This window comes from Entelurus aequoreus, linkage group LG01 (genome assembly GCF_033978785.1).
Source record: "Entelurus aequoreus isolate RoL-2023_Sb linkage group LG01, RoL_Eaeq_v1.1, whole genome shotgun sequence".
NCBI lineage: Eukaryota > Metazoa > Chordata > Actinopteri > Syngnathiformes > Syngnathidae > Entelurus > Entelurus aequoreus.
Window position 1 is genome coordinate 1,732,411 of NC_084731.1, and position 72,089 is coordinate 1,804,499.

The 72,089-nt window shown below is 39.3% G+C and overlaps 2 protein-coding genes and 1 long non-coding RNA gene across 4 annotated transcripts; 2 read left to right on the forward strand and 1 right to left on the reverse strand.

The window, feature by feature from the left end:
* Positions 1-29,567: 29,567 nt before the first annotated feature.
* Positions 29,568-37,720, forward strand: LOC133646715 (cytochrome b-245 heavy chain). Its single transcript, XM_062042416.1, has 13 exons — positions 29,568-30,028; positions 30,266-30,358; positions 33,658-33,768; positions 33,833-33,917; positions 33,991-34,139; positions 34,200-34,381; positions 34,464-34,596; positions 34,668-34,760; positions 34,836-35,089; positions 35,438-35,600; positions 35,844-35,990; positions 36,058-36,182; positions 36,267-37,720. The coding sequence occupies exons 1-13, from the start codon at positions 29,984-29,986 to the stop codon at positions 36,382-36,384; spliced, it is 1,698 nt and encodes a 565-aa protein (XP_061898400.1). The 5' UTR covers positions 29,568-29,983; the 3' UTR covers positions 36,385-37,720.
* Positions 37,721-38,213: 493 nt separating this feature from the next.
* LOC133646793 (dynein light chain Tctex-type 3-like) lies at positions 38,214-56,920 on the reverse strand. Of its 2 annotated transcripts, none has more exons than XM_062042578.1 (6): positions 56,779-56,920; positions 49,938-49,999; positions 47,017-47,058; positions 44,536-44,659; positions 38,599-38,676; positions 38,214-38,529 (listed from the first exon to the last, which is right to left on the reverse strand). In XM_062042578.1, the coding sequence occupies exons 2-6, from the start codon at positions 49,956-49,958 to the stop codon at positions 38,456-38,458; spliced, it is 339 nt and encodes a 112-aa protein (XP_061898562.1). In that variant the 5' UTR covers positions 49,959-49,999; positions 56,779-56,920; the 3' UTR covers positions 38,214-38,455. The 2 variants fall into 2 exon arrangements, with proteins under 2 accessions (XP_061898562.1, XP_061898554.1); XM_062042570.1 differs by lacking the exon at positions 56,779-56,920 and adding an exon at positions 50,203-50,276.
* A 7,771-nt stretch (positions 56,921-64,691) lies between these two features.
* On the forward strand, positions 64,692-65,287 carry LOC133646802 (uncharacterized). Its single transcript, XR_009825346.1, has 4 exons — positions 64,692-64,754; positions 64,823-64,855; positions 64,953-65,053; positions 65,261-65,287. It is a non-coding gene; the product is annotated as an uncharacterized LOC133646802 (long non-coding RNA).
* The last annotated feature ends 6,802 nt before the right edge of the window (positions 65,288-72,089 follow it).

Consider the following 72,089-nt stretch of genomic DNA (forward strand, 5'->3'; position numbering starts at 1 on the left):
AAGAGGATGCAGGATAAAGTGACAGAAATTGACATTTTTGCATTGTATTATACATCAGGAAGTGTTGTGTAAGACAGTGTTAAAAATAAAACCATCAAAAGAAATCTGCTTTTGCATAAAGTTAAGTTAGGTTAAATGAAATTATTATTATTATTATTATTATTATTATTATTTATCTTACGGTATATCAAAAATAATTTGAGCAAAATTTAATTGAAATACTGTCGGTGTGGCCCTCCAGCAGTGCTCGGGTTGCTCATGCGGCCCCCGGTAAAAATTAATTGCCCACCCCTGATATAGAGGGAAGTATGCATACGTGTTTCACCTTGTTATTAATTTACAGTTACTGCAAAGCTTTGCAGCCCATAAAATGCACCAATGGGGGTCAAAGTATTACCATCTAAGCGTTTTATTGTGCATTACCATTATCTAAGAAAGGTTCAGTGTACCACTTCTCTGCTAAGAAGAGGAGAGACGGAAGCAAATGCACACCCGATGGTTTGTTGGCATAATCAGCCGAGCAAACAACTCAACCTGCTGCACTCCCCACTGCAGCTTTTGGTGATGGCGACCGCTCGTGGCGTTGCTCGTGTCCAACTCATGTAACGCTTGGAAGTACCATGGAAAATAGAGAGATCCAGGAGGGGGGAAAAAATAACCCGGGCGAACTTAGACAGGAAGTTGTGAACAACAAACATCATTGGCTGAAGCACCAGCAAAGATTGTTGTGGTCACTGATGAGGACAACAAGTGACAGCACAAATGGGAAAGCCTTCCATACGCGCTATAATCTATAGCAGGGGTCACCAACGCGGTGCCCGCGGGCACCAGGTAGCCCGTAAGGACCAGATGAGTAGCCCGCTGGCCTGTTCTAAAAATAGCTCAAATAGCAGCACTTACCAGTGAGCTGCCTCTATTTTTTAAATTGTATTTATTGACTAGCAAGCTGGTCTCGCTTTGCCCGACATTTTTAATTCTAAGAGAGACAAAACTCAAATAGAATTTGAAAATCCAAGAAAATATTTTAAAGACTTGGTCTTCACTTGTTTAAATAAATTCATAAATTTTTTTACTTTGCTTCTTATAACTTTCAGAAAGACAATTTTAGAGAAAAAACACAACCTTAAAAATTATTTTAAGATTTTTAAACACATATACCTTTTTACCTTTTAAATTCCTTCCTCTTCTTTCCTGACAATTTAAATCAATGTTCAAGTAATTTTTTTTTTTTATTATTGTAAAGAATAATAAATACATTTTAATTTAATTCTTCATTTTAGCTTCTGTTTTTTCGACAAAGAATATTTGTGAAATATTTCTTCAAACTTATTATGATTAAAATTCAAAAAAATTATTCCGGAAAATCTAGAAAATCTGTAGAATCAAATTTAAATCTTATTTCAAAGTCTTTTGAATTTCTTTGAAAAATTTTGTTCTGGAAAATCTAGCAGAAATAATAATTTGTCTTTGTTAGAAATATAGCTTGGTCCAATTTGTTATATATTCTAACAAAGTGCAGATTGGATGTTAACCTATTTAAAACATGTCATCAAAATTCTAAAATTAATCTTAATCAGGAAAAATTACTAATGATGTTCCATAAATTATTTTTTTTATTTTTAAAAAAAGATTCGAATTAGTTGTTTTTTCTCTTCTTTTTTTCGGTTGAATTTGGAATTTTAAAGAGTCGAAATTGAAGATAAACTATGTTTCAAAATTTAATTGTCATTTTTTTCATGTTTTCTCCTCTTTTAAACCGTTCAATTAAGTGTAAATATCGTTAATTATTAATAATAACATAGAGTTAAAGGTAAATTGAGCAAATTGGCTATTTCTGGCCATTTATTTAAGTGTGTATCAAACTGGTAGCCCTTCGCATTAATCACTACCCAAGAAGTAGCTCTTGCTTTCGAAAAGTTTGGTGACCCCTGCTCTATAGCAATTACATTTATTAAAAGTTCTTGAGTGTCGTGTGCAGACAATACATCTCTGGGGCAACCAACCTGAGGCTCAGTAAGTCACATGATTTTTAAAGCAAAGCACATGTCAAGCATGTAGTGTGTGGTCGAGACTATATTGAGTTATACTTGTGCCTCCAGCAGGAATTACACTCATAGGAGGGATCTTCCTGTGAAGGAGCTTCATAACATCTGGATCGCCTCAAAAATGATTATTTTTGTATAAGAATACTAAATCACATTGCATTTCTCTGATGTTCACACACTGCAAAAAGTCAGTGTTCAAAAACAAGAAAAAAAATAAATACAAAAATGAGGGGTATTTTATTTGAACTAAGCAAAATGATCTGCCAATAGAACAAGAACATTTGGCTGGTCAAGACTTTCCAAAACAAGTCAAATTAAAGCTGCAAGCAGCGTTGGTCGGGTCCGCATTTTGGCAGGTGCTAGTCCTAGGTGTCCCAATACTTTTGTCCAGTGGTAGTCCTGAGTGAGACCTACATAGAGGTTTTTGTTTCGTGTCTCTACGATATTGGTACTGGGAGTTAGAGGAAGTTGTGTCTGAGTTCACATTGTCATTATAGGGTATTGTGTGTAGAATTTTGAGGACAAAAAAGGAGTAATTGCATTTTCGTTGTCATTTTTGGCACCGGAGCAACTTTAGTGCTGCGGGTCTTTGAAGGCTCGTAAAATCAAAACGGTAGCACTAATCACAACTCTTTCTTCAACTTTTAATCAGAAGGGTTCAATCTCTCTCCTGTAGCAGTTTGAAGCCGAAACGACAAACGCGCTCAGAGGAGATAACGTTTGATGTTTGGTGACCGGTTGTAACAAAAATTTTGTTTTGAAGGAGGAATAGCAAACTTCCTGTTGATATTTGCTGAAGGACGTCAATCTATGAAATGTAGGTCTAGGCAAGACCTACGTAGAGGTATTTATTTCATGTCTCTAAGACAACAAGCAGTTTTGTCTGAGTTTTCCTCTGAGGAGCAGTTTTTTCTCAGTTTTTTTCAAAAATTATGTAGAGCACAATTTTGAGTTTTGGGGTTCGTTTTTTTTTTTTAGATGGCAATTTCCAACAGTCCCGATGTGTGTGAGAATTTTGGTGAGTTTTGAAGTATTTTAAGGGGGTCAAATTAGAGGTCAAACACGTAAAAAGCGGTGTTTTTAGTAAATTTTTGTCTAAAATGGGTAATTGCCAACTTCCTGTTGGTTTTTGCCCGAGGATGTGAAATTATGAGTTGTAGGTCTAAAGCAGACCTACATACAGGTTTTTGTTTCATGTCTCTGCGACCTTCCTAGTGGGAGTTACAGGCAGTTTGTTTTTATTTTTTCCTAGGGGGCGCTAGAGCGCAATTTTGATTTTTGGGGTTTGGGTGTTTTATTTTATTGAAATTTTCGCAGGTCCTGATGTGTGTGTCAAATTTGGTGAGTTTTGGAGCATGTTTAGTGGGTCGAATTAGCGTTTTTTGCAGGTCCTGATGTGTGTGTCAAATTTGGTGAGTTTTGGAGCATGTTAAGTGGGTCAAATTAGCGGTTTTTTGTGGCGGCGGAAGAATAAAGAATAATAATAAAACCTTACAATAACAATAGGTTCCTTTGTAACCTGTACAAAGGACTCCCTCAGGGAGTCCTTTGTACAGGTTACAGGGCGGACCCTAATTAGCTAACTTCATCGAACCCAAAAATAGCTTAAAATAAGTATATTCTCACTAATAACAAGTGCACTTTTCTTGGTAGAGAAAAAATTAGACCTTTTTGCTCAATATGTTGAAAAATATTCTTAAATGAAGTAAATGCTAGTGCCATTATCTTGACATAATGATATGCGCTCGGCATTACATTTCTTGAAACCAGCAAACTTATACTAAAAACTAATTTATTGTTCTTAATGGAAAGGCAACAAGGCAAGCGCTTGTTACTCTCGGGGTCTCCTAGCCGCTCAGGCTAATCATATCGTCTAAAAATGCATTTTTCCATGGATAACATGACATCATCACGCCAAGTGCGTGCTCTTTCAGTCAATTAGTGCACATATATACAGCCCGGCCCCCCGGACAAAAAATTTTTAATTGTAATTTTGAGGAATTTATCTGAATGTGCATGAACTATTTCTGTTCAAAATTGTTTGAAATGTTAATTGTTTAAATATTAACTGTCAGTTTACTGTACTGTGCCAACTGTACTACTATATGAGTACGTGTTTTCTATTGTTTCATTGGAAATAAAACAGCAAAGTCCATTTGGCTGTCATCTGTTTTAATTATGAGACACAATTCTGTCAAAGTCATGATTTTTTTTTTCATGCTTGAAATAAGAAATGATGACTTTAAAAAAGTAGTTTTATACTTGGGACTAGGGATGTCCGATAATGGCTTTTTTGCCGATATCCGATATTCCGATATTGTCCAACTCTTTAATTACCGATACCGATATCAACCGATACATGCAGTGGTGGAATTAACACATTATTATGCCTAATTTGGACAACCAGGTATGGTGAAGATAAGGTACTTTTTAAAAAATAATAATAAAATAAGATAACTAAATTAAAAATATTTTCTTGAATAACATAGAAAGTAAAACAATATAAAAACAGTTACATAGAAACTAGTAATGAATGAAAATGAGTAAAATGAAGTGTTAAAGGTTAGTATTATTAGTGGAGCAGCAGCACGCACAATCATGTGTGCTTACGGACTGTATCCCTTGCAGACTGTATTGATATATATCAAGGGTCACCAACGCGGTGCCCGCGGGCACCAGGTAGCCCGTAAGGACCAGATGAGTAGCCCGCTGGCCTGTTCTAAAAATAGCTCAAATAGCAGCACTTACCAGTGAGCTGCCTCTATTTTTTAAATTGTATTTATTTACTAGCAAGCTGGTCTCGCTTTGCCCGACATTTTTAATTCTAAGAGAGACAAAACTCAAATAGAATTTGATTATCCAAGAAAATATTTGAAAGACTTGGTCTTCACTAACTGACAAAGAAACAGATAACAGATTTGGTGTCCAGTTCAAAGTGTGACATGATTTATTTAAAAATTTGAGAGTTGACTTTTGTATTTTACATGAGTTATTATTTGTACAAACATGTTGCAAAGTAATTCATGATTTGTTCAAAAATGTTAGTGGCTAGCTAGTTAAAATGGGATATTGTGATTTCACAAGACTGTCTTAGAAGTCATCATTTGAAAATGTTCCATTTGAAAAATGTGCACTTAGAGAAAATATTTAAAAAAGCGTTGCATATTGATATGTATCTGTTTCTATTAGGGATGTCCGATCGGCCGATAAATGCGTTAAAATGTAATATCGGAAATTATGGGTATCGGTTTTTTATTATCTGTATCGTTTTTTGTTTGTTTTGTTTTTAAAATGTTATTAAATCAACATAAAAAACACAAGATACACTTACAATTAGTGCACCAACCCAAAAAACCTCCCTCCCCCCATTTCTTTCTGTTATCAATATTCTGGTTCCTACATTATATATCAATATATATCAATACAGTCTGCAAGGGATACAGTCCGTAAGCACACATGATTGTGCGTGCTGCTGCTCCACTAATAGTACTAACCTTTAACACTTCATTTTACTCATTTTCATTCATTACTAGTTTCTATGTAACTGTTTTTATATTGTTTTACTTTCGTTTTTATTCAAGAAAATGTTTTTAATTTAGTTATCTTATTTTTTTTATTTATTTTTTTAAAGTACCTTATCTTCACCATACATGGTTGTCCAAATTAGGCATAATAATGTGTTAATTCCACGACTGCATATATCGGTTGATATCGGTATCGGTTGATATCGGTATCGGTAATTAAAGAGTTGGACAATATCGGAATATCGGATATCGGCAAAAAGCCATTATCGGACATCCCTAGTTTCTATATATATTTATTGTGAGAAATCATTAAGATGATCAGGGTTTCCACAAAGATAAATATAATTAATTATTAATAATAACATAGAGTTAAAGGTAAATTGAGCAATTTGGCTATTTCTGGCAATTTATTTAAGTGTGTATCAAACTGGTAGCCCTTCGCATTAATCACTACCCAAGAAGTAGCTCTTGCTTTCAAAAAGGTTGGTGACCCCTGATATATATTGATATATAATGTAGGAACCAGAATATTGATAACAGAAAGAAATGGGGGAGGGAGGTTTTTTGGGTTGGTGCACTAATTGTAAGTGTATCTTGTGTTTTTTATGTTGATTTAATTTAAAAAAAAAAAAAAAAAAAAAAAAAAAAAACCATACAGATAATAAAAAAACCGATACCGATAATTTCTGATATGACATTTTAACGCATTTATCGGCATCCCTACTTGTGAGTGTTGATGACACAGCTTTGCAACAGTTGATATTCTAGTTTCAAGCATGTTTTACTTAATATAGGTCAGGGGTCACCAACCTTTTCGAAAGCAAGAGTTACTTCTTGGGTAGTGATTAATGCGAAGGGCTACCAGTTTGATACACACTTAAATAAATTGCCAGAAATAGCCAATTTGCTCAATTTACCTTTAACTCTATGTTATTATTAATAATTAATGATATTTACACTTAATTGAACGGTTTAAAAGAGGAGAAAACACGAAAAAAATTACAATTACATTTTGAAACATAGCTTATCTTCAATTTCGACTCTTTAAAATTCAAAATTCAACCGAAAAAAAGAAGAGAAAAACAAGCTAATTCGAATCTTTTTGAAAAAATTAAAAAAATAATTTATGGAACATCATTAGTAATTTTTCCTGATTAAGATTAATTTTAGAATTTTGATGACATGTTTTAAATAGATTAAAATCCAACCTGCACTTTGTTAGAATATATAACAAATTGGACCAAGCTATATTTCTAACAAAGACAAATTATTATTTCTTCTAGATTTTCCAGAACAAAATTTTTCAAAGAAATTCAAAAGACTTTGAAATAAGATTTAAATTTGATTCTACAGATTTTCTAGATTTGCCGGAATAATTTTTTTGAATTTTAATCATAATAAGTTTGAAGAAATATTTCACAAATATTCTTTGTCGAAAAAACAGAAGCTAAAATGAAGAATTAAATTAAAATGTATTTATTATTCTTTACAATAAAAAAAAAAAAAGTACTTGAACATTGATTTAAATTGTCAGGAAAGAAGAGGAAGGAATTTAAAAGGTAAAAAGGTATATGTGTTTAAAAATCCTACAATCATTTTTAAGGTTGTATTTTTTCTCTAAAATTGTCTTTCTGAAAGTTATAAGAAGCAAAGTAAAAAAATAAATGAATTTATTTAAACAAGTGAAGACCAAGTCTTTAAAATATTTTCTTGGATTTTCAAATTTTATTTGAGTTTTGTCTCTCTTAGAATTAAAACTGTCGGGCAAAGCGAGACCAGCTTGCTAGTAAATAAATACAATGTAAAAAATAGAGGCAGCTCACTGGTAAGTGCTGCTATTTGAGCTATTTTTAGAACAGGCCAGCGGGCTACTCATCTGGTCCTTACGGGCTACCTGGTGCCCACGGGCACCGCGTTGGTGACCCCTGATATAGCTCATCAAATCTCAGCAACAAGCTGTAATATCTTACTGAGATCATTTAGGAGCAAAACACTTAAAACAAGTAAAACACTCTAACATCAAATCTGCTTAGTGAGAAGAATGATCTTATCAGACAGAAACTAAGCAAATATCACCCTTATTTGAGGTATTTCATCTTACTCAGATTTCCGTTTTTGCAGTGCTACGAAACTTGTGTTTTTCTTGGTACTGCCTCCTCACAAGACCTCCCATGGACGGCATCCTGATCCGTAAAACCACACCACTTGTATAACACAACAAAGACTCATCTTTGTGACTTCCTGCCTGGGAAACACATTGATTGAGTGGACACGCTGAAATGACAATAGATCTTCTGTCTTGAATAAGCAGCTCTTAAAAGCCAACTACCACTTGAAATGCTTCTCTACAGAGTTGAGTCTCATTCTAGAACACTGTTCTTTTTTTAGAACGGACATGTCACTGCGATTGGCGTAGAAAAGCTTTACATACACACTAAAAAAATGTTGGGTTGAAAAAATGACCCAATTTTAACCCAAGTGCTGGTTCAGAAAAGGACAACCCCCTGATTTGAGTTATTTTAACTCAACATTTTGGGTAAATTTTTTCGACCCAACTTTTGCGTTGAATTATTTAACCAAAATGGTGAGTTAAGATAATTGAATGTTGGGTTATTCCCAAACCAAACTATTGGGTTAAATCATACCCAGAAGTTGAGTTATGCTAACTCAAAGTTGGTTGATGCACAACCCAACTAATGGGTTGAATTGATTTAACACAAAAGCCGAGTTATGCTCACTACAATGTTGGGTTATTCCAAACCCAACTATTGGGTTGCGCAATTTAGCGCTCCTTGACCCGATAGTTGGTTAGAAATGATACATTTTACTGCTGGTTTGTTCTACTCCTTCCCAACTACTGATCAAAACTATTTTTATTCCATTAAAATATACTCAAAAGCAAGATACGAGTACATTTTTTTTTACAAGAATTGCCGTGTATGCTCATAGTTGTCACGGCGGGGTCGCGTTTTACCGCGTGGATGGTTCTCCCAGGATGCAGACAGGACTCCGGAGGCAAGGTGCAGGTAAGGAAATTAATTATTGTCCATAATTCATGCGGGATACAAACAAAAGTGCACCAGCGTGCCGATAGCACGGGAAGCTGACGGAATAGCGAAATATACACACACACATATATATATATATATATATATATATATATATATATATATATATATATATATATATATATATATATATATATATATATATATATATTCCTCGCACACTAATTGACTAAAAGAGCGTGCACTTGCTGCGATTTGAGTGCGATGATGCGACATTTTTAGACAATATGATTTGCCTGAGCGGCTAGGAGACACCGAGAGTAACAAGCGGTAAAAAATGGATTAGAAAGGACAGATTTTAAAAAAATAATAATTCAAAAATAAAATACTTTTTTTTTTTACTTGGTACTTCCCGCGGGCCGGATTTTGGACGGCGGTGGGCTGCAGTTTGGGGACTGTTGGAAGCATATCCATATTTAAGTGTTACTTCTTTCTAAAAACTCCTATAGTCATATTTACATCAGCTAATGTCTCGTGTGGTACAAAGTGCTTGGATTCGAGTGTCCTTGGTTAGAGTCAGAGCGCTGTCTTTGTTGAGACTGCCATTACATTCCTAAGATAAGGAGCACAGCTAGACTGGGGAAACAGCAGGTGGGGGGGACAGGAGAAGGAGGAAGTAGACAGGAGTTCCGGGGTTTTAGTAGACCGATCTGGACCGGGCTAGGGAACGCTTGGGTGCTGGGTTGGTCTCAGGTTTGTCCTCTAAGCTTTGAGAATAAACTACAAAATACCAACTATTGCCTGGAGATTGAATATAAAGATCAGCTTATTGCCATAAAAATAATCTGGGAGAGACTAGCAATTTGAATTCCCCATTGGAGGAATGCTGGTCGACGCAACAGGACCTCTGCGTTCACTCATGTGATTAATCACAAAAACAATATTGCATTGATCCTACACACTTACATTCATTATGCAATGTTGTTTGGGACCGTACACGCTCTTTAACCTTTCCCGCTATGCAGTCAGTGACCAGGTCAATGCATACTCAACATGAGCGAGGGTTCACACATTTCATATAAATAAATACAGCCTGAACCAACTTTAGATAGAAATGTTAACAAGTTTTGTGCAAATAAATGACAAGAAGCTGGATGACATTCTGACAATAAAGTTGCATTCATGTACAAATATTAGGGTCTTTTCTTCAGCAAATTATAAGTATGCAAGGAAGTAGTCACCTGTGATTAGTCATGACTAGGGATGTCCGATAATGGCTTTTTGCCAATATCCGATATTCCGATATTGTCCAACTCTTTAATTACCGATACCGATATCAACCGATACCGATACTGATATATACAGTTGTGGAATTAACACATTATTATGCCTAATTTGGACAACCAGGTATGGTGAAGATAAGGTCCTTTTTTTTTTTTAAATTAATAAAATAAAATAAGATAAATAAATTAAAAACATTTTCTTGAATAAAAAAGAAAGTAAAACAATATAAAATCAGTTACATAGAAACTAGTAATTAATGAAAATTAGTAAAAAATTAACTGTTAAAGGTTAGTACTATTAGTGGAGCAGCAGCACGCACAATCATGTGTGCTTACGGACTGTATCCCTTGCAGACTGTATTGATATATATTGATATATAATGTAGGAAGCAGAATATTAATAACCGAAGGAAACAACCCTTTTGTGTGAATGAGTGTAAATGGGGGAGGGAGGATTTTTGGCTTGGTGCACTAATTGTAAGTGTATCTTGTGTTTTTTATGTTGATTTAATAAAAATAAAAATTTAAAAAAATTTAAAAAAAACGATACCGATAATAAAAAAAACGATACCGATAATTTCCGATATTACATTTTAAAGCATTTATCGGCCGATAATATCGGCCGGCCGATATTATCGGACATCTCTAGTCATGACTAATCCAAATGACAAATATCATTAATCTGATTTTTTTTAAAATCATTTAACAGCCTTACAAAGTCATAGAAATCCAACATAAGTGTTCTTTAGCAGCAGCTCTAATAGTGACTCAAGTTGAAGACCCCTGCACTGGATTATTACTTTAGTATTATTATAATTATATTATTATTATTATTTTTGAAAACAACACTTTTGAGTTTGTGACTCATCAGGCAAAACTCACGGATAACACCTTTAATACAATTCTCAATAGAAGATTTGTTCTTTAAAATACCAGCTGCAAAAAGTTCCAAAACGATTTTAAATGAGGATATTTGTGGAATAAAAGCGCCATTTGAGGAATTGGGCGAAATGAAGCTGCAGCCAATAAAGTGCACTCACCTTGCAGGGGAAGAATAAAGTGCACTCACCTTAAATGAGTATAAAGCTCCTGTGAAAGGATTGCAGTCTACTTATGCACATGTGTTATGTGAGCAAGTTGTAATGTTGTACATTTAAATAAAACACTCCACAGTGGACTCTTTTAAGTCTTGTCTTAAAGGCCTACTGAAAGCCACTACTAGCGACCACGCAGTCTGATAGTTTATATATCAATGATGAAATCTTAACATTGCAACACATGCCAATACGGCCGGGTTAACTTATAAAGTGACATTTAAAACTTCCCGGGAAATATCCGGCTGAAACGTCGCGGTATGATGACGTATGTGCGTGACGAAGTCCGAGTAACGGAAGTTATGGTACCCCGTAGAATCCTATACAAAAAGCTCTGTTTTCATTTCATAATTCCACAGTATTCTGGACATCTTTTGCAATTTGTTTAATGAACAATGAAGGCTGCAAAGAAGACAGTTGTAGGTGGGATCGGTGTATTAGCAGCGGACTACAGCAACACAACCAGGAGGACTTTGTTGGAGCGCTAGCCGCGCTAGCCGCCGACCTCACCTTGACTTCCTACGTCTCTGGGCCGCCAAACGCATCGGGTGAAGTCCTTCGTCCTTCTGTCGATCGCTGGAACGCAGGTGAGCACGGGTGTTGATGAGCAGATGAGGGCTGGCTGGCGTAGGTGGAGAGCTAATGTTTTTAGCATAGCTCTGTGAGGTCCCGTTGCTAAGTTGCTAAGTTAGCTTCAATGGCGTCGTTAGCACAGCATTGTTAACCTTCGCCAGCCTGGAAAGCATTAACCGTGTATTTACATGTCCACGGTTTAATAGTATTGTTGATTTTCTATCTATACTTCCAGTCAGGGGTTTATTTTTTTGTTTCTATATGCAGTTAAAGCACGATGCTATCACGTTAGCTCGTAGCCAAAGCATTTCGCCGATGTATTGTCGTGGAGATAAAAGGCACTGAATGTCCATTTCGCATTCCCGACTCTCATTTTCAAGAGGATATAGTATCCCAGGTGGTTTAAAATACAAATCCGTGATCTACAATAGAAAAAGGAGAGTGTGGAATCCAATGAACCAGCTTGTACCTAAGTTACGGTCAGAGCGGAAAAAGATACGTCCTGCACTGCCTCTCTAGTCCTTCACTGTAACGTTCCTCATCCACGAATCTTTCATCCTGGCTCAAATTAATGGGGTAATCGTCACTTTCTCGGTCCGAATCTCTCTCGCTCCATTGTAAACAACGGGGAATTGTGAGGAATACTAGCTCCTGTGACGTCACGCTACTTCCGCTACAGGCAAGGCTTTTTTTTTTATTAGCGAGCAAAAGTTGCGAACTTTATCGTCGATTTTCTCTACTAAATCCTTTCAGCAAAAATATGGCAATATCATGAAATGATCAAGTATGACACATAGAATGGATCTGCTATTCCCGTTTAAATTAAAACAATCATTTCCGTAGGCCTTTAAAACCCACTTTTATTCTCCGGCAGAGTTGTGTGCTCCTCTGTGTTTTTACATTTTCATTCCTATTTATTGTTTTAATTGGTTTTCCCTGTTAAAATAGTTTTCAATCATGTGTATTTTTATATTAGTTGTATATTTATTTTGTTTTTGTTTTCATTCAGTTATTGGTGGGCCTAAGGATAATATTTGAGTATTGTTTTTAATATTGCTGTGCAGCACTTTGTTGTTGTTTAAATGTGCTATACAAATAATAATTGGATAAATGTGATGTTTTATGTGTTGTTTACTGTTTTGAATGTAGCCTCGCTGCTGCCCTCTTGGCCGGAAAAGAGATCTTTGATCTCAATGGGATTTTACCTGGTTAAATAAAGGCTACAAAAATTATAATAATAATAAAAAATAAAAAATAAAAATGAAAATTGCAGTAGAAGAATACAGTGCACTCAGCTTGCAGTAAAGTGCACTCACCTTGCAGGAGAAGAATAAAGTGCACTCACCTTGCAGGAGAGGAATAAAGTGCACTCACCTTGCAGGAGAAGAATAAAGTGCACTCACCTTGCAGGAGAAGAATAAAGTGCACTCACCTTGCAGGAGAAGAATAAAGTGCACTCACCTTGCAGGGTAAGAATCTCTCTCCAGGTGAAAGTTGTCCGTCCTGTTGATGCTGCTCGTGCTCGGCCAACTCCCGCGGAAAGCTGCAAGCTGCCGATGAGCGACTCCTTGTGGGCGTGGCCACACCGCCTTAATGCCACCACGTGATCCAGCAGCAGCTGACGGTGACGCAACACCTCCACCTGACCTGCGCAGCCCAAAGTGCGCCCAGCTCGGCTGTAACTCGTCAAATGTTTCCGTGAGACACCAAAGTGCTGCTAACACGAAGCTAAGATGTTTATTTGGCTTCAACATGTTTCAAACCCAAAACCACCAATGAACAAAACACAAGATTGTATTAAATCATTTGATATTTTTCTTACTGCTGTTATTATTTTTCTAAAGCAAATTAATCTCACTTTTTGATGGTGATTAATTGTGATTACTGTCACTTCCGGACTATAGAGCTCACCTAAATATAAGTACTCATTGAAATATGAAATATTTACACAGTGTTGGTGGATTTTTGTTTATCGGGCTGTGTATTGTGCATTTTGTCATACTTGCCAACCTTGAGACCTCCAATATCGGGAGGCGGGGGAGCGGGGGGGGGGGGGGGGGGCGCGGCGGGGGCGTGATTGGGGCGTGGCCAATGGCGTGGTTAAGAGGAGAGTATATTTATATTCCGTCAGTCTACCCCAGGGCAGCTGTGGCTACGAAAGTAGCTTACCACCACCAGGTGTGAATGAATGATGGGTTTTTAACATGTAAAGCGACTTTGGGTACTTAGAAAAGCGCTATATAAATCCCAGGTATTATTATTATTATTTACAGCTAGAATTCACCAAATCAAGTATTTCACACATATATATATATAATATATATACATATATATACATATACATATATATATATATATATATATATATATATATATATATATATATATATATATATATATATATATATATATATATATGTATAGATATATATATATATATATATGTATGAAATACTTGACTTTCAGTTAATTCTAGCTATATATATATTTAATTTTTTATTTTATTATACATATAAATAAAAGACATACTTGAATTTCAGTATTCTGCAGGCTATCCAGTAGATGGCGGTATTGTCCTGTTTAAGAGTGTCACAACATTGCTGTTTATGGCAGACGAACTGCTTTACGGTAGACTAAACGTGACGTGTGTTGTTGTGTGTTGTTACCGCGCTGGGAGGACGTTAATGAAACTGCCTAACAATAAACCCACGTAAGAAACCAAGAACTCTCTCTCCTTGTTGTGCACTCTACTCTCTAAAAGCCGTAGATGTTATGGCGTCATTGGGCAGGCGAGCTGCTGGGAAAGCGGACGTGAGAACAGGCTGTCCCCACTCAGGTCCGCATTGAGCTGGAGGGGGCGTGGCCTCCAGCTCCGGCTGAATACCGGGAGTTTGTCGGGAGAAGGGAAGTTGTCGGGAGAGGCGCTGAATACCGGGATTCTCCCGCTAAAAACGGGAGGGTTGGCAAGTATGATTTTGTTGTATCTTCCCCGCGATGATGGTGAGTGCATAACGCTCTAATGGCCTCATTTACTAAAGGTTTGGCTGTTCTAAAACACGTGCAAGCTTGATAGCACGTGCAAAGCAAACTAAGCAAAGTGGATTGCTTCTGTTCAGTGAGCAGAATGTCGAGGAGCTTTGCTGACGCTGTTGTAGGGTTCTACCGATAACAATATTTCAGTACCGGTACCACAACCAAAATGTACTTCTATACTTTGATACTTTTTTAAATAAAGGGGACCACAAAAAATGGCATTGTTGGCTTTATTTGAACAAAAAATCTTAGTGTACATGAAACATATGTTTATTATTGTAATTTAGTCCTTAAATAAAATAGTCAACATACTAGACAATTTGTCTTTTAGTAGTAAGTAAACAAACAAAGACTCCTAATTAGTCTGCTGACGTATGCAGTAACATATTGTGTCATTTATACACCTATTATTTTGTACACATTATGAAGGACAAACTGTAGAAAATGGATTATTAATCCCCTTGTTCATTTACTGTTAATATCTGCTTATTTTCTGTTTGAACATGTTCTATCTACACTTCTGTTCAAATGTAATAATCACTTATTCTTCTCTTCTTTGATGCTTGACATTAGTTTTGGATGATACCACACATTTAGGTATGGATCTGATACCAAGTAGTTACAGCAGGGGTCACCAACGCGGTGCCCGCGGGCACCAGGTAGCCCGTAAGGACCAGATGAGTAGCCCGCTGGCCTGTTCTAAAAATAGCTCAAATAGCAGCACTTACCAGTGAGCTGCCTCTATTTTTTAAATTTTATTTATTTACTAGCAAGCTGGTCTCGCTTTGCCCGACATTTTTAATTCTAAGAGAGACAAAACTCAAATAGAATTTGAAAATCCAAGAAAATATTTTAAAGACTTGGTCTTCAATTGTTTAAATAAATTCATAAATTTTTTTACTTTGCTTCTTATAACTTTCAGAAAGACAATTTTAGAGAAAAAATACAACCTTAAAAATGATTTTAGGATTTTTAAACACATATACCTTTTTACCTTTTAAATTCCTTCCTCTCCTTTCCTGACAATTTAAATCAATGTTCAAGTATTTTTTTATTTTTTTTTAATCGTAAAGAATAATAAATACATTTTAATTTAATTCTTCATTTTAGCTTCTATTTTTTCGACGAAGAATATTTGTGAAATATTTCTTAAAACTTATTATGATTAAAATTCAAAAAAAATATTCTGTCAAATCTAGAAAATCTGTGGAATCAAATTTAAATCTTATTTCAAAGTCTTTTGAATTTCTTTTAAAATGTTTGTTCTGTAAAATCTAGAAGAAATAATGATTTGTCTTTGTTAGAAATATGGCTTGGTCCAATTTGTTATATATTCTAACAAAGTGCAGATTGGATTTTAACCTATTTAAAACATGTCATCAAAATTCAAAAATTAATCTTAATCAGGAAAAATTACTAATGATGTTCCATAAATTATTTTTTTAATTTTTTCAAAAAGATTCGAATTAGCTAGTTTTTCTCTTCTTTTTTTCGGTTGAATTTTTAATTTTAAAGAGTCGAAATTGAAGATAAACTATGTTTCAAAATGTAATTGTCATTTTTTTCGTGTTTTCTCCTCTTTTAAACCGTTCAATTAAGTGTAAATATCATTAATTATTAATAATAACATAGAGTTAAAGGTAAATTGAGCAAATTGGCTATTTCTGGCAATTTATTTAAGTGTGTATCAAACTGGTAGCCCTTCGCATTAATCACTACCCAAGAAGTAGCTCTTGCTTTCAAAAAGGTTGCTGACCCCTGAGTTACAGGATCATACATTGGTCGTAATTTAATTTCTCATGTGTAGAAGGTTTATGAATATAATATGAATTTTAAAAAAAATAATTTTGTCACGATAAAATATAAAATATACTATAATCATCATTTTTGTGTTTAAGAAACTTCTCAATGACTTTTAACTCCAGACTTCTTCTCTTTGTTTGAGATTCTCATTACTGCCACAAGTGGTGGAAACGTGTACTGCAAGTGAGTACCACTAAGGCCCATATGGACCACGGCCAATTAACGCACGGGCTAAATTGGGTTGAACCCCAAATTTAGCACTACATGTAGTAAATGAAGTTTGATTGTTACTCTCAGACAAAAAAATAACACGACCACAAATAAAAAAAAGACATCACCGAGTCAGCAATGTCAATACAAAGCAAATGAAATGGCGTAATGCACAATCTCTACTTACAAATGTGTTTGTGATGAAGTTTACACGCTGGGATTGCTTCGATGTGTCCGTGGCTCCAAAGGTCTGCCAGGAAACAATCACCCTTGGGTACAACATTCATACTTTGTTGTCCAGTCGTCAGTAAAAGTCAGATTTTTGCAATTTATTTGGATTTTTTTTTTATGGTTGAATGAGTAATCTTCTTCTACTCACCTCACTGATGCTTCACTGGGACACATTTGCCTCGCTGTTGCCCCCTGTGAGGTAGTGGGAGTACTGCACACATGAGCCACCCTAGTTTAGACTCTCACTATTATGTTAGATCCACTATGGACTGGACTCTCACACTATTATGTTAGATCCACTATGGACTGGACTCTCACTATTATGTTAGATCCACTATGGACTGGACTCTCACACTATTATGTTAGATCCACTATGGACTGGACTCTCACTATTATGTTAGATCCACTATGGACTGGACTCTCACACTATTATGTTAGATCCACTATGGACTGGACTTCCACACTATTATGTTAGATCCACTATGGACTGGACTCTCACACTATTATGTTAGATCCACTATGGACTGGACTCTCACTATTATGTTAGATCCACTATGGACTGGACTCTCACACTATTATGTTAGAGCCACTATGGACTGGACTCTCACACTATTATGTTAGATCCACTATGGACTGGACTCTCACACTATTATGTTAGATCCACTATGGACTGGACTCTCACACTATTATGTTAGATCCACTATGGACTGGACTCTCACACTATTATGTTAGATCCACTATGGACTGGACTCTCACACTATTATGTTAGATCCAGTATGGACTGGACTCTCACTATTATGTTAGATCCACTATGGACTGGACTCTCACACTATTATGTTAGAGCCACTATGGACTGGACTCTCACACTATTATGTTAGATCCACTATGGACTGGACTCTCACACTATTATGTTAGAGCCACTATGGACTGGACTCTCACACTATTATGTTAGATCCACTATGAACTGGACTCTCACAATATTATTTTAGATCCACTATGGACTGGACTCTCACAATATTATGTTAGATCCACTATGGACTGGACTCTCACAATATTATGTTAGATCCACTATGGACTGGACTCTCTCACTATTATGTTAGATCCACTATGGACTGGACTCTCACACTATTATGTTAGATCCACTATGGACTGGACTCTCATTATTATGTTAGATCCACTATGGACTGGACTCTCACTATTATGTTAGAGCCACTATGGACTGGACTCTCACACTATTATGTTAGATCCACTATGGACTGGACTCTCACTATTATGTTAGATCCACTGTGGACTGGACTCTCACTATTATGTTAGATCCACTATGGACTGGACTCTCACAATATTATGTTAGATCCACTATGGACTGGACTCTCACTATTATGTTAGAGCCACTATGGACTGGACTCTCACAATATTATGTTAGATCCACTATGGACTGGACTCTCACACTATTATGTTAGATCCACTATGGACTGGACTCTCACTATTATGTTAGAGCCACTATGGACTGGACTCTCAGAATCAGAATCAGAATCAGAATCAGAATCAGAATCAGAATCGTTTTATTGCCATTGTTTGAGAACGGGTTCACAAACTAGGAATTTTTCTTGGTGCAAACGTGCGACATAAAACACATAGAACACATATTTGGTATACAAAGAGCTGTGACTGAGCTATCAGATCTTGTTATAGACTTAGAAGGGATTCAAGGAGCTGCTGTTAGGAGTTCTTGTTCATTTGCCTGATGGTCGAGGGGAAAAAACTGTTCAGGTGGCGCGAGGTGTGGGTCTGGATGGAGTGTAGTCTCCTGCCTGAGGGGAGAGGGGAGAATAGTGTGTGTCCAGGGTGAGAAGAGTCAGCTGTGATCCCACCCACACGCCTCCTGGTCCTGGAGGAGAACAAGTCCTGGAGGGATGGGAGCTTGCAGCCAATCACCTTCTCAGCAGCACGTGCCATGCGCTGCAGTCTATTCTTATCCTGGACTGTGGCGCCGGGGAACCACACTGTGATGGAGGAGGTCAGGATGGACTCTATGATGGCTGAGTAAAACTGCACCAGCATCTCGGTCGGCACACTATTATGTTAGATCCACTATGGACTGGACTCTCACACTATTATGTTAGATCCACTATGGACTGGACTCTCACACTATTATGTTAGATCCACTATGGACTGGACTCTCACACTATTATGTTAGATCCACTATGGACTGGACTCTCACACTATTATGCTAGATCCACTATGGACTGGACTCTCTCACTATTATGTTAGATCCACTATGGACTGGACTCTCACACTATTATGTTAGATCCACAATGGACTGGACTCTCACTATTATGTTAGATCCACTATGGACTGGACTCTCACTATTATGTTAGATCCACTATGGACTGGACTCTCACTATTATGTTAGATCCACTATGGACTGCACTCTCACTATTATGTTAGATCCACTATGGACTGGACTCTCACTATTATGTTAGATCCACTATGGACTGGACTCTCACTATTATGTTAGATCCACTATGGACTGCACTCTCACTATTATGTTAGATCCACTATGGAGTGGACTCTCACTATTATGTTAGATCCACTATGGACTGGACTCTCACACTATTATGTTAGATCCACTATGGACTGGACTCTCACACTATTATGTTAGATCCACTATGGACTGGACTCTCACACTATTATGTTAGATCCACTATGGACTGGACTCTCACACTATTATGTTAGATCCACTATGGACTGGACTCTCACACTATTATGTTAGATCCACTATGGACTGGACTCTCACACTATTATGTTAGATCTACTATGGACTGGACTCCCACTATTATGTTAGATCCACTATGGACTGGACTCTCACACTATTATGTTAGATCTACTATGGACTGGACTCCCACTATTATGTTAGATCCACTATGGACTGGACTCTCACACTATTATGTTAGATCCACTATGGACTGGACTCTCACACTATTATGTTAGATCCACTATGGACTGGACTCTCACACTATTATGTTAGATCCACTATGGACTGGACTCTCACACTATTATGTTAGATCCACTATGGACTGGACTCTCACACTATTATGTTAGATCCACTATGGACTGGACTCTCACACTATTATGTTAGATCCACTATGGACTGGACTCTCACACTATTATGTTAGATCCACTATGGACTGGACTCTCACACTATTATGTTAGATCCACTATGGACTGGACTCTCACACTATTATGTTAGATCCACTATGGACTGGACTCTCACACTATTATGTTAGATCCACTATGGACTGGACTCTCACACTATTATGTTAGATCCACTATGGACTGGACTCTCACACTATTATGTTAGATCCACTATGGACTGGACTCTCTCACTATTATGTTAGATCCACTATGGACTGGACTCTCACACTATTATGTTAGATCCACTATGGACTGGACTCTCTCACTATTATGTTAGATCCACTATGGACTGGACTCTCACACTATTATGTTAGCTCCACTATGGCGAGGGCAGATTGCAACGTTTGATGTTTGCGTCCCTCACAGCTCTGCTTCCTGTAAGGATTGTGTCATCTCTCTCTCGCCTGCCTGGTTCTTTCCTACGTTCCGAGCTCAACGCCAACCCACATCGCTGGTGTGAGAGACAAGCGCCTTGACGGCCAAAGCTAAAATGTCAGGAAATCTCCCTGTGCGCCAGCATAATTCTGGAAGTTGACCGTTACACTCGCACAAGGAGATGTGTTCATGAACCAACGTCGTCTTCGGCACTGGCGGCCTAACACTGAGTTCCCTGGTTAAGAAACTGTTAGAATAATTATGTATAAATTATCACACAACTCTTATGCTTAAGGGCCGTTACTATAGTTAATAACAATCCAAAGATTGCGAGTCGTCTCGTATCAGTGTTTGTGTCCAGACCCGGCCTGCTGACTGCCAAGGCCGAACATCGAGTACCGTGACGCAGACAAAGCAGAGACAGGGCGATATCACGAGTGTCAGCACATTTGCATTTCTGAATAATCATATATTGTGTCTAACTGGGGCTGCTGAAATGACCCCCCCTTCCTTCAGAAGCAGCCTCAGTGATGTAACCAGGGACCTCCCAAATAAATAGAGGAGCATGTGGGCTGTACCTTAGAGCGTAGTTTGGATCTGTAACTAACATAGTAGATCTAACATTATAGTGAGAATCCAGTCCATAGTGGATCTAACATAATAGTGAGAGAGTCCAGTCCATAGTGGATCTAACATAATAGTGAGAGAGTCCAGTCCATAGTGGATCTAACATAATAGTGTGAGAGTCCAGTCCATAGTGGATCTAACATAATAGTGTGAGAGTCCAGTCCATAGTGGATCTAACATAATAGTGAGAGTCCAGTCCATAGTGGATCTAACATAATAGTGTGAGAGTCCAGTCCATAGTGGATCTAACATAATAGTGAGAGAGTCCAGTCCATAGTGGATCTAACATAATAGTGAGAGAGTCCAGTCCATAGTGGATCTAACATAATAGTGTGAGAGTCCAGTCCATAGTGGATCTAACATAATAGTGTGAGAGTCCAGTCCATAGTGGATCTAACATAATAGTGAGAGTCCAGTCCATAGTGGATCTAACATAATAGTGAGAGTCCAGTCCATAGTGGATCTAACATAATAGTGTGAGAGTCCAGTCCATAGTGGATCTGTAACTGAGCTAAATGTAACTCTGTCTCTGCATAATTCCTTGCTTCTTGTCTGTTTAATGGATGTCGTCAGTGTTTGAACCTGACAAAACCCCGGTCTAGTCCATATGCTCATAGGTTTTTATTATTGAGATCCAAAAAATGTCTGGTTGTTTCATGTATTTTAATTATTCCAGTACAGAAACAAATGAGGATATGGCATTCTAGCCAATGGTAAATGGGTTATACTTGTATAGCTTTTCTACCTTCAAGGTACTCAAAGCGCTTTGACACTATTTCCACATTCACCCATTCACACACACACATTCACACACTGATGGCGGGAGCTGCCATGCAAGGCGCTAACCACCACCCATCAGGAGCAAGGGTGAAGTGTCTTGCTCAAGGACACAACGGACGTGACGAGGTTGGTAGAAGGTGGGGATTGAACCAGGAACCCTCAGGTTGCTGACACGGCCACTCTCCCAACTGCGCCACGCCGTCCCCAACTAACAACAAACATTGTGTTATATTTAGGACGATGGTTAAAAGTCCAATTCCCAATTTGTTCGAAACCAAAAGGTTCAAGCGTTCAAAGCAATGTGCCAATTAATTGGAAGGATGTCAACTTGTATGGTGGAGAGTGTTTTTCTTCAGCTGGGACTAATTGATTGATTGTTTAAATCATCAGAGGACATAATTGAACAGTCTAATTAATTAAAAATATTGTAATGAACAGTCTTATCAGATGGACTAAACGCTTCTGTCATTGTCTGCTGCAGCTTGTTTGGCTTGGGATTAACGCCTTCCTCTTCGTCCACTTCTACATGGCTGTTCTTGTCCACAAGTGGTTCTACACACGGGTTCTGCTCGGGGTGAGTGCCAAGCTCCGTCAATCAACATTTTACTTCACTTAAAGGCCTACTGAAAGCCACTACTAGCGACCACGCAGTCTGATAGTTTATATATCAATGATGAAATCTTAACATTGCAACACATGCCAATACGGCCGGGTTAACTTATAAAGTGACATTTTAAAATTCCCGCCACACTTCCGGTTGAAAAACTCCTTTGGATATGATTTATGCGCGTGACGTCACAAAAGCAACGGAAGTGGTTGGACTCCATCGGACCCGATAGAAAAGCCTCTTGTTTTCTTCGACAAAATTCCACAGTATTCTGGACATCTGTGTTGGTGAATCTTTTGCAATTTGTTTAATGAACAATGGAGACTGCAAAGAAGAACGTTGTAGGTGGGATGGATCGGTGTCTTAGCGGCTAAGTACAATACTGTAATATCTGTGATATTTGCATTAGTGTACTGTGTCTTTAAGGGTTTGGGGAACGCGCATGCGCGAGTGAGTTGGCGGAGAACTTGAGTGTGTGTGATCGTGACTTTTGGCTAACAGCAGCTCGTGTATGTGTGTGCGTTACTTTTTGAACTACAACCAGTTACCGCTTGTTAATAAAGCGATTGAGCAATTTGTTTAATGGACAATGGAGACTGCAAATAAGAAAGTTGGAGCCGGTGGAGCGGCGGACTACAGCAACACCAACACCAGGAGGTTGTGTTGTGTTTTGAGCAGGATAGCAGACGCACTACGGTGAGTACAGCTTTGGCTTCCAAACATTTGATCGATTGCCCGTACGTGCGTGTCGATATGTGCATGTGACGTACGTAACTTTGGGGAAATATATGTTTCTTGCCGACTCTGATGGCGGCCGGGGTGTCGTCAAAAGCGTACAACGCCCGCCGCCGCATCTAAGTTAGCTACGCAGCTAGGTTAGCTTCTGTTTTTTAGCTTCGCCAAGCGGAATATTATTAATCGTGTATTTACATGTTCATGGTTTAATAGTATTATTGATCTTCTGTCTATCTATCCAGTCAGGTTTTTTTTTAATTTAGTTTCTATCTGCATTTGAGACTGGCGCTATCGCGTTAGCTACGCAGCTAGGTTAGCTTCTGTTTTTTTAGCTTCGCCAAGCGGAATATTATTAATCGTGTATTTACATGTTCATGGTTTAATAGTATTATTGGTCTTCTGTCTATCCATACAGTCAGGTTTTTTTTTAATTTAGTTTCTATCTGCATTTGAGACTGCTGCTATCAAGTTGGCTACGTAGCTAGGTTAGCTTCTATTTTTTTAGCTTCGCAAAGCTGAATTATTAATCGTGTATTTACATGTTCAGTCACTGTGAATGTCCATTTCGCGTTCTCGACTCATTTTCAAGAGGATATAGTATCTAAAATGGTTTAAAATACAAATCCGTGATCTGCAATAGAAAAAGGAGAGTGTGGAATCCAATGAGCCAGCTTGTACCTAAGTTACGGTCAGAGCGAAAAAAGATACGTCCATCACTGCCTCTCAAGTCCTTCACTGTAACGTTCCTCATCCACGAATCTTTCATCCTCGCTCAAATTAATGGGGTAATCGTCACTTTCTCGGTCCGAATCTCTCTCGCTCCATTGTAAACAACGGGGAATTGTGAGGAATACTAGCTCCTGTGACATCACGCTACTTCCGCTACAGGCAAGGCTTTTTTTTATCAGCGAGCAAAAGTTGCGAACTTTATCGTCGATTTTCTCTACTAAATCCTTTCAGCAAAAATATGGCAATATCGCGAAATGATCAAGTATGACACATAGAATGGATCTGCTATTCCCGTTTAAATTAAAAAAATTCATTTCAGTAGGCCTTTAAGTCAGTTGAGTTGAGCCTCCACTACATTGCAGTACATACTAGCACTTAGGGCTGGGTGATATATGGAATATACTGGATGTATCGCCGGTTTGTCTCTGTGTGATATAGAAAATGACTATATGGTGATATTGGAGTATACGTTCTCACACAGTTGCTTTTAGCTGCGGGCATTACACTACAGGCTTTTCTCTCTCTTTCTTGTCTCTCCTTCTCACAGAGACATAAAACAAGCGCACTGTTAGAATATTTGTTTGTACGTTATAACAAAAAACTTTGTGTTACAACGCTCCCAACAGGTATAAAAGAAAGGGCATCTCTATCCTCCTTCAAAACCGCTATAAAAGTTCACCTCCAGGCAGCTACAACCCTAAACTAACACCCTCCCCGGATTGCTAATAATCAAATGTAAACAATCAAATGCAGATTCTTTTTCTTATGCCTTCTGATCTCTCTCTCTCTCTCTCTCTCTCTCTCTATGTCCACTACTTGATGTCCATATCCCCCACCCCCCCACCCCACCCCCCCTCCACACTCCTGATTGTAAATAATGTAAATAATTCAATGTGATTATCTTGTGTGATGACTGTATTATGATGATAGTATATATGATAGTATATATCTGTATCATGAATCAATTTAAGTGGACCCCGACTTAAACAAGTTGAAAAACTTATTCGGGTGTTACCATTTAGTGGTCAATTGTACGGAATATGTACTTCACTGTGCAACCTACTAATAAAAGTCTCAATCAATCAATCAATCAAAAACATCGAGTTCTGTCAGGTGAGAAGACAAAAGCTGTCTTTGAAACCTACCAAGAAGAAGGCTCGTAAAACTCCACTGTGTAAGGGGGAGAGCCCCATGAAGGGTTTTCTGTTTTCTCTCATGTATGGTAATCAACTGAAGGATGTTGTTCTGGCCCAAGGACTTCAGAGCGGAGAGATGACAGGATCTGCCCAATTTCCAGATGACCTCTTTTTGAAGTATTTTACGATCTCTTTTTGAACTATTTTACGAACTCTTTTTGAACTAACCTTTCCTGTGAATTGTTTATGACCTTTTCTGTTAACTTTTTGCCGCCTTTGTCCTTTGGAAACAAAGGTGGCCATGTGGTCGGAGAGGGTCCAAAATAAAAGAAGGAGGCATGCAATCTTTTGGCAGAGCGTGCTTAAATAATGTACAAGAGTACAGTGTGTCTAGGCGTGTCTCCTCAATTGAGTCCAAATTGAATTATGTCTCTGTTTAATTCTTTGCCTCTTGTCTTGTTTAATAGATGTCATCAGTGTTTGAACCTGACAGTACTCTTTTAATTGGTGCAAATGGTGTATTATCTTGGAGCCGAGTAGGATGTCGTGCAAAACAGTATTTTTGTCTGGGGACTTTCTAAAAACAATAGTTAGTAGATTACCCTGTTCATCTTTAAACATTGCAGTGTTTAAAAAGTTGAACTTTTTTTTGGCTTCATTCCAATGGAAGCTTTATATTTGGATAAACCAGTTGCAAATGTATAAAATTCTTGTAATTCTGTCTCTGAAACGTACCACAACAAACATACAATATCAATAAACTGTGCTAATCAAATTATGTATTAAAAAAAACTTACAATAACCAATAGTTTGGACATACCTTCTCCTCATTCAATCTTTATTTTCATGACTATTTACATTGTAGATTGTCACATCAAAACTATGAATGAACACACGTGGAGTTATGTACTTAACAAAAAAAAGGTGTGTGGAGCGCAGTGTGTAAGGACCGGCCTCGAGGTCAGCGGCAGGTGAGTAGATTGCCCAGCTGGGGCTTCTTATCTAATCACCTGTCGCCCTTATTAGCAGCAGCCGGAACGAGACACGTTGTTGGCGTTGGAGCCAGAGAGAGACACACGCCCAGAGACAAATAGATATTGCTGCAAAGCAAGCCACCCCGGGTGTTTATGCAAAATAAAGACTTGATTCAAACTGTCTACCGGGCTTCCGAAGACCTGTCGGCCAGGAGAACCCACCACCTCACAAGGTGAAATAACTGAAAACATGTTTTGTATTCAAGTTTCTTCAAAATAGCCACCCTTTGCTCTGATTACTGCTTTGCACACTCTTGGCATTCTCTCCATGAGCTTCAAGAGGTAGTCACCTGAAATGGTTTTCACTTTACAGGTGTGCTTGAAGCTCATCTAGAGAATGCCAAGAGTGTGCAAAGCAGTAATCAGAGCAAAGGATGGCTACTTGGAAGAAACTAGAATATAAAATGTGTTTTTAGTTATTTCACCTTTTTTGACAATCTACAATGTAAATAGTCATGAAAATAAAGAAACACATTGAATGAGGAGAAGGTGTGTCCAAACTTTTGGCCTGTTCTGTATATATGTACTGTACTATATATATGTACTATATATACTGTATATATGTACTGTATGTATGAGGGACTATGGTTAGTTCCCATGGCACAACTTGTTATCTGTGTGAACACTTTTCCTTCAAATAAAAACTACTGTTGAAAGTAAATTCTGTGAGTGAATGACAAAGTCAGTTGGTGGTAAGTCAGTAGATATGTTCTATGCTTGTTCTACTCATACTAAGTTACTTTCTTTACCTATGCTTTCAACGTGTTTTATCACAGAGAGGACATTAGTAATATCCTGAACGCAAGCTGCTTTCAATTTGTATTCAAAAACTACTAAAATAGTGGCTAAAACTGAAACTAATTATTACAGTCAAATGTATAAAATGGCAAGAACAAAGAACTGGCGGCTAATCAGCGGCTATCAGTGTTGTAATGTCAGTTTTACAAGTCAGTCAGTGCTGTAATGTCAGTTTTACAAGTCAGTCAGGGTGTTTGCTGATGCAGTAATGAAGATAGTCCATGTCAGAGCACACATGTGTGGTGCATGCTGGGATGCAGGGAATAAAAGCTGGGACATGGTCCCGTGCATATAAACATGTGGGAGGGTGGAAAGTCATTCCTTGGGGCTCACAGCTACAAGCTTGTGAGTAAATCAGACATACTAAGCGCAAAACACAACAAGCATTAATGGAGTTGTGGAATGGTTAGCAGTGATGTCACGGTCACTGTGCAACAGTTTAAACCAGCATGTTTCCCAAGGTCACACCCTGGCATCGCACTGCGCCCAAAAACAAGCTGCGTGTGGAAACCCTTTGAACACCCCAGACTTACGGCATTTCTATTTAGGAAATGACTACAACGCAGACAAGTGCACTACGCATAATAAACGCATTATTAATATTGCTACAACGGATAATTTCAACAAAAACTCGTCAAAACAGCCCAATACCTATAATATGGGATTTTTAAACATAAGATCATTGTCTCCCAAGGCGTTATTAGTTAACGAGGTCATTAGAGACAACAATCTTAACGTCATTGGTCGTAGCGAAACCTGGCTCAAACCAGACGATTTTTTTGCGCTAAATGAGGCATCTCCTCCTAACTATACAAATGCACATATTGCCTGTCCCCTTAAAAGGGGTGGGGGGCGGGTCGCACTAATATACAATGAAAACTTTAACCTTACCCGTAACCTAAATAATAAATATAAATCGTTTGAGGTGCTTACTAAGAGGTCTGTCACACCGCTGCCTCTCCACCTGGCTGTTATCTACCGCCCCCCAGGGCCCTATTCGGACTTTATCAGTGAATTCTCAGAGTTCGTTGCTGATCTAGTGACGTACGCCGACAATATAATCATAATGTGGGACTTTAATATCCATATGAATACCACGTCGGACCCTCAGTGCGTGGCGCTCCAGACTATAATTGATAGCTGTGGTCTTACACAAATAATAAATGAACCCACGCATCGAAACGGTAATAGGATAGATCTAGTGCTTGTCAGGGGTGTCACCACCTCCAAAGTTATGATACTCCCGTATACTAAAGTAATGTCCGATCATTACCTTATAAAATTCAAAGTTCTGACTCATTGTCAACAAGCTAATAATAATATTAAAACTGCTATAGCAGCCGCAACATTAATGCTGCTACAACAATGACTCTTGCTGGCCTACTCCCTTCGGTAATGGCACCATTCCCAAATTATGTTGGCTCTATAGATAACCCCACTAACAAGTTTGATGATGCCCTGCGCGAAACCATTGATAGTGTAGCACCGCTAAAGCTAAAAAGGGCCCCTAAAAGACGCACCCCATGGTTTACAGAATTAAATCAAATCAAATCAATTTTATTTATAAAGCACATTTAAAATTTACCACAGGGGTAGCCAAAGTGCTGTACAATGGGCAGGACAGAAGAAACTAGAGCTCATAAATGATCATGTAGAAAGCTGAAAAGCAGTTAAACTGATTGATGACTTTATGGACTGCACAGTCTTGCTATGGACTGTAGTGTTCAGTACTTGCTTCTAATAACCTCAATACAGGGTCATTGTGCTAGAGGGCGCCATGACACCACTATTGTTTTGTGTAGTATGTGCATGGTGAGGCTATGTCTGGATTCAAGTCAATTCAATGTGTCCACCTTCACCATTAGAACAAGACAAACATCAGCAGGTTGATGGTCGGAGTTGAATATTTTTTTTCCAAATATCTTCCATCCGAATGACAGTCATGCAGAAATGAAGTGAAACGCTCTCCAAGATAAGCTCCGGCAATTACATAGAAAATGAAAACATTTTGCCTGAGGTGTCCATTGACTGATAGTCAGAACTATTAAATAACAAAGAAGGATGTGACGTGCATGGAAAACTTGTAATGGTAAATGGTAAATGGGTTATACATGTATAGCGCTTTTCTACCTTCAAGGTACTCAAAGCGCTTTGACACTATTTCCACATTCACCCATTCACACACACATTCACACACTGATGGCGGGAGCTGCCATGCAAGGCCCTAACCACCACCCATCAGGAGCAAGGGTGAAGTGTCTTGCCCAAGGACACGACAGACGTGACTAGGTTGCTGGCACGGCCACTCTCCCAAATGCGCCACGCCGATACGGCAAATACTAATGATTTGTTGGATTACATTGTAGTTCAGTTGTAGCTCTGCCTGCAATGCTTGAAACAGGAACTGTGAGGCAATGCTGGGTTTAGCTTCAAGTTTAGAAATGTGCCACTTCCTCCGTAGTGTCATCATCCAGTGTCAAGTTCCTTCTCAACGGTCATCTGAAAGGTGTTGCTTGTGGACACTCGCTTGCTTTGCTCGTCAGTCGCGATCTGTGTGGTTGTCAGTCACGATCTGTGTGGTTGTCAGTCACGATCTGTTTGGTCGTCAGCCGTGATCTGTGTGGTTGTCAGTCGCGATCTGTGTGTGGTTCAGTCGCGATCTGTGTGGTTGTCAGTCGCGATCTGTGTGTGGTTCAGTCGCGATCTGTGTGGTTCAGTCGCGATCTGTGTGTGGTTCAGTCGCGATCTGTGTGGTTGTCAGTCGCGATCTGTGTGTGGTTCAGTCGTGATCTGTGTGGTTCAGTCGCGATCTGTGTGTGATTCAGTCGTGATCTGTGTGGTTGTCAGTCGCGATCTGTGTGTGGTTCAGTCGTGATCTGTGTGGTTGTCAGACACGATCTGTGTGGTTGACAAAGTCCATAATGTCAACATTTATCAACTGTACATAAATGTCAGTGTGGACAATAACATGGAGATGCTTCATCTGCTAGCAGTGGCTTTCCATGAAGAAATACCCGCGCTGAGACACAAAGATGCAGACGTGACGTCGAATAACTGACAGAGTCTTTGCGAGTCCACTTCCCTATTTGTTCCAAACAAAAGTTTCAAGCGTTCAAAGCAGAGTGCATTCACTGTTTTGCTTGCTTACCGCGTCACATTCAGCATGGGGAACTTGGCAGCCAACGAGGGACTCTCCATCTTTGTCATTGTGAGAATGTTTCATATTCCAGATCATTTTAACCCATTCACAACCTTTGTGTATGTTTGTTCAATTAATTGGAAGGATGTCAACTTGTATGGTGGAGAGCCTTTTTCTTCAGCTGGGACTAATTGATTGATTGTATAAATCATCAGAGGACATAATTGAACAGTCTAATTAATTAAAAATATTGTAATGAACGGTCTTATCAGATGGACTAAACGCTTCTGTCGTTGTCTGCTGCAGCTTGTTTGGCTTGGGATTAACGCCTTCCTCTTCGTCCACTTCTACATGGCTTTTCTTGTCGACAAGTGGTTCTACACACGGGTTCTGCTCGGGGTGAGTGCCAAGCTCTGTCAATCAACATTTTACTTCACTTAGTTGACTTAAGTCAGTGGAGTTGAGCCTCCACTACACTGCAGTACACGGCAAAAACGGAAATCTAAGTAAGATGAAATATGTCAAACAAGGGTGATATTTGCTTATTTTCTGTCTGATAAGATCATTCTTCTCACTAAGCAGATTTTATGTTAGAGTGTTTTACTTGTTTTAAGTGTTTTGGTCCTAAATGATCTCAGTAAGATATTACAGCTTGTTGCTGAGATTTGATGAGCTATATTGAGTAAAACATGCTTGAAACTAGAATATCAAGTGTTGCAAAGCTGTGTCATCAACACTCACAAGTAGAAAACTACTTTTTTAAAGTAATCCTTTCTTATTTCAAGCATGAAAAAAAAAATCATGACTTTGACACAATTGTGTCTCATAATTAAAACAGATGACAGCCAAATGGACTTTGCGGTTTTATTTTCAATGAAACAATAGAAAAGACGTACTCATATAGTAGTACAGTTGTTATTAGTGAGAATATACTTATTTTAAGGTATGTTTGGGTTCATTGAGGTTAGCTAATTTTACTTGTTTTGGAAAGCTTGGTTCAAATAAAATACCCCTCATTTTTGTATTCTTTTTTCTTGTTTTTGAACACTGACTTTTTGCATACATACTAGCACTGCACTTCTTCAAACTGCACATGCTAAAATTTTAGTTTTGTAGATAAGTATCACATTTTTAATTCAGCTTTGTCTGATTTCAACACCGTGGCATACGCTGTATATTGGCACATAGTCCAAACATGCTATGCAGAATCAGTGCAAAGGGCCTGATTTAATAAAGGTTTGAATGTACTAAAATGTGTGCAAAGCTAATAGCACACACAAAGCTGATTTACTTCATGTGGATTGCTGTTAAGTGATGAGAATAAGGCGTGCAATCCATTGTGTGTCTCTGTCCTCATTAATTCGCATAATATATACTAATCATCAAAACGCTGGTTGGAGAAAATGCAAATACAATTGTCTAGCACACGCAATGTGATTTATCAACACTCATCACTGTGTTGCGAGCACTATTTCGCATTTTATTTAGACGACAATTCTCTGTCCTGTGTGTGTGTGTGGCGACATTTTGGGCAGTTAGAAATAAAAGATATTAGACATATCTATTCAGAAACATCATTTGTAGCTGCTAGAAGACTTAATATGCCTTTTGGTGTCCTTTAGTATTTTTTATTTTTTTTAAATAAGGTTTGTTTTTTATATATATCATCAAAATAATTTGTATATGAAAAAAAACTTCTTGAACAATGCATTGTTTTGCGTCTTGAGCAGAATAATGTGCAGCCTCTGTCCAATGAGCACACGTGTGAATGTTCGTAGATGCGCTGCATGACTGCTTCTAAAATGGCCATACCGTATAAAGTGGTAGATGTTCCCTGCTTTTTTTAAAACCTGGCAAAATGCCACAGGTGAGAGCATGATAACATGAATGTGCAGTAAATGAGTGTCTCTGTGGTGATGCCCCGTATAGTACACACAACAAACCCCATTTAAATAAGGTCATGTGCACAACTTTACAATTGCACACGCTGTGTTAGTAAATCGCACGCAACACACGCCCGTTAATAGCACACGCTATTTTATAGATTGCTCGCGCTGTTTACCGTGTGGTGTTTGGATCTTAGTAAATCAAGTCCAATGTGTGCTACAATCGCCACTTCATTTTGCATTTGCCTTAAAGCAAACGCCACAAATAATGCATATTCTATTAGGTTTTAAAAATACCTTTAGGCACAAAGGCATGTGTGAATAACATTAATAATAATAATGATAATAATAATAGATTTTATTTGTAGAAAGCACTTTACATTGAGCAAACAACCTCAAAGTGCTACAGTGTATTGAAAAAGAATAATAAAAAGATAATAAAAAAATAAATAAAAATAAAAAGTAGAACAGCCTAATAGCTAGAACTAGTATGCATATATCTATAAAAAGGCTTTTTTTAAAAGAAGGGTTTTTAAGCCTTTTTTAAAAGCATCCACAGTCTGTGGTGCCCTCAGGTGGTCAGGGAGAGCATTCCACAGACTGTGAGCGGCGGAGCAGAAAGCCCGGTCTCCCATAGTTCGTAGCTTTGTCCGGAGCGGAGGTGTGGTGTGGAGGATTTGGGGGTGAGTAGTTCTTTGAGGTAGAGAGGGGCATTTCCATGGAGGAACATTGTTGTCCATTTTCTCAAACCTGCATACTTTAGGTATCACGAAAAACCTAACTCAGAAAATGGAACTGAATTTAAGTTCAAGTTAAAGTACCAATGATTGTCACACACACACTAGGTGTGGCGAAATTATTCTCTGCATTTGACCCATCACCCTTGATCTCCCCCTCTGAGGTGAGGGGAGCAGTGAGCAGCAGCGGTGGCGGCGCCCGGGAATCATTTTTGGTGATTTAACCCCCAATTCCAACCCTTGATGCAGAGTGCCTGTTATAAGTAGAAGGAAATAAGGACTTTGAGTTCCAAATTTTAACTGTGAACTATAAAACATTGAATAATATAATAATAATAGATTTTATTTGTAAAAAGCACTTTACATTGAGTAAACAACCTCAAAGTGGTACAGTGTATTAAAAAATAAAAATAAAAATAAATAAATAAAAAGATAATTAAAAAAAATAAAAAATAAAAACTAGAACAGCCAAATAGCTGAAACTATTATGCATACATCTAAAAAAAGGCTTTTTTAAAAAGAAGGTTTTTTAAGCCTTTTTTAAAAGCATCCACAGTCTGTGGTGCCCTCAGGTGGTCAGGGAGAGCGTTCCACAGACCGGGAGCGGCGGAGCAGAAAGCCCGGTCTCCCATCAAAAAGTAGGTGAACTTTGAACTGTAGTATTTCTTTACCAGGATTCTGCAATTTCCTTGAGCTGCTGTGACGCGATCCCTTGGATTACCGTAATATTACTGCAAAGAGCCCCTGATTTCAGAAACCATTTTAATGATTTTATTGCACACACTGGCCAAGTGCAGCTGGGATAGGCTCCAGCACCCCCGCGAACCCAAGAAGGACAAGCGGTAGAAAACGGATGGATGGACTTGGTTTAAGACTTATGGTATTTTAAAAATAGCAATGCAACTCCTGTTGCCGGCGACAGCTTCCTTGTTAAGAGTTCTAAACAAAGGTACTTTTGAAAAGTTGGGTGGGCCCAAATTAAACCGACCAGAAGCCATAGTTTGCCTATTCTTGCACTACGGGGTTGAAATGACAGAAGATGGTGTGATGATCTTCTCACCATTGTTTCTTTCAGCATGCTCTGTCCTGGGCTCGAGCGCCTGCCGCCTGCCTCAACTTCAACTGCATGCTCATCTTGCTGCCCGTCTGCAGGAATCTTCTTTCCTTCCTGCGCGGCTCCATCCAGGTACCCAACCTTACAACCGTCTTCAGGTTCAGGTAGTTTTCCTTCTAACTGAATACGTCTTTAGTTCTGCAGCCGCACAGCCGCTCGCCAACTGGACCGGAACATCACTTTCCACAAGCTGGTGGCTTATATGATCGCCTTTCACACAGGTATGGTCGTTGCAAACCGCTAATAGGACATCCAATGTCTCCTATTTGACATAGACCTGTCCTGGACTTTTAGCCGTGCATATCATTGCACACTTGTTCAACTTTGAGTATTTCATGGACGCGCAGCTCAATCGCAACAGCAGCTTCCTGCCCTACATCCTGTCGGACATTGGCCATGGTGACAATGCGTCCTTCCTCAACCCCATCAGGTCCAATGAGACTGTGAGTTGAACTGTGTCATAAGAGGTGGCTCCATCGTCCTAAATGGTTACATTGTTGCAGAACCCGACCATCGTCATGTTTACAACCATCGCCGGTGTGACGGGTGTGATCATTACGCTAGCTCTCATCCTCATCATCACTTCCTCAATGGAAGTCATCCGCAGGTCATACTTCGAGGTGTTCTGGTACACACATCATCTTTTTGTCCTGTTCTTCATTGGACTGGTGCTCCACGGCTTTGGGTAGGAGATCAGCGTCCGGTCCAATATTCACTGTCTTCGATCACCATAGCGATGCTAATCAGTACGTGCCTTTACGTTTTAGGAGGATTGTGCGAGGACAGACGGCAACCAGCATGATCACCAATGACCCACATGTCTGTGCCGAAAAGTTTGAGGACTGGGGGAAAAACGAGTCGTATTGTGCGGTTCCAGAGTTTGCGGGAAACCCACCAATGGTATACCTCTAAGCTAGATGGTCTTAGTTAGCTTTGTGTGCATAATTACATCTCACATTGTTTGTTTTCAGACCTGGAAGTGGATTGCGGGACCTATGATCCTCTATGTATGCGAAAGGCTAGTTCGTATCTATCGATCACACCAGAAAGTGGTGATCACCAAGGTTCGTGCACTGGTCTAATAAGAAATGTTAAGACATGACAACAGACAAATGAATCTTACCAAATGGGGACTTCAGGTGGTGATGCATCCCTCCAAAACTCTGGAGTTGCAGATGAGGAAGAAAGGTTTCCGCATGGAGGTGGGTCAGTACGTCTTCATCCAATGTCCGTCTGTCTCCAGACTGGAATGGCACCCCTTTACCATGACCTCAGCCCCAGAGGAGGACTATTTCAGTGTCCATATTCGAATTGTTGGGGACTGGACTCAAGCTTTGTATGAAGCCTGCGGGGGAGACAAAACTGAGCCTCAGGAGGCCTGGAAACTGCCCAAGTAGGAAATCACTCTTCTTCTTGAAATTGTCACTGATTATGTTTGATTGCAGCAACCAGCAGTTGTTGGAGACGACACGCAGGGTTTATTTTCACGCTGGGTGGACTATTGTGTCGGTGTAATTCTCGGATACAGACCATAGCCTCCATCAATAGGAACAAGGAAATCTGAGCGGCATCTAATAGGTTTCCCGCTGCAACCCTGCTAGCGACATTATATGAAACGTTTTTCTTTAGCAGCCAGAAAATACCAACAATTTGTGCAATGCATGATAACACGATGATTCTTTGAAAACTCTTGAAATGTCACAAAAACACACATGATTCAGGACTTCCTTGACGTTTACAGGGTGGCCATCGATGGGCCATTTGGCACAGCCAGCGAGGACGTGTTTCGGTACGAGGTAGTCATGCTCGTCGGGGCGGGAATCGGCGTGACACCTTTCGCATCCATCCTCAAGTCTGTGTGGTACAAACGCATCCAGAATAACCAGGACGTTTTCACCAAGAAGGTGAAACCACATACTGAACATCCATCATGATGGAACACTTTCACAAGCTGAATTCTTGCTTGAGATGGTTTTAAATATTGAGGAAAGCTAACAAGAAGTTCATGTATTACTGTGACGTAAGGTAGTGTGATTATTGCACCATTGATTTGCCACCAGAAATTGTCTAGACAGGAGCAGGTGAACAGATGACAGAGAGAGAAAATCAGCAGGAACCACAATCATTTCCACTCTGCTTTTGTCTAGATCTACTTCTACTGGCTGTGCCCCGAGACGCAGGCCTTTGAGTGGTTTGCAGACCTGCTGCAGTCACTGGAGGGACAAATGGCGGAAAAGAACGTGACAGACTTCCTGAGCTACAACATCTACCTCACCCGCTGGAAGGAGGCAGAGGTGGCCAACATGCAGCACATTTTCCCAGGCAGGAACATCTCCCTTTATAACTTGTGTTGTTTTATAGGCAGCCCACTTTTGGGTGCACCACGAGGCGGAGAACGACCCAATCACAGGGCTCAAGCAGAAGACTCTTTATGGGAAGCCTAACTGGGACACTGAGTTCACCAGCATTGCGACCAAGCATCCCGGGTGAGATCGCATGCAAAATCCACTCATTTATCCAGGATGACATTAAAGTTACTAGCCCACTCACTCACTTTTGTGCCTTCACAGAACCAAAGTTGGAGTCTTCCTGTGCGGGCCACCGCAACTGGGGAAGTCCCTGGAGACCCAGTGTTTGTCACACTCTGAAGCTGACGTCAAGTTCATTTTTAACAAGGAAAATTTTTAACCTTGGGTCCAGGGACCAACACAGCAACCTGAATAAATAAACCTTTTTTTAAGACATTAGAAAGACTGAGAACTTGGAACGGAAGACTCTGACATTTGCATCCCACCGGATTGTTTACAAAAGTGTCGCTGTTGCACAAAAGCAGATAGATTAACTATGTGGTACTTTCCACATGGGCCTTGTTCTGCTTTAGTGGTGTATCAATAGTTGGTTTCACAACCTTGCTTCTGTTTTTCTTTTTCAGTTAATATTCTCTCATCCACTCTCACAAGTCACAGTTACCAATGTTCGTATGCAAACAGGAGAACTTTCACTTCTCCAAAGTGTGATTTAACTGAATGTATATATTTTGAAGTGAAAGAGCCTTATCAAAGGACATGTACTGTATATACTGTACCTTCCAGTGACCTAGTCAGAGTCACACTTTTTCCAGCGAAAGACATACAGAAATATTAAAAAGAGGCCAGGATGCGAGGCTCCTTTTAATACATTTTGTCTACATTAAAGAATGCTAATATCAAATGTTGGTCAATATTTTCGGGACAGGACATCATCTTAACTTTGTTATACAGGTGAAAAAGCCAATCAGTAATACTGTATGTCTAAGTAACAATGAATTAGTTGTACAATATTTATATTAATATAATGAACAGCAGATTTGACAACATACCAAGGGTCAATAGCCTCCAGACTGTGCGGTTGACACTGGTGACCCTCAATTAAAGTTATTCCTGATCTAGTTTTCATCTTTGTGATTCACATTCCATCTTATGTTGTCAATCAACATAAGCAGGTATCTTTTTTTGTTCTTACTAACTTTGGTATGTCTAAATCAGTGGTTCTTAACCTGGGTTGGATGGAACCTTAGGGGTTCGGTGAGTCGGGCTCAGGGGTTCGGCGGAGGTCAAGACACACCCGACTCATCGTGTAAATAAAAACTTCTCCCTTTCGGCGTATTACGGATACGGCAACAGCAGAAGTCACACTGATTTGCAGGTGTGTCATTTGTTGTGAGTTTATGCACTGTGTTGGTTTTGTTCTTTGAACAAGGTGATGTTCATGCATGCTTCATTTTGTGCACCAGTAAAAAAACATGGTAACACTTTAGTATGGGGAACATATTCACCATTAATTAGTTGCTTATTAACATGCAAATTAGTAACATATTGGCTCTTAACTAGTCATTATTAAGTACTTATTAATGCCATTCGGCATGGCCTTATTATAACCCTAACCCTCTAACCCTGGCTCTAACCCTAACCCTAACCAAATAACTCTAAATTAAGTCTATGTTACTTAGAATATGTTCCCCTAGTGTCCAAAAAACTCTAAATTAAGTCTTTGTTACTTAGAATATGTTCCCCATACTAAAGTGTTACAAAAAACATATAACTTTGTCTTGAATTTGGAAAAAAAACAAAATTTTATTATTCATTAAAGAAGGGTTCTGTCAATGCGCATATGAAACTGGTGGGATTCGGTACCTCCAACAAGGTTAAGAACCACTGGTCTAAATGTTTGCCCTCTGTACTGATCTACATTGGATTGGTTTCAGCATTTTCATGATGCAGAAAAACTAAGTGGTCCCCAGCATCCTTCAACTTTGGACATCCCTAAATCTAAGCAAGTTGCCTATGTTCAACAACGCCTATATTGACTTTAAGGAATTTTATTTTTTTCAGTAAGTCTACAAAACTTTACAATGTTTGATTTCCAGTAAGTGCAAAACTATTTGTTAAAAATGCAGTGGCACTAAATTTGAAACATTTGTCCACTTAAGCTACTTACTGAGTGAAGCATGTTCCTGTCACATGCAGTGAAATCAAACATAAATTAGAGATTATTTTAATAATTAGATGAGTTGCTCACAAATACAGGCACATATATTTTGTTAAACATTTCAATGACAAATTTGCGGCATGCAGTCCCGTGCTTTAAAAATGATTTTTAAAATAACAAGACAGCTGCTGCATTGGTGTGTAAGGTCACAGCCGGTGACTAGAAGTGGAACATAGACGCCCCCTACTGTTCACAGGAAGACAATACAGCCCACTCTGGTTCAGTTGCAGCGTTACACGATGGCCACAGCAAACACACTGACCACACAGTACATGGTGCGGCTTTCCCACCTCACGGTGCAACTCCCTGTAGAAACACGTGCTTATTAGAAATGCATGAATGGTTTAAGCAGCATGTCTGATTCTCCTCAAGTACCGTCCATGCTCGTGTCCCAGTAGCAGGAGTTTGCTGTGTGGAGCCCGGCACCAGTTTTCTGCATCAGGGCGCACGTCACTACACACCAGTGGGCAAATACAAAAGTAAACCATTGAATTCAGTACAGCCTGCAAGGAAGTATCAAGCAGGATCACACTGCAAAAAGTCAGTGGTCAAAAACAAGAAAAAAAATACAAAAATGAGGGGTATTTTATATGAACTAAGCAAAATTATCTGCCAATAGAACAAGAAAATTCGGCTTGTCAAGGCTTTCCAAAACAAGTAAAATTAGCTAACCTCAATGAACCCAAAAACACCTTCAAATAAGTATATTCTCACTAATAACAAGTGCACTTTTCTTGGTAGAAAAAAAAAAAGAAACCTCTTTGCTCAATATGTTGAAAAATATTCTTGAATTAAGTAAATGCTAGTGCCATTATCTTGACATAATGATATGCGCTCGGCATTACATTTCTTGAAACCAGCAAACTTATACTAAAAACTAATTTATTGTTCTTAATGGAAAGGCAACAAGGCAAGCGCTTGTTACTCTCGGGGTCTCCTAGCCGCTCAGGCAAATCATACGGTCTAAAAATGCATTTTTCCATCGATAACATGACATCATCGCGCCAATAAGTCAGTCAATAAGTGCTAGGGCTGCAACTAACGATTAATTTGATCATCGATTAATCTGTCGATTGTTACTTCGATTAATCGATTAATAATCGGATGAAAGAGACAAACTACATTTCTATCCTTTCCAGTATTTTATTGAAAAAAACAGCATACTGGCACCATACTTATTTTGATTATTGTTTCTCAGCTGTTTGTAAATGTTGCAGTTTATAAATAAAGGTTTATTAAAAAAAAAAAATTCTTTTTTTTTTTTAAAAAGCCTCTGCGCATGCGCATACCATAGATCCAACGAATCGATGACTAAATTAATCGAGAACTAGTTTTATAATCGATTTTAATCGATTTAATTGATTAGTTGTTGCAGCCCTAATTAGTGCACATACAGTATATACAGCCCGGTCAAATTGTTTTTTTATTGTAATTTTGAAGAATTTATCTGAATGTGCATGAACTATTTCTGTTCAAAATTGTTAGAAATGTCACATGTTAAATGTTTAAATATTAACTGTCAGTTTACTGTACTGTGCCAACTGTACTACTATATGAGTACCTATTTTCTATTGTTCCATTGGAAATAAAACCGCAAAGTCCATTTGGCTGTCATCTTTTTTAATTATGAGACACAATTGTGTCAAAATCATGATTTTTGTTTTTCATGCTTGAAGTAAGAAATGATTACTTTAAAAAAGTAGTTTTCTACTTGTGAGTGTTGATGACACAGCTTTGCAACACTTGATATTCTAGTTTCAAGCATGTTTTACTCAATATACACTACCGTTCAAAAGTTTGGGGTCACATTAAAATGTCCTTATTTTTCAATGAAGATAACTTTAAACTAGTCTTAACTTGAAAGAAATACACTCTATACATTGCTAATGTGCTAAATGACTATTCTAGCTGCAAATGTCTGCTTTTTGGTGCAATATCTACATAGGTGTATAGAGGCCCATTTCCAGCAACTATCACTCCAGTGTTCTAATGGTACAATGTGTTTGCTCATTGGCTCAGAAGGCTAATTGATGATTAGAAAACCCTTGTGCAATCATGTTCACACATCTGAAAACACTTTAGCTCGTTACAGAAGCTACAAAACTGACCTTCCTTTGAGCAGATTGAGTTACTGGAGCATCACATTTGTGGGGTCAATTAAACGCTCAAAATGGCCAGAAAAAGAGAACTTTCATCTGAAACTCCACAGTCTATTCTTGTTCTTAGAAATGAAGGCTATTCCACTAAATTGTTTGGGTGACCCCAAACTTTTGAACGGTAGTGTAGCTCATCAAATCTCAGCAACAAGCTGTAATATCTTACTGAGATCATTTAGGAGCAAAACACTTAAAACAAGTAAAACACTCTAACATAAAATCTGCTTAGTGAGAAGAATGATCTTATCAGACAGAAAATAAGCAAATATCACCCTTATTTGAGATATTTCATCTTACTCAGATTTCACTTTTTGCAGTGCATTCAAGTATTACAGTTTAGCAGTACGCCCCACGTTTTCTAGGATTTGCTTTTAGACTGAATTTGTCATCATATTTCCCCCAGTTTTCATACACCAGCCACATTTTACAATTATGAATTAGTCCACTTGTTGGTGACCTTCATTGGGTATGACTGCAAAATAACAACATGGGAGCAGAGAAAGGTGAGAAACATTATTGAATTCAAGAAACAAATGGTGGCAAAGTATGATGGTGGCACTCGTGACTATGTTTACTCTGCACGCCAAAGTGGACCAAAAATCAGATTTTTTTCTAGATGACAGATTATAAGTAAAATGTGATCTTTATCAGACGCCAGGATAGACGCGCACACATACTTTTAAGTTTAAAGAGTTTCTTGAAGTGGATCATATTAGTACATTGTTTGATTGCTTTGCTTAATCCATTCCATCATTTAATTCCACATACTGATATACTGAAGGTCTTAAGTGTTGTACGTGCATACAAATGTTTTAAATTACATTTTTCTCTAAGGTTATATTTCTCCTCTTTTTTTGAGAAGAATTGTTGTATATTCTTGACTAGCAGGTTATAATTTGCTTTGTGCATAATTTTAGCTGTTTGCAAATTCACTATGTCGTGGAATTTCAGTATTTTTGATTCAATAAATAAAGGATTCGTATGTTCTCTATATCCAACATGATGTATTATTATAACTGATCTTTTTTGTAACACAGTTAATGAATGAAGTGTACTTTTGTAGTTATTTCCCATATTTCTACACAATAGGTCAGGGGCCGTACTTATCAAGCTTCTTAGAGTGCCATTTTACACTTAAGTCCTGTGAATTTGCGAAATTTAGTCCTACTCTCAAACTTAAGAATAAAAGCTTTTTATCAACGTTCTTAAGTCTAAGAATCACTCCTACTCTCCACGATATTTAAGAGACCTTCAGAGGTGTCTTAAGTGGTTAGGAGTTGCCAGCAGGGGATGGCACTGAGGCGAGAGAGACGTGCGCGAACATTCAGGGAACGGAACAATGTTTTGGTTTTTTTTGATGCAAGCAGCTGATCAAACGGTATCGTTTAGACAGAGCGGATATTATTTTTGTCACAGATTTAATACTTTTCGATTCCTTGTTGATTTCTGCATGTGTCTGCAGTGGGCTAGTATATATAGAGCCACCCACACCACTTTCAAATTAGTTGCCTAATTAATGAATTGGAAAGAAAATGTTATGACAGTAGCGTATGTGCGTGGCCGTGAGGTGAGTGACGTCAGTGAGTGTGTGGGCGAGAGAAGAGAGGGAGCGGTAGCGTGAGTGCCGGCGGGGACTAGTTTGTTTTGTATTATTTTGTAGTTTATTGTCAAAATATACACTCCCATTGTCCACTTAAATATTTCCAAGATATTTCTTTATTCTTAGACAAGGGATTCCCTTCCGTGATTGGTCATTTCTATGGACACAGAAATGACGTCACCTAAAATTGCGTTTACGGCACATAGTAATGTCGTAATTCAGCTCTGAGTGTGACACTTAAGATTCAGTCCTACACTTCGCTGAAAGTGTGAGTAAGACGCTTGATAACTAACTTTTAAGTGCAGCTTTCAGCCAAGAATTTATTTACTCTTAAGTCAACTCTTAGCAGACTTCTTAGGAGTCATTCTAAGAAGCTTGATAAGTACAGATATGTAACACTAGTGAGCAGTAGAGAATATGAAGTGTTTTTTGGTCCAGAACATGTTTTGCTTTATTCATTATTGACGTGTTTCTTGCTACTTCATGTTGTATATTTTTATATGAGACTTCCAGTTCATTTTATTATCAATCATTATACCTAGAAATTTGGGTTAATTTACTCTTTTAATTTCTATTCCGTCTATTTGTATTTGTGTTTGACTGTCCCTTCTACTGTTACTGAATAGTATTATTTTAGTTTTACTGAGGTTTAAGGATAGTCTGTTTTTGTCAAACCATCTTTTTAATATGTTCATTTTTTCTGCTATTATTTGTATTATCTTCTGTGTGTTCTCTCCTGAACAAAACACAGTTGTATCGTCCGCGAATAATACTAACTTAAAATTAGGGATGTCCGATAATGGCTTTTTGCCGATATCCGATATTCCGATATTGTCCAACTCTTTAATTACTGATACTGATATCAACCGATACCGATATCAAACGATACATGCAGTCGTGGAATTAACACATTATTATGCCTAATTTGGACAACCATGTATGGTGAAGATAAGGTACTTTTTAAAAAAAAAAAAAAAAATAACTAAATTAAAAACATTTTCTTGAATAAAAAAGAAAGTAAAACAATATAAAAACAGTTACATAGAAACTAGTAATTAATGAAAATGAGTAAAATTAACTGTTGAAGGTTAGTACTATTAGTGGAGCAGCAGCACGCACAATCATGTGTGCTTACGGACTGTATCCCTTGCAGACTGTATTGATATATATTGATATATAATGTAGGAACCAGAATATTGATAACAGAAAGAAATGGGGGGAGGGAGTTTTTTTGGGTTGGTGCACTAATTGTAAGTGTATCTTGTGTTTTTTATGTTGATTTAATAAAAAATTAAAATTAAAATTAAAAAAAAAAAAACGATACAGATAATTAAAAAAAACGATGCCGATAATTTCCGATATTACATTTTAACGCATTTATCGGCCATCCCTACTTAAAATCTATTGTACCTTTACAAATGTCATTTATATAAAGATTGAACAATTTTTGTCCCAGTATTGATCCCCGAGGTACGCCACAGGATATATTTAGCTTTACATATTGTTTCCTGTTGGTTAAGTAGCTTCTAATCCAAGACCCGACCCTCTGATGCCACAGCGTTCTAATGTTTTGATAAATTGTGTCAAATGCTTTAGTTAGATCCATAAACACTGCTGCTGCACATTGTTTACCGTCTATTGCATTGGTCATTTCTTCTATTATTAAAATTAAAGCTAACGAAGTTGAAATATTAGTTCGGTATCCATATTGATTCTCAGCGAGTATTCTATACTTGTTCTTGAAACTCTCCAATCTGGTATTGAACCGTTTTTCCAATGAGTTTAGAAAAGTGTGGAAGTAAAGAAACAGGTCTATAATTTGTAATTTGGTGTTTGTTTCGAGTCTTGTGAATTGGTACAACTTTAGCTATTTTCATTTTGTTTGGGACTTTGCCTGTTTGAAATGCTAGGTTGCTAATATACATTAATGGTCCTGAGATCTCTTTAATAACTTTTTTTATTGTTTTCATATCAATTCCATTACAATCGTTTGAAGTCTTGGATTAGCATTTTGTCACGATTTCAACCATTTTATCTGGTGTCCCTTTCGTAAGGAACATTGAGTAGGGATTTCTATCTATGGTGTCTTTGATGTCCTCAGTTGAAACTCCAATGGAATTCGGAGGACTGGGTCCTGATGTGGCCCAAATCTGATCCAAAAAGATCAGATTTGAAGAACATTGGAGCGTTTAGACTGGCAAAAAATATTTGATCTGTGTCACTTGAGGGCAAAAAAATGTGATTTGGTGTGGGGTGTGGTAAATAGGGTCTGTGTGTCTCTCCCTCTCCACTTATCACTGTCTTGGCCAACAAGAGTTACACTTGAAATGCTCATTTAGCAATTGTATTCGTTATTCATTTTGCACTATTTTTTCCCTGTGGAACTATTATTATGCTCTATAAAATGTGTTTTGTGTTCATAGTTGTAAGTATTAGGAAAAGATTAATTCAATGTTATTATTTGTTACGGGAAAAATTGTGGTGGTTTTCATCTGACCTTTTGGAAGGGTTTACGGCTGAGAACGCAGGTACCAAGGTATTCATAATCAAACATACCAATGAACTTGTACTGTCTCCCCAGTTTCACCAGCTGTGTGAGGCAGCGCTCAACTATAGCCGAGGTCCATTTATTCACCAGATTTTGGTTGTAGTCGTCGCCACCCACTACATTCTCGATACACTGAAAGAAAAACACACACACACACACACACACACACACACACACACACACACACACACACACACACACACACACACACACACAAGTCACATGACAGCATCATGTAAGAGTCACAGGGTACATTTCACCACAGGCTTTGCACAAAGTCCCAACACTCAATTCATTATTCCATCATCTGTGGACTTTTAACCCATCTTTATGCTACCTTTAACACAATCTATAGCCCCGGTAATTACCTCTCATATATACAGTGAGCTCCAGAGGACCATAATATTTACATAGTTTTGTATTTCACTATTGTTTCTTTTGTTAATATCAGAGTCCATTCTGCAAAAAGGTCATCCCTAGAGGCACACATCTTATGGACAGGGACCCACAGTTAAAATACACATCATCATATAATATACAAAATACAATACAATACATTTCAACATCTATCCACCAAATACCCATTTACAATTTCATTTATAAATAAAATAAAAAAGGAATCTTTAAATCCACCAATTCAGTCTCAATATTCTATTATTGAAATGTGATTAAAAGGTTGCTTCTTGAAGATCTGCGATAATCTCATCATACATACAGAGGTCTAGACCAAAATTATGCGAGTTATGTAAATTCCTCAACCATAAGGGGTGTGTTGAAAGTACTAAGCATAACGTCGCAAATTTTTTTTTAGCTTAAAACGCTTTTTAAAAATGTTTGAAGAATTTGATTCTTTTATAAAGCTATCAATCTCATTCCAGCTCACCAAGCCTCTACAGCAGGGGTCACCAACGCGGTGCCCGCGGGCACCAGGTAGCCCGTAAGGACCAGATGAGTAGCCCGCTGGCCTGTTCTAAAAATAGCTCAAATAGCAGCACTTACCCGTGAGCTGCCTCTACTTTTTAAATTTTATTTATTTACTAGCAAGATGGTCTCGCTGTGCTCGACATTTTTAATTCTAAGAGAGACAAAACACAAATAGAATTTGAAAATCCAAGAAAATATTTTAAAGACTTGGTCTTCACTTGTTTAAATAGATTCATTATTTTTTTTACTTTGCTTCTTATAACTTTCAGAAAGACAATTTTAGAGAAAAAATACAACCTTAAAAATGATTTTTAAACACATATACCTTTTTACCTTTTAAATTCCTTCCTCTTCTTTCCTGACAATTTAAATCAATGTTCAAGTAAAAAAAAATTTTTATTGTAAAGAATAATAAATACATTTTTATTTAATTCTTCATTTTAGCTTCTGTTTTTTTGACGAAGAATATTTGTGAAATATTTCTTCAAACTTATCATGATTAAAATGCAAAAAAAATATTCTGGCAAATCTAGAAAATCTGTAGAATCAAATTGAAATCTTATTTCAAAGTCTTTTGAATTTCTTTGAAAATTTTTGTTCTGAAAAATCTAGAAGAAATAATGATTTGTCTTTGTTAGAAATATAGCTTGGTCCAATTTGTTATCAAAGTGCAGATTGGAATTTAACCTATTTAAAACATGTCATCCAAATTCTAAAATTAATCTTAATCAGGAAAAATGACTAATTATGTTCCATAAATTCTTTTTTTAATTTTTTCAAAAAGATTCGAATTAGCTGGTTTTTCTCTTCTTTTTTTCGGTTGAATTTTGAATTTTAAAGAGTCGAAATTGAAGATAAACTATGTTTCAAAATTTAATTGTCATTTTTTTTCGTGTTTTCTCCTCTTTTAAACCGTTCAATTAAGTGTAAATATCATTAATTATTAATAATAACATAGAGTTAAAGGTAAATTGAGCAAATTGGCTATTTCTGGCAATTTATTTTACTGGTAGCCCTTCGCATTAATCAGTACCCAAGAAGTAGCTCTTGGTTTCAAAAAGGTTGGTGACCCCTGCTCTACAGGCTCTACTAAAGCGTGTACACCTTAGATGACCAATTTCCCCTCTTAATAAAGGTTTACTTCTAATGTTATATCTATGAGAAGTAGTGGTCACTGGAATGAGCAGGCAGAGTCTAGAACTCAACCCTACATAGTACAAGCACTGTGCAAGATTGTACCCATAAAAAAGAGGATTTGAGGAAGCATTAAAGTTTGCCCATGATATAACACCTTTGACTTTCTTCTGAAGAATCCTCACTTTTTAAAGATAACTGGGACACGTGTTACACCATATGACATTGAAATAGTTATGTGGTTCTAATAGAGTCCGATACAGAATTAGGAGAGCGTTAAGAGGAAGAAAGTGCCTCAATTTTGAGAGTAGACCGACATATTTAGATAATTTATTCATTAAATATTCAATATGGCTCTTCAAATGTATAAATCCATCTATGTACACACCAATAATATACCAGCAACATGCAATATAGTAGGTTGAAGTTACCTCTTTGACAATATTGTCAGCTTCTTCTGCGTTGAACGAAGCCTGAGGAAAGCAAGACATCAGGTGAATAAAAATAGATGTTTCTGATAGGATCTTACGGATGGCTTTTCTTTACGCACGAGGAAGGAAATAGCCAAAGTAAAACGTCACAAGCTAAACTGATAGAGGAATGTAGCCGGTAGTGGTAGTTATAAGTCAGTGTTGGCAACACTAAATGGTCTCTAGTGTGTGAATGTTGTCTATCTGTGTAGGCCCTGTGATGAGGTGATGACTTGTCCAGGGTGTACACCGCCTTCCGCCCGCATGGAGCTGAGATAGGCTCCAGCACCCCTGCGACCCCGAAAGGGATGTTGGGATATAATCAAGAAAATGAAGGATGTTTAGTATATATATGCTTAGAACAGGCTGTGCAACTTATCATATCCTCTAAGCTTCAGTTGAAACTGGGTCCAAGTTCATGGGTCCTACGCACATTCACTCTTATCGCCCACATTCCGGGCCACTGTTGACGTGGCTTCTTTGCCGAGGTCTGAAGGACAACACCAGACATGAAGTCTGAGTCCAGGAAGGAGAAGGCAGAGGAAGATTCCACGCCTGGAAGCAGACACCTCATTGCATATTCATACATTGTAAGAGCCCGACTGCACCAAATGATAATATAAATACATTTAATAAAGTCAAATACAAATAAGGCAACAAGAGAAGTATCCTACACTTCTCTTTTGTAAAGTAAATCTGAACAGCCGATATGGGCATCTACATCAACTACCGTCATTTCCGGACTATAAGCCGCTACTTTTCCCCCTCGTTCTGGTCCCTGCGGCTTATACAAGGGTGCGGCTTATATACGGCCTGTTCTTCTCCGACACCGACGAAGAGGATTTCGGTGGTTTTAGTACGCAGGAGGAAGACGATGACACAATGATTAAAGACTGACTTTTCATATACCGGTAGGCTGGTTATTTTGATAACGTACAGGCGAGCACTTTGTATTACTTTGCACCGTTGTATTATTTGTACTCTGCACGAATGCTGTTCGCCATGTCAAAGATGTGAAAGTTTGATTGAATGATTGAAAGATTTATTCTTAATAAATGGGACGCTTTGCGTTCCCAAACAGTCATCTCTGTCCCGACAATCCCCTCCGTGGTAGCAGGAACCCCTATATACTACGCTAATTACACATCAAAACCCTGCGGCTTATAGTCGGGTGCGGCTTATATATAGAGCAATCTGTATTTTCCCCTAAATTTAGCTGGTGCGGCTTATAGTCAGGTGCGGCTTATAGTCCGGAAATTACGGTATATATATATTTTGCATTCTATTTTAGTTACTTTATTGAGTTTACAACCGCCTGGCACTGATTTGTACCGTTTTTGTACTTATTTTGATTATTATTATTTCTCGATTGTTTGTAAATGTTGCAGTTTATAAATAAAGGTTTATAAAATTAAATTAAATTAAATAATAAATAAAAACATCTTCTGGCTCCAGATGACACGAATACGTCGACAGGGGAAAGCGGTAGCAAACGGATGGACGGATGGATAATTGACACGTAGAGCAGTGTTGTTCAACCTTTTTTGAGCCAAGGCACATTTTCTGCATTGAAAAAAAGGCGGAGGCACACCACCAGCAGAAAGCATTAAAAAACTAAACTCAGTTGACAGTAAAAAGTCGTCGTCACGATTGTTGGATATGACTTTAAAGCATAACCAAGCATGCATCACTATAGCTCTTGTCTCAAAGTAGGTGTACTGTCACCACCTGTCACATCACACCCTGACTTATTTGGACTTTTTTGCTGTTTTCCTGTTTGTAGTGTTTTACTTCTTGTCTTGCGCTCCTATTTTGGTGGCTTTTTCTCTTTTTTTGGTATTTTCATGTCTTCATTTGAGCGATATTTCCCGCATCTTTCTTTTGGCAATCTCAGTGGCCTAGTGGTTAGAGTGTCCGCCCTGAGATCGGTAGGTTGGAGTTCAAATCCCAGCCGAGTCATACCAAAGACTATAAAAATGGAACCCATAACCTCCCTGCTTGGCACTCAGCAACAAAGGGTTGGAGTTGGGGGTTAAATCACCAAAATGATTCCCGGGCGCGGCGCCGCTGCTGCCCACTGCTCCCCAAGGGGATGGGACAAATGCAGAGGACAAATTTCACCACATCTAGTGTGTGTGTGACAATCATTGGTACTTTAATCTTTAAAGAATATTTCAGTTGTTTTTATCCTTCTTTGTGTGGACATTGTCGATGGTCGTGTCATGTTCGGATGTACTTTGTGGACGCCGTCTTTGCTCCACAGTAAGTCTTTGCTGTCGTCCAGCATTCTGTTTTTGTTTACTTTTGTAGCCAGTTCAGGTTTAGTTTTGTTCTGCATAGCCTTCCCTAAGCTTCAATGCCTTTTCTTAGGGGCACTCACCTTTTGTTTATTTTTGGTTTAAGCATTAGATACCTTTTTACCTGCACACTGCCTCCCGCTGTTTCCGACATCTACAAAGCAATTAGCTACCTGCTGCCACCTACTGATATGGAAGAGTATTACACGGTTACTCTGCCGAGCTCTAGACAGCACCGACACTCAACAACAACACATCATTTGCAGACTATAATTACTGCTTTGCAAAAAATAGGTTTTACCCCAAATAGGTGAAATTAGATCATCTCCCACGGCACACTAGTGTGCCGCGGCACAGTGGTTGAAAAACACTGTGAGTACGGCTTTAATCACAAGAGTGTGTGCATATGACATGATGTAGATTGTAGACAGACGGTGTTGATGGCGAGCTGACACCTAAAATGATGACTTTTTCACGCTGATAGCGAGCTAATACATCAACTTTGATTGCTAGCTACATTAGCTTCAATTATCGAGCAAGCTATTAGCCTTTCCATCGTGAGGGAGAATACAGACAAACACGAACCTCGTTATGATATTCGTCCATCCTGTCCTCTTCGGCAGTTCAAATGTAAGTGAAATAATTCGCTGTTAGGAGAAAAAAAAGAGGATATAAGCTGGGAGAAAAGAAGAGTATTGCAAACAGTCAACGAGACGGCGGTGAAGCAGGACAAATACTCAGTACTGCCATCTAGTGGAGAACATCATTAAGTGTCGTTTCAACCTCCCTTTCACTCTTTACGACACGTATGTCAAGACTCTGCTGTTAAACGAATATAATTTGTATTTACTGGTATTGGTGTTGTCTTCATGTGTCGCCACAGTCAGAGACAAAAGTCTTTAGCGAGCTTGTCGAACATTTACTGAGGCGCAAGTCCCGGTCGGTTTGCGCATGCGTGTTGCCAGTGTCTCGAATCAATAGACATGTTCTAGACGCAGCATTGGCTGCTGTGACGCGAGAAATTGGGCCGCCATCTTGAAGTGGTGATGAGGAGCCGGCGAGCAGCCTAAACTGACAGTTGACAGGTAGAAAACAAAGATGCTAAACTGTATTATGATGATAGTATATCTGATAGTATATATCTGTATCATGAATCAATTTAAGTGGACCCCAAATTAAACAAGTTGAAAAACTTATTCGGGTGTTACCATTTAGTGGTCAATTGTACGGAATATGTACTTCAATGTGCAACCTGCTAATAAAAGTCTCAATCAATCAATCAAAATGACAGTTGACGGGTAGAAAACAAAGATGCTAAACTGACAGTTGACAGGTAGAAAACAAAGATGCTAAACTGACAGTTGACGGGTAGAAAACAAAGATGCTAAACTGACAGTTGACGGGTAGAAAACAAAGATGCTAAACTGACGGTTGACGGGTAGAAAACAAAGATGCTAAACTGACAGTTGACGGGTAGAAAACAAAGATGCTAAACTGACAGTTGACGGGTAGAAAACAAAGATGCTAAACTGACAGTTGACGGGTAGAAAACAAAGATGCTAAACTGACAGTTGACGGGTAGAAAACAAAGATGCTAAACTGACAGTTGACGGGTAGAAAACAAAGATGCTAAACTGACAGTTGACGGGTAGAAAACAAAGATGCTAAACTGACAGTTGACGGGTAGAAAACAAAGATGCTAAACTGACAGTTGACGGGTAGAAAACAAAAATGCTAAACTGACAGTTGACGGGTTGAAAACAAAGATGCTAAACTGACAGTTGACGGGTAGAAAACAAAGATGCTAAACTGACAGTTGACTGGTAGAAAACAAAGATGCTAAACTGACAGTTGACGGGTAGAAAACAAAGATGCTAAACTGACAGTTGACTGGTAGAAAACAAAGATGCTAAACTGACAGTTGACGGGTAGAAAACAAAGATGCTAAACTGACAGTTGACGGGTAGAAAACAAAGATGCTAAACTGACAGTTGACGGGTAGAAAACAAAGATGCTAAACTGACAGTTGACGGGTAGAAAACAAAGATGCTAAACTGACAGTTGACGGGTAGAAATCAAAGATGCTAAACTGACAGTTGACGGGTAGAAATCAAAGATGCTAAACTGACAGTTGACGGGTAGAAAACAAAGATGCTAAACTGACAGTTGACGGGTAGAAAACAAAGATGCTAAACTGACAGTTGACGGGTAGAAAACAAAGATGCTAAACTGACAGTTGACGGGTAGAAAACAAAGATGCTAAACTGACAGTTGACGGGTAGAAAACAAAGATGCTAAACTGACAGTTGACGGGTAGAAAACAAAGATGCTAAACTGACAGTTGACGGGTAGAAAACAAAGATGCTAAACTGACAGTTGACGGGTAGAAAACAAAGATGCTAAACTGGCAGTTGACGGGTAGAAAACAAAGATGCTAAACTGACAGTTGACGGGTAGAAAACAAAGATGCTAAACTGGCAGTTGACGGGTAGAAAACAAAGATGCTAAACTGACAGTTGACAGGTAGAAAACAAAGATGCTAAACTGAAAGTAGACGGGTAGAAAACAAAGATGCTAAACTGACAGTTGACGGGTAGAAAACAAAGATGCTAAACTGGCAGTTGACGGGTAGAAAACAAAGATGCTAAACTGACAGTTGACAGGTAGAAAACAAAGATGCTGAACTGACAGTTGACAGGTAGAAAACAAAGATGCTAAACTGACAGTTGACGGGTAGAAAACAAAGATGCTAAACTGACAGTTGACGGGTAGAAAACAAAGATGCTAAACTGACAGTTGACGGGTAGAAAACAAAGATGCTAAACTGACAGTTGACGGGTAGAAAACAAAGATGCTAAACTGGCAGTTGACGGGTAGAAAACAAAGATGCTAAACTGGCAGTTGACGGGTAGAAAACAAAGATGCTAAACTGACAGTTGACAGGTAGAAAACAAAGATGCTAAACTGACAGTTGACAGGTAGAAAACAAAGATGCTAAACTGACAGTTGACGGGTAGAAAACAAAGATGCTAAACTGACAGTTGACTGGTAGAAAACAAAGATGCTAAACTGACAGTTGACGGGTAGAAAACAAAGATGCTAAACTGACAGTTGACGGGTAGAAAACAAAGATGCTAAACTGACAGTTGACGGGTAGAAAACAAAGATGCTAAACTGACAGTTGACGGGTAGAAAACAAAGATGCTAAACTGACAGTTGACGGGTAGAAATCAAAGATGCTAAACTGACAGTTGACGGGTAGAAATCAAAGATGCTAAACTGACAGTTGACGGGTAGAAAACAAAGATGCTAAACTGACAGTTGACGGGTAGAAAACAAAGATGCTAAACTGACAGTTGACGGGTAGAAAACAAAGATGCTAAACTGACAGTTGACGGGTAGAAAACAAAGATGCTAAACTGACAGTTGACGGGTAGAAAACAAAGATGCTAAACTGGCAGTTGACGGGTAGAAAACAAAGATGCTAAACTGACAGTTGACGGGTAGAAAACAAAGATGCTAAACTGGCAGTTGACGGGTAGAAAACAAAGATGCTAAACTGGCAGTTGACGGGTAGAAAACAAAGATGCTAAACTGACAGTTGACAGGTAGAAAACAAAGATGCTAAACTGACAGTTGACAGGTAGAAAACAAAGATGCTAAACTGACAGTTGACAGGTAGAAAACAAAGATGCTAAACTGACAGTTGACAGGTAGAAAACAAAGATGCTAAATTGACAGTTGACAGGTAGAAAACAAAGATGCTAAACTGACAGTTGACGGGTAGAAAACAAAGATGCTAAACTGACAGTTGACGGGTAGAAAACAAAGATGCTAAACTGGCAGTTGACGGGTAGAAAACAAAGATGCTAAACTGACAGTTGACAGGTAGAAAACAAAGATGCTAAACTGACAGTTGACAGGTAGAAAACAAAGATGCTAAACTGAAAGTAGACGGGTAGAAAACAAAGATGCTAAACTGACAGTTGACGGGTAGAAAACAAAGATGCTAAACTGGCAGTTGACGGGTAGAAAACAAAGATGCTAAACTGACAGTTGACAGGTAGAAAACAAAGATGCTGAACTGACAGTTGACAGGTAGAAAACAAAGATGCTAAACTGACAGTTGACAGGTAGAAAACAAAGATGCTAAACTGACAGTTGACAGGTAGAAAACAAAGATGCTAAACTGACAGTTGACAGGTAGAAAACAAAGATGCTAAACTGACAGTTGACGGGTAGAAAACAAAGATGCTAAACTGACAGTTGACGGGTAGAAAACAAAGATGCTAAACTGACAGTTGACGGGTAGAAAACAAAGATGCTAAACTGACAGTTGACGGGTAGAAAACAAAGATGCTAAACTGACAGTTGACGGGTAGAAAACAAAGATGCTAAACTGGCAGTTGACGGGTAGAAAACAAAGATGCTAAACTGACAGTTGACGGGTAGAAAACAAAGATGCTAAACTGACAGTTGACGGGTAGAAAACAAAGATGCTAAACTGACAGTTGACGGGTAGAAAACAAAGATGCTAAACTGACAGTTGACGGGTAGAAAACAAAAATGCTAAACTGACAGTTGACGGGTTGAAAACAAAGATGCTAAACTGACAGTTGACGGGTAGAAAACAAAGATGCTAAACTGACAGTTGACTGGTAGAAAACAAAGATGCTAAACTGACAGTTGACGGGTAGAAGACAAAGATGCTAAACTGACAGTTGACGGGTAGAAAACAAAGATGCTAAACTGACAGTTGACTGGTAGAAAACAAAGATGCTAAACTGACAGTTGACGGGTAGAAAACAAAGATGCTAAACTGACAGTTGACGGGTAGAAAACAAAGATGCTAAACTGACAGTTGACGGGTAGAAAACAAAGATGCTAAACTGACAGTTGACGGGTAGAAAACAAAGATGCTAAACTGACAGTTGACGGGTAGAAATCAAAGATGCTAAACTGACAGTTGACGGGTAGAAATCAAAGATGCTAAACTGACAGTTGACGGGTAGAAAACAAAGATGCTAAACTGACAGTTGACGGGTAGAAAACAAAGATGCTAAACTGACAGTTGACGGGTAGAAAACAAAGATGCTAAACTGACAGTTGACGGGTAGAAAACAAAGATGCTAAACTGACAGTTGACGGGTAGAAAACAAAGATGCTAAACTGACAGTTGACGGGTAGAAAACAAAGATGCTAAACTGGCAGTTGACGGGTAGAAAACAAAGATGCTAAACTGACAGTTGACGGGTAGAAAACAAAGATGCTAAACTGGCAGTTGACGGGTAGAAAACAAAGATGCTAAACTGACAGTTGACAGGTAGAAAACAAAGATGCTAAACTGAAAGTAGACGGGTAGAAAACAAAGATGCTAAACTGACAGTTGACGGGTAGAAAACAAAGATGCTAAACTGGCAGTTGACGGGTAGAAAACAAAGATGCTAAACTGACAGTTGACAGGTAGAAAACAAAGATGCTGAACTGACAGTTGACAGGTAGAAAACAAAGATGCTAAACTGACAGTTGACGGGTAGAAAACAAAGATGCTAAACTGACAGTTGACGGGTAGAAATCAAAGATGCTAAACTGACAGTTGACGGGTAGAAATCAAAGATGCTAAACTGACAGTTGACGGGTAGAAAACAAAGATGCTAAACTGACAGTTGACGGGTAGAAAACAAAGATGCTAAACTGACAGTTGACGGGTAGAAAACAAAGATGCTAAACTGACAGTTGACGGGTAGAAAACAAAGATGCTAAACTGACAGTTGACGGGTAGAAAACAAAGATGCTAAACTGGCAGTTGACGGGTAGAAAACAAAGATGCTAAACTGACAGTTGACAGGTAGAAAACAAAGATGCTAAACTGAAAGTAGACGGGTAGAAAACAAAGATGCTAAACTGACAGTTGACGGGTAGAAAACAAAGATGCTAAACTGGCAGTTGACGGGTAGAAAACAAAGATGCTAAACTGACAGTTGACAGGTAGAAAACAAAGATGCTGAACTGACAGTTGACAGGTAGAAAACAAAGATGCTAAACTGACAGTTGACAGGTAGAAAACAAAGATGCTAAACTGACAGTTGACAGGTAGAAAACAAAGATGCTAAACTGACAGTTGACGGGTAGAAAACAAAGATGCTAAACTGACAGTTGACGGGTAGAAAACAAAGATGCTAAACTGGCAGTTGACGGGTAGAAAACAAAGATGCTAAACTGGCAGTTGACGGGTAGAAAACAAAGATGCTAAACTGACAGTTGACAGGTAGAAAACAAAGATGCTAAACTGACAGTTGACAGGTAGAAAACAAAGATGCTAAACTGACAGTTGACAGGTAGAAAACAAAGATGCTAAACTGACAGTTGACAGGTAGAAAACAAAGATGCTAAATTGACAGTTGACAGGTAGAAAACAAAGATGCTAAACTGACAGTTGACGGGTAGAAAACAAAGATGCTAAACTGACAGTTGACGGGTAGAAAACAAAGATGCTAAACTGGCAGTTGACGGGTAGAAAACAAAGATGCTAAACTGACAGTTGACAGGTAGAAAACAAAGATGCTAAACTGACAGTTGACAGGTAGAAAACAAAGATGCTAAACTGAAAGTAGACGGGTAGAAAACAAAGATGCTAAACTGACAGTTGACGGGTAGAAAACAAAGATGCTAAACTGGCAGTTGACGGGTAGAAAACAAAGATGCTAAACTGACAGTTGACAGGTAGAAAACAAAGATGCTGAACTGACAGTTGACAGGTAGAAAACAAAGATGCTAAACTGACAGTTGACAGGTAGAAAACAAAGATGCTAAACTGACAGTTGACAGGTAGAAAACAAAGATGCTAAATTGACAGTTGACAGGTAGAAAACAAAGATGCTAAACTGACAGTTGACGGGTAGAAAACAAAGATGCTAAACTGGCAGTTGACGGGTAGAAAACAAAGATGCTAAACTGGCAGTTGACGGGTAGAAAACAAAGATGCTAAACTGACAGTTGACGGGTAGAAAACAAAGATGCTAAACTGACAGTTGACAGGTAGAAAACAAAGATGCTAAACTGACAGTTGACAGGTAGAAAACAAAGATGCTAAACTGACAGTTGACAGGTAGAAAACAAAGATGCTAAATTGACAGTTGACAGGTAGAAAACAAAGATGCTAAACTGACAGTTGACAGGTAGAAAACAAAGATGCTAAACTGACAGTTGACGGGTAGAAAACAAAGATGCTAAACTGACAGTTGACAGGTAGAAAACAAAGATGGCACGAATATAATTTCTTATGGGAATATTTGTCTCACAAAATGAGTTTCACATAATGAGCTCGTCTAGGAATGAAATGAACTTGTATTGCAAAGTACCACTGTGTAATGAGCACTCATTTTGATTTGACCTACATAGAGCTCAATAAAAACAAACCACCTACCTCCGTAAACATCCGTGCCTCTCGACCAAACATCAGGCGGAAGGGGGATTACCTGGTCCATACCTGTACACAGGTGTTATGGGCATACACGATCTCCCTGAGCTTGTCCTCCCACTTCTCCTGTTGGCCCCTGATGGTCTTCCCAATAGCCACTTCAAGGGTTTGGTTCGTCCTCTCATCAAGCCCATTGGTCTGGGGGTGGTATGCTGACCAAACCCCATGTTCAATGCCCAACTCCTTGAAAGCTACCTCAGCCTATACACGAAAAAGGAGTCTGTTACTTGTGTTTTGAGGAATGTGTGTGTCTGCTAAAAATATGGCCAGTTTAAACGTGCAGTTGTAGAAAAAGAAAGTTACCTCTTTCTTGAATTCAGTGCCCTGGTCAGTGAGGATAACTTCAGGCAAACCATGAGTAAGGAAAATCATCAATCAATCAATGTTTATTTATATAGCCCTAAATCACAAGTGTCTCAAAGGGCTGTACAAGCCACAACGACATCCTCGGTACAGAGCCCACATACGGGCGAGGAAAAACTCACCCCAGTGGGATGTCGGTGAATGACTATGAGAAACCTTGGAGAGGACCGCATATGTGGGTAACCCCCCCCTCTAGGGGAGACCGAAAGCAATGGATGTCGAGTGGGTCTGACATAACATTGTGAAAGTCCAACACATCAGCGAAAGTCCAGTCCACAGCGGGGCCAACAGGAAACCATCCCGAGCGGAGACGGGTCAGCAGCGCAGAGATGTCCCCAACCGATGCACAGGCTAGTGGTCCACCCGGGGTCCCGACTCTGGACAGCCAGCACTTCATCTATGGCCACCGGACCTATGCAACTCCCCCTCGCAAGGGACAGGGGAGAAGAGGAGAGAAGAAAAGAAACGGCAGATCAACTGGTCTAAAAAAGGGGGGTCTATTTAAAGGCTAGATTATACAAATGAGTTTTAAGATGGGACTTAAATGCTTCTACTGAGGTAGCATCTCTAACTGTTACCGGGAGGGCATTCCAGAGTACTGGAGCCCGAATAGAAAACGCTCTATAGCCCGCAGACTTTTTTTGGGCTCTGGGAACCACTAATAAGCCGGAGTTCTTTGAACGCAGATTTCTTGTCGGGACATATGGTAGAATACAATCGGCGAGATAGCTTGGAGCTAAACCGTGTAGTATTTTATTAGCATTAAAAAAAGCGGTTATTCATCCTCTACTCAAAAGACCTAACCTCGATCCTGACCTCATGGTAAACTACCGACCGGTCTCCCACCTTCCGTTTATCTCGAAAATCCTCGAAAAAATTGTTGCACAGCAGCTAAATGAACACTTAGTGTCTAACAATCTCTGTGAACCTTTTCAATCCGGTTTCAGGGCAAATCACTCTACGGAGACAGCCCTCACAAAAATGACTAATGATCTATTGCTAACGATGGATTCTGATGCGTCATCTATGTTGCTGCTTCTTGATCTTAGCGCCGCTTTCGATACCGTCGATCATAATATTTTATTAGAGCGTATCAAAACACGTATTGGTATGTCAGACTTAGCCTTGTTTTGGTTTAACTCTTATCTTACTGACAGGATGCAGTGTGTCTCCCATAACAATGTGACCTCGGACTATGTCAAGGTAACATGCGGAGTCCCCCAGGGTTCGGTTCTTGGCCCTGCACTCTTTAGTATTTACATGCTGCCGCTAGGTGACATCATACGCAAGTACGGTGTTAGCTTTCATTGTTATGCTGATGACACTCAACTCTACATGCCCCTAAAGCTGACCAACACGCCGGATTGTAGTCAGCTGGAGGCGTGTCTTAATGACATTAAACAATGGATGTCCGCTAACTTTTTGCAACTCAACGCTAAGAAAACGGAAATGCTGATTATCGGTCCTGCTCGACACCGACATCTATTTAATAATACCACCTTAAAATTTGACAACCAAACAATTACACAAGGCGACTCGGTAAAGAATCTGGGTATTATCTTCGACCCAACTCTCTCGTTTGAGTCACACATTAAGAGTGTTACTAAAACGGCCTTCTTTCATCTCCGTAATATCGCTAAAATCCGTTCCATTTTGTCCACTAGCGACGCTGAGATTATTATTCATGCGTTCGTTACGTCTCGTCCTGATTACTGTAACGTATTATTTTGGGGTCTCCCTATGTCTAGCATTAAAAGATTACAGTTGGTACAAAATGCGGCTGCTAGACTTTTGACAAAAACAAGAAAGTTTGATCATATTACGCCTATACTGTATATACCTTTATATACATATATATACACCTATACTGGCTCACCTGCACGGGCTTCCTGTGCACTTAAGATGCGACTTTAAGGTTTTACTACTTACGTATAAAATACTACACGGTCTAGCTCCATCCTATCTTGCTGATTGTATTGTACCATATGTCCCGGCAAGAAATCTGCGTTCAAAGAACTCCAGCTTATTAGTGATTCCCAGAGCCCAAAAAAAGTCTGCGGGCTATAGAGCGTTTTCTATTGGGGCTCCAGTACTCTGGAATGCCCTCCCGGTAACAGTTAGAGATGCTACCTCAGTAGAAGCATTTAAGTCCCATCTTAAAACTCATTTGTATACTCTAGCCTTTAAATAGACCCCCCTTTTTTAGACCAGTTGATCTGCCGTTTTCTTTTCTCCTTTGCCCCCTCGCCGGGTTATTCCGGTTTTATTATTATAAAGTTTTATTTGAAATAGGGACGGATACAAAAACATAGACATCTGAAACAGTTATCCGATGCACGCATCACAGTGTTTGTAGCCAAAGCTAATTTACAACACTTGTCCCCAACAACAACAACAACACAGATCCAACATCATTAAAATAGGAAAATAAAAAATAGAATGAGTTGATAATAATGATAATAATAATAACACAGACAAAGTGCAGACTAGATAAAAACCAATTAGTAAAAATGAGTAAAAACTAAACATGGGAACACGATTTTTGCTCAACTAGCCATAATTTTGTTTGTTTTTTGAAAGTGACAAGTGCAGGTATACTTTTCAAAGTGTCCGGTAAAGAGTTCCATAGTTGTGGTCCTTTTATTGAAAAGGCAGTCTGGGCAAAAGATGTTCTACGGAATGGAACACAACAGTTGCCTTTTGACACTGCTTGGGTGGTAGATCTGCTACCACTTTGCAGTCTTGTAATTGCCTTGCAGAGCAATTGGGGAGCAGAGATATCCAAGCATTTAAAAACCAGTTTGACTGTGTGTAACAAAATAAAATTGGTAAAACTTAAAATAATGTATTTGGTTCAAATTTGGCAATGATGATATCGTATACTCTTCTTGTGTAGAACTTTCAAGGTGCGGTTATAAAGACACTCAATGGTCTTGATTGATGACTGGTGTGCCTGGGATCATGTGGTTAAGCCATAAGATATGTGTGACAGAATCATTGCATTCATAAAAGTAAAAGCACAGCTAAGAGTTAAGCAGTGTCTTATAATCTTAAAACAGCCTAGGTTTGCCTTCAGGGTTTTACACATTTTCTTAATGTGACTTTTAAAATTCAGCTGATAGTCTATGATTATGCCCAAATATTTGACTTCAGGTACTTGTTCAATGACCTCCTCATTAATTTTTATATTCAGGTTTGTTTGAGGTAGCTTTTTTATGGAGAAGCAGACAGAGTTAGTCTTTTTAGTGTTTAGGGTTAAACAGGATGACTCCAGCCAAGATGCTATTTTGTCTAATTGAGCATTTAACTTCTCAGCAACTAGAGTACAGGTCTTACCTGATGTATATACCACTGTGTCATCCGCATACATCTGTAAATCTATATCTGTGCATACATCTGGTAGGTCATTGATGTATAGACTGAATAGTATAGGTCCCAAGACACTACCCTGAGGTATCCCTGTTTCTATTTTGCGGAAGGAAGATCTCACATTATTAATGGTGACACATTGTTCACGGCCCTTTAGATATGACTCAAACCAGGACAATGACTGTTTAGATAAATTGAATTTAGTTAGTTTTGAAATTAAAATGTCATGATTGACTGTATCAAATGCTTTTTTTAAGTCTAGAAATACTGCACCAACCACCTGTCCTTTGTCAAGAGAATGTTTGATCCTTTCAGTTCAAAAACAAGTGGCAGATTCTGTAGAATGGTTACGTCTGAATCCCAATTGTAGGGGAGTCAAATAGTGTTTTGTCTCAAGGTGGTGCATTAGTTGTTCCGAAACAATCTTCTCCAGGACTTTAGATAAAACTGGAAGAAGGCTGATAGGTCTATAGTTAGATGTCATTCCAGCATCACCAGATTTTAAAAGTGGTATTACCTGTGCAGTTTTCCATCCATCTGGGAATTGCCCAGTTTTAATGGAAATATTAATAAGATGGGTAAGAGGCTGTATAAGGATGCCGCTATATTTTTGAAGAAAAGCTGTGTCTAGGTTATAAATATCCTTTGAGTATGTGGTGTTTAGGTCATGTATGACATTTAGGACAGTTGTCTGACTAACCTCCTTGAGCTGAAATGAGCTGTCTTGTTCATTAGGTAGTAGACTTCGAGTTTTGCTGGGAATGTAAAACATACATCAGGGAGAAAAATTGCATTTTTTACCGTTAAAAGACTACACTATGTTCAAATAAAAAATATCCGGATAATCTTTACAAATAATTTTAATTTCCTTTGCTGCCCAGAGAAGCTAAACATTGTATAAACGTTATGGATAGGTTCTTTTTTTTTCTTTTTTTTTCATTTATTCATTTATTTCAGGCAATGCCATAAAAAAGTACAAGGTAGACAACCATACTTGCCAACCCTCCCGTTTTTAGCGGGAGAATCCCGGTATTCAGCACCTCTCCCGACAACCTCCCGGCAGAGATTTTCTCCCGACAAATCCCGGAGCTGGAAGCCACGCCCCCTCCAGCTCAATGCAGACCTGAGACTGAGTGGGGACAGCCTGTTCTCACGTCCGCTTTCCCACAATATAAACAGCTTGCCTGCCCAATGACGTCATAACATCTAGGGCTTTTAGAGAGTAGAGTGCACAACTGCGCACACAACAAGGAGACGAAGCAGAAGAACGAGGAAATTACAGACATGGCGACGCCGTCGACGAGCAAGATGAAGAAATACGCTTGCAAGTTCCAAAACGAATTGAAACAAGAATTTCAGTTCATCCAGGACAGTTGGAAGGGGAAGGTGTATGTTGCCTGTACATTTTGTAGAACAGACTTCTCCATTGAACACGGTGGCCGAAATGATATACTCATCATGAAAGGAGAAGTTAAACAGGACAATACTGCCATCTAATGGATAGCCACCGGAACACTGAAATTCAAGTATTTCTTTTATTTATATAAAATAAATAAATATATATATATATAGCTAGAATTCACTGAAAGTCAAGTATTTCATACATATATATATATATATATGAAATACTCGAGTTGGTGAATTCTAGCTGTAAATAACCACGCCCCCCGCCCCCGACCAAGCCCCCCCCACCCACCCCCTACCCCCCACATCCCGATATTGGAGGTCTCAAGGTTGGCAAGTATGTAGACAACGCATAATATGTATAAATATAAAGCAAAAGATAATGTACATTAATGCAAAGGGTAATGTACAGTAGGTAAGCATGATTTTCTTAATTTCCTCGATAAGAAAAAAAACATTTTTACCGTTAAAAACTACTTTTTTTTTTTTTTTAAAGCCTCTTGTGCTGCAATATCCAGATAATATTTACGAATCAACATTTTTTATTTTGGTTTCCTTTTCCTGCCCAGAAAAGCCAAAAATGGTAGAAACGTTATGGATGGGTTCATTTAAAGAACAATTTTATTTTTTTTTCATTTATTCCAGGAAATGTCACAAAAAAGTACAAGGTAGACAACACATAGGAGATGAGTAAGCCCTGTACAACATTACAACACCTGTGTGTGTGTGTGTGTGTGTGTGTGTGTGTGTGTGTGTGTGGAACAGGAATTTCAGCAGGTGTTGGACGGATTGTCTCAACACGAGCGGAAAAAAGTGGAGGATCATCTCTTACGCGAAATCGAAAAGGCCAGACTCATAGAACGTCAAGATGCCAACGAGCAGATTCATCTTCGCGACCAGCAGATTTATGAATTAAAAAAAGAGCTTTTCAAAGAAAAATGTAAGGAAGGTAGATTCTACCATCTAACATTATAGTATTGTTTTTTTAATTGAAGCCATCTCTTGCAGTAAAATCCCTGGAGAAAAACCAAAACCAAAAAGGTATGAAAAGTCAACATCAGCTCTTTGAGTAGCCTGACAATGAAGTGTTTCATTTGTAACTTGTATTTCTGTGTCTTACCAAACACAACTTGGAAAGCCGCCTGTGAGGACGAGCAGGACAATTCCGGTTTAGGAACCAGCCGGGGCCCCGCTGATAAGATGCCGGCGGCCAAAAGGGCCAAAAGGGGTCCAACTAAGGTAGCAGCAGGATTAACACACACAACTCTACTTAGACGCATACACATCATGTTATCAGTGATCATGTTATTATTGGATGATGGTACCAGACATAGTGATGACGTCATTGATCATTTGGAGCACTGAGTGTTTCCTGTGTCCTGCAGAGGAAGAAGGAGCAGCAGGGCGAGGAGCAGCAGTAATCATCTCTGCTGACATCACAGAGGAGAAGGAAGGAAGGACCTCCAATATTTCTAATACACGTTTACTAAATATTTGTTCCTGTATAAATTTTGGACGGATTGTCTCAACACGAGCGGAAAAAAGTGGAGGATCATCTCTTACGCGAAATCGAAAAGGCCAGAGTCATAGAACGTCAAGATGCCAACGAGCAGATTCATCGCTCCCAAGAAGAGACTCGTCTCGCCCAAGAGCAGTTTCATCTCTCCCAAGAAGAGACTCGTCTCGCCCAAGAGCAGTTTCATCTCTCCCAAGAAGAGACTCGTCTCGCCCAAGAGCAGTTTCATCACTCCCAAGAAGAGACTCGTCTCGCCCAAGAGCAGTTTCATCTCTCCCAAGAAGAGACTCGTCTCGCCCAAGAGCAGTTTCATCACTCCCAAGAAGAGACTCGTCTCGCCCAAGAGCAGTTTCATCTCTCCCAAGAAGAGACTCGTCTCGCCCAAGAGCAGTTTCATCTCTCCCAAGAAGAGACTCGTCTCGCCCAAGAGCAGTTTCATCACTCCCAAGAGACTCGTCTCGCCCAAGAGCAGTTTCATCGCTCCCAAGAAGACTCGTCTCGCCCAAGAGCAGTTTCATCGCTCCCAAGAAGAGACTCGTCTCGCCCACGAGCAGTTTCATCGCTCCCAAGAAGAGACTCGTCTCGCCCAAGAGCAGTTTCATCGCTCCCAAGAAGACTCGTCTCGCCCAAGAGCAGTTTCATCGCTCCCAAGAAGAGACTCGTCTCGCCCAAGAGCAGTTTCATCGCTCCCAAGAAGACTCGTCTCGCCCAAGAGCAGTTTCATCGCTCCCAAGAAGAGACTCGTCTCGCCCACGAGCAGTTTCATCGCTCCCAAGAAGAGACTCGTCTCGCCCAAGAGCAGTTTCATCGCTCCCAAGAAGAGACTCGTCTCGCCCAAGAGCAGTTTCATCGCTCCCAAGAAGACTCGTCTCGCCCAAGAGCAGTTTCATCGCTCCCAAGAAGAGACTCGTCTCGCCCAAGAGCAGTTTCATCGCTCCCAAGAAGACTCGTCTCACCCAAGAGCAGCTTCATCGCTCCCAAGAAGAGACTCGTCTCGCCCAAGAGCAGTTTCATCGCTCCCAAGAAGAGACTCGTCTCGCCCAAGAGCAGTTTCATCGCTCCCAAGAAGACTCGTCTCACCCAAGAGCAGCTTCATCGCTCCCAAGAAGACTCGTCTCGCCCAAGAGCAGTTTCATCGCTCCCAAGAAGAGACTCGTCTCGCCCAAGAGCAGTTTCATCGCTCCCAAGAAGACTCGTCTCGCCCAAGAGCAGCTTCATCTCGGCGAACAGCAGATTAATGAATTAAAAGAAGAGCTTGTCCAAGATAAATGTAAGGAAGGTAGATTCTACCATCTAACATTATAATATTGTTTTTTTAATTGAAGCCATCTCTTGCAGTAAAATCCCCGGAGAAAAACCAAAACCAAAAAGGTATGAAAAGTCAACATCAGCTCTTTGAGTAGCCTGACAATGAAGTGTTTCATTTGTAACTTGTATTTCTGTGTCTTACCAAACACAACTTGGAAAGCCGCCTGTGAGGACGAGCAGGACGATTCCGGTTTAGGAACCAGCCGGGGCCCCGCTGATAAGATGCCGGCGGCCAAAAGGGCCAAAAGGGGTCCAACTAAGGTAGCAGCAGGATTAACACACACAACTCTACTGACGCATACACATCATGGTATCATTGATCATGTTATTATTGGATGATGGTACCAGACATAGTGATGACGTCATTGATCATAGTGATGACGTCATTGATCATAGTGATGACGTCATTGATCATAGTGATGACGTCATTGATCATTTGGAGTACTGAGTGTTTCCTGTGTCCTGCAGAGGAAGAAGGAGCAGCAGGGCGATGAGGAGCAGCAGGGCGATGAGGAGCAGCAGGGCGAGGAGCAGCAGGGCGATGAGGAGCAGCAGGGCGATGAGGAGCAGCAGGGCGATGAGGAGCAGCAGGGCGATGAGGAGCAGCAGGGCGATGAGGAGCAGCAGGGCGATGAGGAGCAGCAGGGCGATGAGGAGCAGCAGGGCGATGAGGAGCAGCAGGGCGAGGAGCAGCAGGGCGATGAGGAGCAGGCTGAGGAGCAGCAGGGCGAGGAGCAGCAGTAATCATCTCTGCTGACATCACAGAGGAGAAGGAAGGAAGGACCTTCAATATTTCAATACACGTTTACTAAATATTTGTTCCAGTATAAATGTTCACTGTTAATATAGTTTTTTAGTTAGTATTTTTGTAATGGCTGATAGTTATTTATTCACTTGAAATAAAAGGTTCAGGCTGACCTGAGTTATTTTCAGTGTGGTAACATGCTGCCCTCTAGTGGCAGGAGTATAGATTTTGATTTTTTTTTTTTGGATTTTTATTAGTTGCCTCAACAACCCACTAGTCTTCCTGGGGTCCACAATTCAATACAATTACAAGTGAAAGCATATAATTATAACTACACAATACAGAAAAAAATAAAAGCATCAATAAAAAAACAAGCAAACTATTTACAGTCACAGAATAATAATTACCATAAAAATATAGCTACACAATATAAAACAAAACAAATCATCAACGAGCAAAGTAATTTAAAGACTCGGATAAAATATTACTCTCTTTTTAAAAACCTGTTTACTTTCAATGCTGGTGAGAATTCAAGGCAGGTTATTCCAGAGCGATAAAGATCTATAAATAAAAGATTTCCGTAAAGCATTCTTCCTGGGACGAGGGAGTACAAAATGCCCCTCGTTGGACGCCCTGGTATTGTGATTATGTATAGTGCTACTGTGAACTATTTGAGAAAAGCAGTTTTACTAGCGGTTACTGATTTGAGCCATAAAAGAGTATTAGCTGACAACCTGTTCTGCACTGTTAGCCAGGAAAGAGAAGCATGCATTTGGTTCACGTTGGTTCTTAGTGAACAACCAAGAACCAGCCTTGCTGTCCTATTCTGGACAATCTGGAGCTTACTGATCTCACCACTTGCAGCAGACGCCCAGACTGTAGAACAATAGTCAAGATGACACAAGACTAAACTCTTAACAATTTGACAAAGAGGTGGATCAACAAAAGCAGCACATTTCCTGGAAATACCAACAGCCTTCCCATCTTTGTAACTATATCACTGATATGATTTGACCAGGATAGAGTGCAGTCCAGCATCACTCCAAGGAGCTTGGCACTTCTGACCTGTTGAACTGTTGAAATACCTAGCCTCAAATCCAACTTTGGGTCACAAGATAACCCTTGCCTAGTCCCCAATGTAATACTTTTTGTTTTTGCGGTGTTAAGGACAAGTGTGTTACATACTGTCCAGTCATGCACAGCTTTTAGTTCCTCACTCAATACTACATTAAGTACACTGCATGATGGTGCAGCATGATATCAATCAATGTTTATTTATATAGCCCTAAATCACAAAAGTCTCAAAGGGCTGCACAAGTCACAACGACATCCTCGGCACAGAGCCCACACAAGGGACACCGATGTGAATGAGTATGAGAAACCTTGGGGAGGATCGCATATGTGGGTAACCCCCCCTCTAAGTACAGTCCCTAGTGAATCCAACATAACAGTGAGAGTCCAGTCCATAGTGGGGCCAGCAGAAGACCATCCCGAGCGGAGACAGGTTAGTAGTGCAGAGACGTCCTCCTATCAACAACGTCACTTCCCTATCTCTCCCGAAAGTCCCGCCCCCCAGCCAAAGTCATTGGCTAACACCCCGTCGCCAGCAGCTACAACATACATCATCTCCTCCACAACATACTGCCCCGACAACTTCACCAACTCCAAATAATGACTGCATTTACAACTCCAAAACGCGCTTCTCTCTCCGCCCTCCATTGTTGTTTACTTCAGTGTCGCACACTAAACAAGTTGGAAAACTTATTGCGGTGTTAGCATTGACTGTATAATGCAGTGGTTCTCAAACTTTTTTTGTCATCCCCCACTTTGGACAAGGGGGAGTTTTCAAGCCCCACCTGCCCCCATCGCCCCAACAGAACGCTAATGCCAAGCTTAAGATTTTCAAATTTATTGAACATCAAGTAACATCAAGTTGTATACATTCAAACTCAATAACATCAAGATCAATAATAAATAAAATAATTGTGCAGCTGTGGTATAACTTGCATCAAGTTCAATAATAAATAAAATAACTTGCATCAAGTTCAATAATAAATCAAAAAAAGTGTTATAACTTGCATCAAGTTCAATAATACATTTAAAAAAGTGTTATAACTTGCATCAAGTTCAATATTAAATCAAATAAAAGTGTTATAACTTGCATCAAGTTCAATATTAAATCAAAAAAAGTGTTATAACTTGCATCAAGTTCAATAATACATTTAAAAAAGTGTTATAACTTGCATCAAGTTCAATATTAAATCAAATAAAAGTGTTATAACTTGCATCAAGTTCAATAATAAATACAATTTTTTATTTGTCATTTATTCAGGATGGACTAATTTTAGAATTAACAAATGAAACAAAGTTAAACAAAATCTTCCCTGCATTATCAGACTCACGATCTAGAGATATATACGGGTTGGACACTATCTTCCTAAAAACGTATAAGGATAGTCTTATTGCTCCTATAACAACAATTGATAAATAAATCAATAACGGAAAACACTTTCCCTACCACGTTGAGAAACTGCTACTATAATTCAATCCATAAAGCAGGAAATAAACAAGATGTCAACAAGTACAGACCAATTGGCCTTCTCCCCGTTATATCAAAAGGAATAGAAAATTTGAAGTTAAAAAGTGGCTTGGAGCAATCAAAGATGCTCACACGGTCACTAAGAGGGGCATTATGTTGACACATCAACTTAATGTGTACTATATTTATCCATGAGAGCATTTTTGTTGTAAAATTGTGAGGTATGGCTTTTAAAATCTTGGTTGTTTTTACAAATGATGACAGATGTGAACAAGAGCATGTATTGTCTTTGGGTGATGATGTAAATAAGGTGTGCTTGTATTGTATATTAAGTATGTGTCCATGAAGGGGCATTTTGTGACTTTTCTTCAATTGGATTACATGCTATAGTATGATTAATTATTGATGAATTATTATGAATGTATATATATATTATTTAGTATGATATTAGTGTCATCATTTTATTGCACGTATCCCTTTAATTTAGGCAGCCAGGGACTGCAGATGGAAAGTAGCTATTTAGATATAATCTGGTACAGAACATATCTGTTTCTGAACTTAATGTTTCTGTGCATTGTCCTAGCTCTGGACAATCCACTACAATGTAATATTGCCTGACAAAAAGTGATTCCACGTCAAATTTTGATATTTACACATCGCATATTTACACACGCGCATTTGACTACAATACCCTTATGAGCATTACATATATCAACATCAAGTACCTACAGTACGGTTTACTTGTTGAAATACCCTCTTAGAGCAAATATCTACCCAAATGGCCACTTTGTTGCTGCCTAAAATGTATTTCTAGTAATATTTGGACACATCTTATATGAGCGGTCGCACCCTCTTTCGCTCCCGATCGGGAATCCAAACAACTGCTCGGATTATCCCACACTTCCTCCTTTTTCTACTGTGGATCACGGATTTATATTTTAAACCTCCTCGGATACTCTACCCTCTTGAAAATGAGAGTCGAGAACGCGAAATGGACATACACAGTGACTTTTATCTCCACGACAATATATCGGCGAAGCACCTTGGCTTTGGAGCTAACGTGTTAGCATCGTGCTTGTCTGCACATCGAGGCAGAAGAAACATGCCCCTGACTGGAAGGATAGACAGAAAGTCAATAATACTACTATTACTTCTACTATCAGGAGACACTGAACTCAACCCTGGACCTGCAACAACACGGTTAATGTTGTCCCGACTGGCGAAGACTAGCAATGCTACTGCTAGCGTCGCCATCGAAGCTAACTCGGCTACCGGCTCGTCTCAGCTCAAGCTCACCTGTGCTCCTGCGGTCGGCGGCTCGGCGGAGGACTTCGCCCCGTTCATCGACACGGTCGGAGGCTCGGCGGCGGCGGTGGAGGACGACCCGGTCACCAGAGAAGGCAGCGACTCAGCGGCGGTGAACGACGCGGCGGCTGCGGTGGACGGCGACCCAGACATCGGTGATTGCGGGGAACTGCACGAGATGGCGGGGGTCCACGCGACCTCTCCCCGGTCCCGGACGGCCGAGGACGCGGCATACACAGGATTTAGAGGCGCCTTTACACAAACATTTTCGTTATTCTCTTTCTCTTTGTCTTCAAAAAAGCCCGCCAAAAGGAAACCCAACCCATCCCCCAGCAACCCTACCTGGCCTCCTCCTCCCTCTCCCTCCCCTCCCCCTTCTTCTTCTTCTTCTATGGAGTTTATTGGCGGTTGGCAAACCAACAAAGGTGCATTACCGCCACCTACTGGACTGGAGTGTGGGACTGTAAATTGGGATTCAAAATAAATACAAATAATAATTAACAAAATAAATAATAAGAAAAATAAAGAAAATAAAAAATAAAATAAAGAAATAAAGAAACAAAACAACTAAATAGGGAACTTAAATCCTCTCCATTAGGCCTGTGTCTATCAGATATGCCATAAGATGCTTGAGCATAGCTTCTGCCTCTGCTCCTAGCAGGTTCCCAACACTTAATATCATCCTGGATTCCTCTGCCGCTGCTGTTAGCGTCCTCCTTTCCTCCTCATACCCTCTACATTCTAACAACACATGCTGGACACTTTCATCCTGCCCACATTGGTCACATCTGCCATCAGGGTGTTTTCCTATCCTGTGTGGTGAACTATTCAGTCCTGTGTGCCCTATCCTAAGTCGTGTGATCACTGCTTCTTCCCTCCGGCTCCTGCCCCTCCTCCTTCCCAACCCAACGTGTTTCTGTATGTTGTAAAGGTGTCTTCCCGTGTCTTGGATGTCCCAATATTCTTGCCACACTTTACCCACATGTTTCTTGATTATTGATTTACCTTCTTCCCTACATAACGGTATGTCCATATCTACAGTGTGTGATCTGAGTGATTGTTTGGCCAGAATATCCACTCCCTCATTCCCTTCTATCCCTACATGGGCAGGAACCCAGATGAAGCAAACAGCTAATCCCCTCTTATTCATTCTGTGCAGTTGATTATGTATTTTGAAAATGAGATCTTGCCTACATGACTTCATGGTTTTGATGCTTGTAAGTGCTGCCCAACTGTCTGATGCTATTAGTGTATTTTTATGGTTATTTCCTTCTATCCATTCCAACCCTAAAATGATAGCTGCAAGCTCAACTGTGTATACTGATAGATGGTCTGTGGCTCCCCTCCCCCTTCACCTGGAGGACGATCAATATGCCCCTCTCTCTCTCTCCTCTCTCTCCTTGCTCTTCAACTGCAACAGCAATAATAACCAACAATTTTTCTGGTCAGTACCACAACACAGCGGACTCTGATGCTCTTTTTGGTTCCAGTGGACTACACATCATCCACCTTAATGTGAACAGCCTCTCTGGAGCCAAACTCGACCAAATCAGAGAAATGTTCCTCAACACGAAGGTAAAAATCTTGTGTTTCTCTGAAACCAAATTTGATCAAAGTATTTCTGACTCAGAGATAGAAATACAAAACTTTTCGGTTATCAGAAAGGATAGGAATAAACACGGTGGGGGCGTTTGTATGTATATTCACCAGGATATTAAATACATAACTCGCACTGATCTTAACCACAATGACCTGGAATCTGTGTGGGCGGAAATCAAATTTAAAAATGCTAAGCCGGTACTAATAGGGACAGTTTATAGACCCCCTAATCAGAGTGATTTCTATGGGGCTTTGGAAGAATGCTTGGCGGGGACAGACAACATGGAGAAAATTATAACTGGGGATCTGAACACAGATATTCAACGCAAAGATGCGCCTGTCTTCAGATCCTTCAGCAAGTTTTGTAATCTGCACGGTCTTTCCCAGCTAATAGCGCTACCCACAAGGGTGTGTGATTCCACCCAATCAACCATAGATCTCATTCTCACTTCAGACCGGCCTAAAATAAAAAATAGTGGGGTCATGATCTGTGGTCTTAGCGACCACTATCTAACCTTCTGCACCCGTAAAATAGCTAAACCTAAAGCCAATGGCCACATAACAGCCCAATCCAGATCCCTCAAAAAATACTCCAATGACAATTTCAATTTAAAATTAGATGAGTGGGACTGGTGCCCTGTGCTCGCGAGCAACCTGGTTGATGTCGCTTGGGATCGCTTCAAAACGGCGTTCCTAAAGATACTAAATGACATGGCTCCCGTGAAAACAGTCAGGATCAAAGCCCGCTCGGAACCATGGATGAATCCGGACCTATTAGCTGCCATAAAAGTCAGAGACAGGAAATACTCTGAATACCAAAAATGTAAAACAGAAGTAGATAAACAACCCAATAATATCAACCTCAAATTACTCCTTTCAACTCTCAAAAAGCAATGCAATAAATCAAGAAATAAGTCAACCAACCTGACTAAATCCTTAAAAAAAAATTACATTAACGACAAAATAGAGGAAAACACGAATAAGCCAGATGAGCTCTGGAAAATTCTCAACAACCAGCTTTCTGGTTGCAGCCAGAAACTTAAAACAAGACTCACCAACATCAGCATCAAGGAGGGTGACTCCCTCATTACAGACAAAATGGAGGTAGC

Coding starts and splice junctions, on each gene's coding strand:
- LOC133646715 (XM_062042416.1), top strand. CDS start 29,984: ATGGGGAACTTGGCAGCCAACGAGGGACTCTCCATCTTTGTCATT. Junction 30,029..30,265: donor GACTCTCCATCTTTGTCATT/GTGAGAATGTTT, acceptor TGTCTGCTGCAG/CTTGTTTGGCTTGGGATTAA. Junction 34,140..34,199: donor CCATCAGGTCCAATGAGACT/GTGAGTTGAACT, acceptor ACATTGTTGCAG/AACCCGACCATCGTCATGTT.
- LOC133646793 (XM_062042578.1), bottom strand. CDS start 49,958: ATGGACGAATATCATAACGAG. Junction 38,677..44,535: donor GAGACAGTACAAGTTCATTG/GTATGTTTGATT, acceptor ACTGGTGTGTAG/TGACGTGCGCCCTGATGCAG. Junction 38,530..38,598: donor CTGGGACACGAGCATGGACG/GTACTTGAGGAG, acceptor GTGTTTCTACAG/GGAGTTGCACCGTGAGGTGG.